The sequence below is a fragment of the Canis lupus genome, chromosome 8 (assembly GCF_048164855.1).
Source record: "Canis lupus baileyi chromosome 8, mCanLup2.hap1, whole genome shotgun sequence".
Lineage (NCBI taxonomy): Eukaryota > Metazoa > Chordata > Mammalia > Carnivora > Canidae > Canis > Canis lupus.
The window spans coordinates 75073790-75145878 of record NC_132845.1 but is presented as its reverse complement, the minus strand read 5'-3'; the positions used below and the strand labels follow the sequence as shown (position 1 = coordinate 75145878).

General features: G+C 45.3%; 1 long non-coding RNA gene across 1 annotated transcript; it reads right to left on the bottom strand.

The window, feature by feature from the left end:
* Positions 1-29582: 29582 nt before the first annotated feature.
* LOC140637698 (uncharacterized) lies at positions 29583-37975 on the bottom strand. Its single transcript, XR_012034766.1, has 4 exons — positions 37318-37975; positions 31760-31917; positions 31231-31344; positions 29583-30627 (listed from the first exon to the last, which is right to left on the bottom strand). It is a non-coding gene; the product is annotated as an uncharacterized lncRNA (long non-coding RNA).
* Positions 37976-72089: the final 34114 nt, after the last annotated feature.

The following is a 72089-nucleotide window of genomic DNA, read 5'->3' as shown; positions in this document are numbered from 1 at the left end:
GCTCTAATTTTTATCATTTCCTCTTGATAGGTTTAATTGCTCTTTGCTTTAGGTTTAATTTTCTTTTCTTTTTTTTTTTAAGATTTTTTTTTTTTATTTATGAGAGACACAGAGAGAGAGAGAGAGGCAGAGACACAGGCAGAGGGAGAAGCAGGCTCCATGCAGGGAGCCCCATGCGGGACTCGATTCCAGGACCCCGGGATCACGCCCAGAGCCGAAGGCAGAGGGTCAACCACTGAGCCACCCAGGCATCTCTAATTTGCTTTTCTTTCATTAAGACCCTGTCTTAGTCTGTTCTGGCTGCTAGATCAAAACTACCATACACTGGGTAGCTTAAACAAACATTTATTTCTCATGGTTCTGGAGGCTGGGAAGTCAAAGATCAGGGTGCTGGAAGATTCCATGTCTGGTGAGGACCCATTTTCTGGTTCATAGATGACTCTCTTTCTGCTGTGTCCTCACTGGTCCAAAGTGGCCATGTGATCTCTCTGGGGTCTCTTTTGTTATAGGATTTAATATCATTCATGAAGACTCTGCCCTCATGATTTAATTACCTCCCAAAGGCCCCACCTCCTAAACCCATCACACTGGGGGTTAGTTTTTAACATAAGAATTTTGCCGAGATAAACATTCACTCTGTAGCCATTCCCAAAGTGTAAATTTAAGTAATGTCTTTTCCTTTCTAACGTAAGTATTCAGTGTTACATATTTCCCTTTAAGCACTGCTTTTGCTGCATTCAACAAATTTGGTACATTGTATTTTCATTTTCATTCACTTCAAAATATTTTTTAATTTTCCTTAGACTTCCTCTTTGACTCTGGGCTACTGAGAGGTATGTTAGTTAATTGCCGAATATTTGGGCTTTTCCCTATATCTTTCTGTTATTGATTTCTAGTTTAATTTTGATATGAGCCAGTATTGCACATTGTAGGACTTCTATTCTTTTAAATTTGTTAAGGTTTATTTTATGCCCAAAATATGGTTTGTGTTGATGAATGTTCCATGTGCATTTGGGTGAATGTGTATTTTGCTACTGTTGAATAAAGTGTTCTATGAATGTCATTTAAGTTAAGTTGGTTGATAGTGTTCTTCAGATCCTTTATTTTCTGCCTACATTTTCTATCAGTTATCAGGAGAAGATTATTGAGTTCCAACTCTAAGTGAAGATTTGTTACAGCTCCTTTCAGACCCATCTATTTTTGCTTTTTTTTTTTTTTAACCTCTGTTGTTAGGGACATACAGTTTTAGCGAAGTCATATGTTCTTGGAGAATTGACCTCTTTATTACTTTATTATTATGTAATATCCTTCTTTATCCCAGGTAGTCTTCTTTATTCTAGTCTACATTATCCAAAATTAACATATCTATTCCTGCTTTCTTTGGTTAATATTTTCATAGTATATTTTTCTCCATCCCTTCTCTTTTAATCTATCCATGTCTTCATATTTTAAAATGTATTTATTGTAGACAGCCTCAGATGGCGGAGCCTTTACTTTTTAAATCCAGTGTGGCAATGTCTGTCTTTAACAGATATGTTTAGACCTTTCACACCTAAAGTGATTATTGATATACTTAAAGTGTAACACTTTTACTAGCTTCTTTTTGTTATATTTGTTCTTTATTCTTATTTCCTCTCTCTCTCTCTCTCTCTCTGGTCTTCTGTGGTCCAGTGAGCATTTTTTTTAAAGATTTCTTTGTATTTATTCATTCATTCATTCATTCATGAGAGACACAGAAAGAGGCAGAGACATAGGCAGAGGGAGAAGCAGGCTCCCTGCATGGAGCCTGATGCGGGACTCGATCCCAGGACCCTGGGATCATGACCTGAGCCAAAGGCAGATGCACAACCACTGAGCCACGCAGGTGCCCCTTCAGTGAGCATTTTTATCCTCTATTCATTTTATCTTTTCTATTAACTTATTATTTATCTTTCCTTTTAACTTTTTAGTGGTTTCTCTAGGGTTTATGATATACATTTTAAAATCATTTGAGTCCGTTTCTTATCAAGACAATATTTTATCATTATATAAATTAATGTGTAGTGGAAAGACTTTGTAACAGAATACTCTCCATTTTTACCTCAATTCCTTCGTCATTCTGGCCATACATTTCAAATATTTACATAGAATATAAATACCAATACATCATTACTGTTATTGCTTTATACAATCAGTTGTTTTTTATTTTTTTTATTTTTTATTTTTTATTTTTTTTTAAAGAAATCTTTTTTTTTTATTTTTTTTTTAAATTTATTTATGATAGTCACAGAGAGAGAAAGAGAGGCAGAGACACAGGCAGAGAGAAGCAGGCTCCATGCACCGGGAGCCCGACGCGGGAATCGATCCTGGGTCTCCAGGATCGCACCCTAGGCCAAAGGCAGGCGCCAAACCGCTGCGCCACCCAGGGATCCCAATCAGTTGTTTTTTAAAGCAATTAAGAAAAATAAGAGAAATACTATATCTTACCTTTGTTTATCTCATTTTTAATACTTTTCATTTCTTTGTGTAGATCTAAATTTCTTATCTCAACAATATTCCTTCTTCCTGAAGAACCTCTTTTAACATATCTTGCATAGTGGTCTACTCGCAAAAAAATTCCCTCAGTTTTTGTTTGAGGATGTCTTCGTTATTTCATATTTGAAATGTACTTTCCCTGAGTGTAGAGTTCTAGGTTGACAAGGTCTTTTTCTTTCAACACTTTAAAGGTGTTAGTTACTCCATTTCTTCTTATTTGCATGGTTTCTGATAAGAAATCTGCCATATTCCTGTTCCTCTCTAGGTAAAAATGTGTCCCCCCTCTGTAGCTGATTTCAAGACTTTCTTTTTGTCTTTGGTTTTCTGCCTTTTAGGCATTCCCATCTGTATTCTTACTGTTATTTTTACTCATGGAGGCTTGCTAACATGGTGGTAAGATGTGGGAGGTAGAGAGTATTCTCTGATTTTCTAATTAAGTCTCAGTCTTTGGAGCATGCAATGGGCCTATATCTTGGGATGTAACTTTCAATTGTTTCTGTCCCTACTCCAAGAGTAGAGCTTTTATCCCCGTACTCTTCTTCCTCTCCCTTGCAGCAATGAGTAGCCCCCATCATTTTCAGTTTATGTCCTAGAGGAGAGCCTCCTGCAAATTAAACCCTTTATTCTATATGGAAGAAAGGTCTCTGTGGAGTTTCAGAAGTGGCTGTCATTTCTCTCCCCCAGCCAATGTTTCTGCATTTCCCCCATCCTTCCTGTGAGAGCCTGGTGGGGTTCCTGGAGGAAAGGCCTTAAAAAGGGTAAGAATCTCTTCCCCCATGACTACAGCCCCCAGGAGCTTTACAGTCACATCCTAGTTCATACTTGGCCTCCTACAAATCATTAAAATTTCCAGTTTACTATTTCTACCACTTTATATGGTAACCAGGGGATTCTGCCCCCAGATAAGCAAATGCCCAGGTCCTTGTTCCCCCACAGACACTTGTCTTTCTTCAAGATGGTGGTTTGTCCTGTGACCTCAAATCTCTGATGGGTTCACAAGAAGTCATTAATATAATGCCATATATATATATATATATAATATCTCCTTATCATTTATACTGAAAAGAAAAACTGAAAACAACCCAAAATCCCTTAAAAAGAAAGCATAAACAAATCATGATACAGCCATACAATGGAATGCTATGCAGCATATCTTAATAAGAATGAGCTGTACAGTAGTTAAAAGGAATGAGATAGACTCTTATGCAGGAATGTGCTGATGGATGTAGAAAATTATTTTCATTGAATACCAACTGGTATAGTTTAAATTTTTTACCATATACTCAACTCTAGAGCTGTTCCCAAATACATTTGGACCCATGAAGTCCCATGGTAGGAACATACATCACATATCCACCTCCTTTGAAATTTGTTCATGGGCCTTGCTTTGGTCAACAAATGTTAGAGAATTTCACCAGATTTTAGCCACAACTCACCCTTTGGTGGGTACCGTTGTGTAGACCCCAACCTGCCCAACCATACACAGAAGCTCTGTAGAGATGGCACTGGTCTGTGGGTACACGGAGTCCAGAGATCATGTGGACATGGGTGTAGGGCCACCATTTTGTGACCCTGAATGCTGGAGAATAGGCAAAGAGAATGGAAGAGATAAGCAGGAGAGATGCTTGAGAGAGACAAAGACAGGGAGGGGTAGAGAGATGGGGCAGTGAGCAAGGAAAGACTGTGAAAGATACCCAGATGGGTACTTCTTTCTGGTTCCCAGTTTAAGTCACTGGGGTGCCCATCTATATATACCTTCTGTCCATGAGCTTTGTGAGAAACTACAGTCACAAAATGAATCCCCATCTTATGCAAGCTAGCTTGCCAGGGTTTCTGCTCTTGTAACCAAATTACCTCAAAGACACATGGCATTAAGGATTTCTCCTCATTTCTTCTAACTGCCCAGAACAAAATTCTCCAGACTCTCCTGTTTCCCAGACACCTCTGCCACAGGGGACCTCAGTATCCCTCCACATTTAGTCCATCACAGAATTCCCTGCTCTCTACACCAGCCTGCCCTATATTTTCACCGCCCAGGTTCGTGGTATTCCTTCCCAAGCCCCCCACTTCCAAAGCTGGACAGATTTGCTTCCTCAGCCCTGGATTTATTCCTCTTTTGAACCATTTGTCAGATTCTGCCTTGTGTTGTAATTGTTTTGGTTGTTTTATTTATGAAACTAAATTTTAAGTTCCTTGATAGTAATAGTGCATCTTACTCCTCCCAAAGGACTTAATTGTTTCCTGGATGTTTAAATTATTTAGGGCTGTTCTTACTAGATTCTATCCCCTAGTAAGTAGGAGGGGAAGAGGGGGAATCAACAGTGAACCTTCAAAACAAAGGCTCCTTCTGTTCCCTTTTCCGCCAAGCACTCAATAAAAATGGCAAATACTGATATCATTACTCCCTGCCAGGCACTGTTCTAAGAGTTTTTATATTTATTAATCCAAGTCATCATAATAAATCTCTATAAGGGAATTAAAGTTATTCTCCATTTGTCTGTGAAGAAACTTGCTCAAGGGCACATACCTGAAGAAAAGAACCAGAATTTTTACCCCAATGACCTGCCCAGGAGGTCCACGCCCTCAACCACCTGGCCATGAGAAAGGCCTGAGGGGAGAGGACAGGCGGGAGCTGGCATGCTCACTATCTGGTTGACCCACAGCACATGCGAAGTGAGGGCCATGCTCTTTTCTGAGGTGGAGTGGAAAGGAGAAAGGTAGGATTCCACCTGCAGGCCAAGGAGCTCCGAAGTTACTGAGAGGCTCATGACTGGTCCATGGAAAAGCTTCACACACACACACACACACACACACACACACACACGTGAATGTGTCTAAATTACTAAATGCACCTATTATAACTCCGGAAAAGGGGTGCGTGCAGGTGCATGCTTGCGAGGTAATGAGTCCTAAGGGAACAAATGAGACCTAGCCCTGAATGCTCCCTGTCTGGCCAATTTCCCCTCCCAAGGCAGGATGGCAGGTGAAGGTCTTCATGTAGGTGCTGAGTTAGTCCTGAAGTGCCTTCAGATGTAGATATGATATTGGCCTTGCTGGGCGCTGGCTCTAGTCAGGGATCCATGCCCCTTGGGACAGGTTGTACCCAATATGGATAACCCTCCACCACTCCATTCCCCATTCATTCATATATAATCTTAGGTGAACCCATCAGCTTGGAACCAATGACATCATATCTGTCACCTTCATATGAATTTTCTGTTGCCCTCTTTAAGGTACCTTCTCCGGCCATTACTTCGACTGTTTCTGATGACCTGCCATCTTGCTACAAAAGTTAGTACAGAACAGTGATTGAGAGCCTGGGCTCAGGACTTCAGATTCAAGTTCTGCCACTTGCTCAAGGATCTTGAGTGAGTTACTTACCCTTGATTTTCTCATTTACATAATTGGGATTGAAATAGTTCCAAGTATATAAAATTGCCTTGTGTATTAAGTACACTCAGACATGGAAAAGTGCTTGGGACAGTGCCTGGCAGAGGGTGTGCACTTGAGAAACATTAGCTGTTGTCAGTGAGCAAAGCATCTCAGAGCTCATCCCCAGGAGGAGATTCAAAGCCAACCTCTTTGCCTTACTCCTCAGTCATCAGTGAGGTTCAGTGGGATTTCCCAGGCTGATGGCTCATTGATTCACCATCTTTGGCCCAAGGCTTTGGATGAAGATGAGCCCCAACTAGGACAGTCACAGAAGAGACCACAGAATCTGGACAATTCCAAAAGAGGAAGATTAACTATGTAAGCAATGACAGAATTGTGCAATAAAGCATTGAGTCTCCAACCAGGAGTGCTGTGAGCTTTTGGATTTCTACAGAACTTTTTATCACTGTAAAAGCAAAATAAGAATGTTGAGGAAAAGTTTAAGTACTTAAAGTTTTAAATTAACCTCTTTCATAATCCCTCCATAAGATTGCCATTGCTGTTATCATTTTGTTGTGTTTCTGCTCCCATTTTTTATATTTGCACAAGTCACTATTGAGACCTTCAATGTTTTTTTGTGATTGAACACCATAATATCAACATTGTACTACATTACTGAAAACTTTTTGATGACTTCCTGATAGAGATGATGGAGTCAAGCAGGGTTAGTGACTCTTCCTCCTCCCCAAGCTAACAAAATGAACTAAAGAGAGTAGAAAAAAATGCAGTGGGAAAAACAGCTTCCACAGTCCCCAGGGCCAAAGTGGAGACACAAAGTCCTGCTTACCCTTTGAAAGTGGTAGCTGGTGGAAGATTCTGGTGAGCACATCTCGGGTAGCTTCTAACGCAGAAGGTAAGCTGTGACTTAGCAAAGCCTGAGGAATTTTCATAACATCCCCTAAATGGACAAGCAGTGATCCAGGGGGCTGGAAGAGTCTGCTCCAGGGAAGTCATGGAAATACCACAGCCCTGAAAGAGTAGGAGTCTCTGACTGCTGCTGCACAAAATAGGGGAGGCCAGAGAAGCCACCAGAAGTTTCTTTGTGGCCTCTCCAGGCTATAGTTTTAATAACAACCAATTACCTATCACCCCATCACTTATACCCCAACATCCTACTCCCTACAAAACGCAGAATTAGAGACCAAAGAGAAATAATACTGTAAGATTCTCTTAGGGAAAAAGAAGACAAGGTGAAAGAAATAAATGACAAACCTTGAAGAAAATTAAACAGGAAAATAGAGAATCTGGTGTGAGGCATGAGACGGGATAGAACGTCAAGGCAGCCTTTCGAAGGGAATGAAATTTGAGTTAGCTTTGAACAGTGTGCGGGCTCCAGTCAAGCAAAGACCTCCATCAGTGGTCATCCAATCTGACTGTGCATTGAAACTGGAATCACCCAGGAAGCTTTAAAACAAATAAACAAACAACTACAACAGCAATACCACCAGCTGTACTCGGGCTCCACCCCAGGGTTTGGGTAGAGACTCAAGCACCAATATATGTACTTTTTAACTCTTCAGGGAATTCTAAAGTACAAAGAGGGTTGAAAACCACTGGTTGAAAGACACATCTCTGCATGCAAAACTATTTCATATTATTAAACAAGCCTTCTAGTAAAAGAATGTTCAAATTATAGAGACATTTTTTAGGTTTGTGATATTTTTAGGCTCATGTCAAAATATTTCCAGGGAAAGGATGCAGCAACCTCACTTTTAAGGGGACTGCCTTGAAAGGGGGTAATTCTCTACTGAATGTGCATGTTGACTGCTGTTTCTCAAGCCTTTTGCTGACATAGGGTACAGAGACTCCTTGCCCCACAGGTACTCCTTTCATTCTCTTGTGGTATAATATTCCTTCCCTCCTTCTTCTTTTCTTCCTTCTTCTTTGTGTTTTCTCCTTTTATTCTCTTTAATTCTTCTTAACAAAATCTTCTATTCTTCTGCTGCCAGAAAATTCCAGTGACAAGACTTGTCACAGATTCTACCATAGACACCCTCTCACTCCCATGTCCTTCCCAAAGTCCTGGCTGGATTCATGGAAAATAAGAAAACTGAAGCCCCAGTCCTCTGTCAGGTGTGGGCATAAATGCCAAGTATTTAGTCATAGATTTAGTGGTAAATTGAAAATGAAGTCCATACGTTTCTCAGAGGTGGTATACATGAAATCCCCATGTGCTTGACGGTGGGTTCATCTCATGGTGGGGATTGTAGGCATGTGCATAGACACAGCCTCCATCTTCTTCCCTTTTTCCAGCCCTCTCTGTTCCCCTTCCACTTAGATGACAAGAGTTTTGGGGGCAAGAATACTCAGAACTATAAAAATTATCACCTAAGGCAGTTAGAGAAACTGATAACAGAGCCTCCAGGGAGGTTAATCTCTTTATTTATTTGTTTTTATTCTCCCTCAAGATTCTATATTTGATTTCCTCTGAACAGTTTAAATCTAGCAGTCCTTGGTTTATTGGCTTCTTTTTTCAAAATTTAAAGCCTACTCCTCAGAGTTGCTATAAATATCATCCTGGAGGTGAAAGGACCCTGGCTGGGACCTCTGTCATCCCACTGACCTCTAGGGATGAGGCTACTGATTGTTGCCCAGGGGAAGCAAGTCTCAGTTCTCAATCTTTTGAAGGCATCCCATCCAAAGCTGCCTCTTTGTGGAAAAGGATGGCCTTCCACACAAAGAAGAGTGTTCTCTAGGCCCAACAGTAGGAAGACAACTTCTCCCAACTCCAGATCCATAAGTAAGAGGATTTGGGTGACCAAGATGACAAGGGTGAAAGAACTGTTGAGGCTTGAAATCAGATCTTTCAAAAAAATAATAAGCCAAGGTGTTTAGAAGAGGGGGAAAAAGACAGTGCAGGACCTCAGTAAGCAAAACCTTTGTAGTCACACTCCAGGAGAGGCAGATGGTTCTTTTACTTTTCTCTTGGCTGCCTGGAAAATGTAACTGATTATTGTCATATTATAGCTATGTCGTGTTAAACATCTGTTTGCTAGGACAGGCACAGATAATTGAAAACAGGATTTGTTTAAATTCCACTACCCTGGAACAAAGTTTTGCTAGGGTGCTCTCCCCACCACCTAATCTTACCCTGAAGCGTAGGCCTTCCATCACAAAACCTTGCTGGGGCCACAGCTATGAGCAGGCTGCCCAGCGAGTGGGTTTTTCCCAAAGTTGCCAAAGACCAGATACTTGGCCTCATGGGCTCAGAATGTCTGAAAGCAGAGATATTCGTTTTTATCCAGATGTTTTGGCTGCCAAAGCAAAATTTAAAATAGCAACAAGAAATTTCTTACTTCCCCCAATCTTACATACGTACACTGATCTTAAGCTTTTCTTATTAAGACAGACTTAATGGTTTTTAAACAAGAACAACTCCATTTTAGGTCACTTACATTATCAAGAGCTCATTATCAGTTAGCTATAGGCAATGCAGAGTCAGGATTTTGCATGTATATATTAATAGCAATAATAGGTAACAACTACTGAGCATTTTTTATGACTCAGGACACAACGCTAAGTGCTTTAAATGCAATAATTCAATTAGTCTTTTGTAAGAGTTTTGTATAGTAACTGCCACTGTTCCATCTGTTTTGTGGACAAGAGTAAAGGAACACAGAGAAGCTAAACATCTTGCAGCAGATCTGAGGAACTGGGAGGATGGGGTCACAATTCTAAGATGAGGACTGGTAAGGGTAGAAGTATAGCCAGGGGAAATCATGACTTCTATTTTGGACATGTTAAAGTTGAAATGCCAGCTGGGCATCTCGCTGGAAATATCAAGAAAGCGTTTGGATCCAGGCACCAAGGGTTCAAGAACAAGAGACCAAGGTTGTATACTGGTAGACATTGGGGTATGGGTAGCATTTAAACCATAATACTGGGAAGGAAAGTCTAGGAAAGGAGTGTGGAGAAGTGTAGAGAAGAGGTTGGAGGTTGGAGTCAGGGTAGTCCACATAAGGCAGTCCAAAAGACAGATAAGGAGTGGCCAGTGGGTGGCCAGGAGAGATGGATACCGAGAGATTCTGGCTTTCAGCCGTCCCCAATGGATCTCTCCCTTTCACTCTGAATACATGCAATTTCTGAAATCTGAAACTCTAAGACTCTACACTATAACCTCATCTCCTTTCAGGGCTCCCCTCCCCCATCCCACTACACTCTTTAATTGGCTTTGTGGAGACTTCCAGTCTAAAATCTCTTGCCCCCACATCCTTTTTACCCCTGCCCCCCACCTCCAACAAAACGCACCCCTGGGTGAAGTCCACATTCTGGGTCCCAGATGACTGAGCACTACTAGAGAAACTTAGACCATCCCCAGATAGATGCCACTGCAAATGCATGATCTCCTATCCTGGTTGATCCTGCCACTCTTCCCACTACTGGCAGGCCATCCCCCTACTGGTTAGCAGTCAGATCTCACCTCAACTCTGCACAATAATTTTTCTTATGTCAAAGCTTTAACAATCTCCTCCTTAACTCACCTCTTTCCCCTTCCCAGCTGAAACATTTTTGCCAAGTTGGAAAATCATTTTAGAAAACAGATTCCAGAGCTTCTGGCCCAACTCAATGCTCTGGGGGTATACAATCAATTTAAAGGAGAAATGATTAATTCTGGATACCCAGGGATGGCCTGATTCATATTCCATGCCCGAGCCAGACAGAGAAAGCCCTGCCAGTGGGAAATGGATGGCCCAGGTAAAGGATGAATGCTGGCAGGGATGCAGACACTCTTCCAGACAGCTCGAGGGCTGCCTGTGCCCCACAACATCACACTGGGGGCCTCATTCTTACTTGGCAGCTCATGGCCTCCTCAGAGATGCCTGGGGCCGGGCAGGGCCATTCCACTCTTCAGCTACATAGGACTCTTAATATTTAGAGAAGAAAATAAATGCCCCTTGGGTATTTTAGTTCTGCCCTCTTTCTTGCCCTTGGACACACAAAATACAGTAGATTCTGGTAAGATACTTACAATGTAAAACTTTCCAGTAGTTCCCTAAAGAATTAAAGAAAAAAAAAAAAAAGAGGGACACTTGGGTGGCTCAGCAGTTGAGTGTCTCCTTTTGGCTTAGGGCATGATCCTGGGTCCAGGGATCAAGTCCCGCATTGGGCTCCCTGTGAGGAATCTGCTTCTCCCTCTGTCTATGTCTCTGCCTCTCTCTCAGAGTCTCTCATGAATAAGTAAATAAAATCTTTAAAAAAAAGAATCAAAAGGAATTATCATTTCTTGGCGTTTTTGACGTGCCAGGTATTAGCTAGTTGTTCCATTTGACATCATAGTTGTAACAGGGATTGTGCTAGGCTCTGGGTAGACAGTGGTGATAAAACTAACCCAGTTTTTGCCCTCAGGGACTAATAGGGGTGATATGCTTTAAACACACAAGCTCATAAAAAAAGTATAATTTTAAACAGTGAAAGTGCTATAAAAGAAAAAATACAGTGCTGTTATGGGTTGATCTGTGTCCCCCAAGAAGGTATGTTGAAGTGCTAGCTCCTAGTACTAGGGCTAGTACAAGACCTCAGAATGTACTTTGTTTGGAAATAAGGTCACTGTAAATGTAATTAGCCAAGTTACAATGAGGTCATACTGCTGCAGGATCAGCTCTTAATCCAGTATGACTGGTATCCTTATAAGAAAAGAAGAGAGATACAGACAGGAGAATGCCGTATGAAAATGGAGACACAGCGAGGGAAGATGGCCATGGGAGGATGGAGGCGGAGATAGGAATTGTCACCAGAAACCAAGGAACACCTGGAGTCAGGGGCCACCAAAAGCTAGAAAGAGGGAAGGAAGGATCCTCCAGTCAAGGCTCCAGAGGGAGCATGGCTCCAGCAACACCTTGCTTTTGGACTTCTGGCCTTCAGAACTGTGAGATAATAAGTTTCTGTTGTTTTAAGGCATCCAGGATGGGATACTTGGTTACAGCCACCCTATAAGATAAAATAGCAGGTGGGGGCTGAGTTTAGATTGGGAAGCATATCAATTCAGCTTCTTTGTGGATAAATGATAGAAAGAGGTGCTAACTTATGCAAAAATAGGGAATTTACCCAAAAGGAGAGAAGGTAGCCCAGAGAATCAAAGCAAACACTGAGCAAGTTCAGGGATCCGAGCGCAGGAACCAACTGGCAGACTTTTCCAGGTGTCACCCTTGAAGAAGTATGTTCCCACTATTTAACTCCCTTGGATTAACCTGAGCAAAACTCTACTTACTGGCTTAGCTGGGGTCATGTGACAACTCCTTGGAGGGCTGGTAAGAATGACCTGGGAAAATTGACTTCAGCTCAGGTCATGATCTCAGGGCTCCAAGCCAGGTGTGGTGCCTGGTTAAGATTCTCTCTCCCCATCTGCCCCACCCTATGCATGCTTTCTCTCTCTCTCTCTCTCAAACAATAATAATAATAATAATTTTTTAAAATAAAATAAATAAATTTTTAGAAAATTGAGTCAAATAAAAATGAGTATAAATGGGAAGACCACCGATTTGGATGTTAGGTAGAAGAACATGAGCCAGCCAAGGAATGGCCAGAGAGGCAGAGGAAAACTAAAATAGATCATCATGAAAACAATATTTAAGTGTTTCAATTAAAAAAAGATAATGATTACTATATCAAATATTAGTAAGTCATCTAGTAAAATGAGAAACAGAGAAGTCTTTTGGATTTGACAAAACAGTACACATTGGTACTCTGACAGAAGCAATTTCCATGGAGAGATGAGTTTAGAAGCCATACCAGAGGGCTGAAAAATAAACAGCCATGAAGTCATCTAACTGCATCAACCACCCTACAAGGTGGGAATTGTTACCATCATTTACAAATGAGGAGATGAGGCTAACACTGCAGGAGGAACAGTGAAAATTTAATACCAAACCCGCTCAGACTTACAATACCCAGATTCTTCCATTAAAGAAAGTGAATAGGTATAAAAATGTCATTAGGTAGAAGCAGGCCTAGGTTAAAATGGAAACAAGTGCTCATAAATAGTATGATGTTGGTTGCAGAGCTTTCTGGAAGAAAAGAAATCAGTCCTAAGCTGAGAGCAAAACACCACACCCTTAAGGGCCCCTAAGCAAAACTGCAGATTTACCCAGGCTCTAAAAGGGGATCTAAGTACTTTGAAGTTGTGTCTTAGGAGGGGATTGGGTTCTTAAGACAGCCCATAAGGAAAAATTGTGTGGAGTAAAATGGCCCTTGGAAAGTCAGCTCGGCTGGAGACTCAGTAAATCCAACTAGGGGGTTTTTCTTCCTGCTGGGACAGATCTTTGCTTTTCAAATGAGCACCAGATGAAGCAATTGACTTGAACCAAAGGAGCCATTTTGTAGGAAAAAATACGTCTTTTTAAACAACACCTGAACACCTAGCCCAGAGTAGCCTGAGGACCCTAAGACAAATCGAGGGAGCAGCAGATTCACACTGGGGCACTCGCTCATTCGCTCAAGAGTTCACAGAAAGATATAGCCCATGGTATTTAAATTTTCTCACTCTTATATAACAATGCTGGAGGAATAAGGGTTGGATTTCACCCCGTCATCGTCATAAACAAACAGAAAACTGGACACACTGTGTTCAGGCATTGGACTATGAGTCAGCTGTTCTTAGATTCCAGGGCCACTGGTAGCACAGGACCATGAACCCAGGGGAAGAGCAACAAATGAGGTAGCCCTACAATTGTTCAGCTTTATCTCAAGAGCACAGGAGTGGGGAAGGGTATCCATCAGGGCCACCTCTCTGAATTGAGGAGACAGAGCTTGAAACTTGGGGAGGCTGAGGCAGCTAGAAACTCAAGGCAGGGCTCTGGAAAGATGGAGCTATGCAAGAAAAGTGCATCGTAAATCTGCACAGGGGTCTCCTTGATTCTTTGCTGAGGGCTAGGCTACGTGCACATGAAGTAAACTCTAATACAACAAGCAAAAAATGACTCAGGTGTGGAAGCTGAACAATTCTCACACAGAATTGTGTTTTGGGTATTACAGGAATTAATAGTACATTTAAAGCCTATAACAATACTGAGAGCATGTTAATTGCTCATTGTTAGCCATCGTTATTGATATTATTATCTTATTTCATTATTATTATGTGCTCATCTGTCTAATGGGTGTATGGTAAGCTGCCTCTGATGCTTTACATAAGGACCAAGTAGAACATAAGCATAAAGCCTTTAGCAGATGGCCTAAAGTGTAAAAGGAACTAAAAAAAAAAATGTGTAACAGGTACATAATAAGTGATATTATTATTATTCAGGAAATAAGGAGGGATAGTAGGATAAATTTGAATATATAAAATGTTGAAATTACATATCAAAATCTCAGTAAGATTAAGAGATAAACAAAAATTTTGGCAATATGATTGTCCCACTACTAAAAAAAGAGTCCATACAAATGGATAGACAAGGTATAGAGAAAGAAGAAGTAAACAAGAGTTCACAGAAAGATACAGACATGGCTAATAAATATTTAAATTATCGCTCAAGCTCATTAATATTCAGAGAATGTAAATTAGGCAACAATGAGGCAGTAAAACACTATTTCTGGAGAGCTAGCTGGGAAAATGTATCCATGATCTTTAAAGGTGTCCATGTTCTTAGAGCCAATAATGCCTCTTCCAAGGATACATTCTTAGGAAATTACCAGAAAAGTGGACAAAGACTTAATACTGAAATATACTTGGCAGTATTATTAATGGCAATGGCGTTCAGATGAAGATATTATAAGCCAACTGTTTCCGTTTTCCGTAACCTTAATGTTCCTTGAGTATCACTTTAGTAATAAACACATACTGGGAAAAATAACGCTTTCACATGAAGCCATAATAAGACTTTCAAACTGCTTTTAACCAATAATTGCTGCTTCTCAGGCACTCAGCAAGATGCTCTAATGTTTCATGGTAGTTGCATGTTTAGGGAAAGGTTCATTTGTCTTCGGAGATGCCAGAAAGATGCCAGTGTTGGCGTGTGTATACAGGTGGCATCGCTGATGACTAGCTTGCCATGAGCTTTGTAAGTAATGTGACTCCATCCACAGCGGAGGCTGTCACCCTGTCTGCAAGCAGGAGCAGAGGCTTGAGAACTCTCTAGCATCATATTCTCAGCTGAACTGGGTCAACCAGCTAGGATGGAGTCCAGAGCCACCAGAAGTGGCTGGCAGTGTGTCCTTGAAAGAGAAACTTGTCGGCAACTTGCCACATCATCATTCCCTACCATTGGCAAGCTTGCATTCTTGAGAGACTGAAGAAATGTCAGAAAACTGAGAGCCTTTGCTTTTTTTGGTAAGGGATTTTTTTTTTTTCCTAAAGAGCAATGGTGTTTAGAATAGTTACAGCCTGGAGACACTCTGCTATCCTAAAAGTTCCTGAAGCCATCACTTTTAACTACTTTGTTTTTGGAACCTCTTGCCAAGAAGTAAAGTCATATTTTGGAAAGAAGCCTCTAGTTGAGAGAGCAAATGGCACTTGCTACTTCCACTGCGCTTTCAAGTGCACAGAAAAAGAAAAACCCAATACGTTCTACTGAGTCTCAGACACTCAGAATCACAGAGCAGGAGAAACTGGAAAGGTCTGATTTGGATGCCTCGGTGCGGATGTAAACCAGCCTTGCCTCCCCGTGATCCAGACTTGAGGTGGGGGAGAAGGAGATATTTTTCCATCCTTAATCCATCCTGGCCCCGCAGACTGCTCTGGTGCTGCGAAGTCATCTGGCCCCATTGAGCAGAGAAGCTGTGGATGCTTCTCCAGGGCCTGCTTTCTGTGTCTTTCCCAGGGGGAGTCTTTAGAGAGGGGAAAAAAAAATCCCTGAATGCTCTCAGCCAGGGGCTTCTGCTCAGCCACAAGGAATTACTTTGTTCCTCTGACCCTGCGTCCTTTGTCACACTCAGTATTCTGTAGGTGAGCCTCATTGATCCAGTCCTGGGACTGCAGGGGATGTCACTGACACCCCCGGCCCCTGACAAACACGTCAGGCATTTGCAGCCTGCTGCAAGGACTATTGGCAGGCTTGGGGTGGGAGGGATAATCGATGGTGCAGGTGGGTGGGTGAGGCACTTTTGACTTCCTGTCAAGGCCTGGTGCTCAGGACCCTGCTCACCTTCCCCAGGCCACAAGACGGCCACGGTGCGTGGCGCCCAGAATCCCAACCAAGCCCTGAGTGTGGACCCCCTCAATAATCAGGAGTGGTCCGGAGCAGGCTTGGGGACAGGGAGTTTACCTGGCTTCCCAGCTGTGGCTGCGAGGTACGTCCTGATTCCCATCACCGTGATCTCAGAGGAATGCACAGGGGTGTTTCGCTTTCCAATGGGGTTAGCTAGTCACATTCTAGTTTAAAAAAAAGAAAAAAGAACAGTGTACCCATCTAACATTTCACTAGGTACACTCCCAAAGCTGAGAGGATGGGAAGTGGGATGGGAGAAGGTGATATTAGTGGCTCCTGTGGCCCCTCGGGCTTGTCCCATGTCCCCTCTCCATCCCCAACTCTGTCTTCCATAGGGAGAAAAGCTTGGAAGCCTGGCCAGACATGTGCCTGGAGGACATGTGTGTGAATGGGGGAAGGAGGTACAGCAAAGAGAAATGGCTCCTCTACTGACCTCCTGCCTGGGTCTGCCGTGGGACTCCCGACATTACTCAGAATGCACTTTCTGGGACATTCTATAAGGCATCATGCCAACTGGCAACTCCACTCCTCTTGTTTCCCTCACTGCCTTTTTTTTTTCCCCATCCCACCTAGAGTTCTAGTCATTCCTCCCAGCCTTCAGCCCTCCTCTGGCTTCATTGGCTTTCCTCCCCAGCCTAACCTTCCCAGGTAAACACTTCACAATGCAGCTGCCAGTACCTGGGTGGCTCCTCCGACCCCACCCCATCATCCTACCACCTCTGCCCAGAAATCCTCAGGTCGGAATCTATCCAACTGCCCATTTTTTAAAAATATTTTACTTATTTATTCATGAGAGACACACAGACAGAGAGAGAGAGAGAGAGAGAGAGAGAGGCAGAGACACAAGCAGAGGGAGAAGCAGGCTCCATGCAGGGAGCTTGACATGGGGCTCGATCCCGGGTCTCCAGGATCACACCCTGGGCAGAAGGTGGCGTTAAACTGCTGAGCCACCCAGGCTGCCCTGCCCATTTTTTTAAATCTTCCTCCAAAATGGCCAAGTGTGAACTCTCCCCCATCTTCCTAGGGTAAACAGAAGGGACAACCCAGAAAGTCCTTTGACTTCACTTCTTTTCCTCCTTTCTGTCTCTGTGGAGACACCTACCTTTGAGAAGCATGTTCCTCACATCCTCCAAGGCACTGTCCTCTCTGTATGGTGGAGGTGTCAGTCCTGCCCCCCTGTTCCTCGCCTCACTCTGCTTGCTAACCCATTTCAACTTTACCTCCATCTCCCAGCATCTCCATCCCCATCCCCTCAGCCCACCAATGCATTCGAGTCTTCCCACTTTATTCTTTCTCCAGTTATGACCACTTTGCTGAAACTTAGGACACTACTAACCAGTCAGTGGGCTATCCCTGGCCTCTTGCCCAATGGTCTATGAGGCATTTAACACTGTTAACCATGCTTAGGTCTCAAAGCCTTTCCTGGTATTCCCCTTACCTCTTTGACAATGTTCTTCCCAGTCTTCTTGTCCAGTTCCACCATCTTGATCTTCCCCCAGATTTTGTTCTTCCCCAGGGCTCCACCTTTTCTGTCTTTATCCTCTTGTTCTACGTGCCTCCCTGGGTGACCTTATCAACTACTTTGGCTGGCTGTGACAACCCGCCCCCCCCCCCCCCCCCCGTCTGTTGATGATGCCAAAGTGCATGCCTCCACTATCCTTATTATTCTTGATCTCTCCCTGGAAAGTACTGTAGGCCCCCAAATTCCACACTCCACAACTAGACCCATCTTCTTTTTCTGTGCATGATTTCAGTTAACATCACCAATCCACCAAACCTCCCAAGCTGGTAGCCTCAGAGTTATTCTTGACCATCCCTTCTGAAAACCCCCTGCTCCACAGTAGGGCACTTTCAGGACCTGGTCCCTGAGTCTTTCAGGCTTTACCACCTTCCTCCACCTTCCTACTCCTACCTCTAAACTCATAGCAAATGTCAATGACCTCTTGCAAACTTCTGCCCTCTTCCCTGCAGAGTTAGTTGCATGTTCCTCTGTGCTCACATGTTTTGTGCTCTTCCTGCTGTGGCACTTAACATGTCACAGGCCAGTCTACCCAGTCTGTGTGTGCTGTCTTCCTCTTCTAGGCTCAGGGTTTCTGGAGGCAAGGACAATTTCTCTTCCATTTTTGTATAAATAGTATCTAGCACAGAGTTTCCCCCTATTAAATGCAGTTCATATCTGTTGTCAGAAGAGGGATTCCTAACCACCATCTTGGATCCCACTGATCTCCATACTGTGGGACATTGTGCGCCATGGAGTTGGAGAGTCAGGCTGTGGGGACTGGTAGCCTTGTGTTTCACTCTCAGCTCCCATACTTTCTAGCTACATGGCTTTGGACAAGTTATGTGAGCTCTCTAAGCTTTGGCAATATGTAGATATAATCACCCTAACCTCACAGTTACTGTGAGAATTCAGTGAAGTGAAGCCATGTAAAATACAGAGCAGAGTGCCTGGCCTTGAGTAAGAACTTTATAAATGTTAGCCATTGGTATCAATTATATGAGGCGTCCTCTGTAGGCATGTCGAGTAAAATCATAATCTTTCAAAAACTCTTGGGAATTAGAAGCTCTTAGGCAAGTTTGAATTAATAAGTTTCTGATGAATTTGGTTTTTCATATGAGATTGAAAAATCTATGATATTTTATGTTTGAGTATAATAGCAAGCTTCAATGTAAATTTTATATGTCCAGTGATATAAGAAATAAATCTTCATGCCTATTTAAAATAAGAAATCCAACAGGGAAAATATAAAGATATATATATTGGATATTCATGCTTCAAAAAATTTAGAAAGAACTCCAGCACTTTTCTTGATGGATGAGTCTTCCTTTGCCTTTTCAGAGGGCCTATGGGCAAAAGAACATGCCACATCACTTTCTTCTCTAAACCTCTTGAAACATTGACAGATCCACATTTGTACAGAAGTGCCCATAATGCATCACATTGAATTATTAGCTTTTTCTCCTAAAGACCATTAATATCTACCTCCTACTGGATCAAAAATGTAAAATCTAGCTAGGCTTCCAGGGAAAAAAAACCCAACAGTTTATCACTGTATATGACACTGCATGGATAATTAATTGGCAAAGTTTTGATAGATTTCATTCACAAATAATTCCTGTTTTGCTGAGAGCTATTAACTCAGGTTGTAATTTTAGGCAGAGCCTGGAAGGATACTGTGGGTCTGCCTTGGCCCTGAAAAAGTGATCAGAAGTCAAGAGAACAAACAATGGATGCTTTAGGGCTGGGTTATTTTCCTATTCAGTTATAATGGAATAATCAATTATGTTAAGGCCTGAGAATGAGCTGTATAAAGAGATCATGAGGAGATGTTGTGGACTACTCTGTGTTCCCCTCAAAATTCGTATGTTGAAGTTCTAACCCTGAGTACCTCAGAATGTGACTGCATTTGGAGATAAGATCTTCAAACAGGTATAATTAAGATGAAATGAGGTCATTAGGGTAGGGCCTATCCAACATGACTGAGGTCCTTATGAGAAAAGATGAGACAACCATAGTGACTCAAAGGGGCACTTTCATCCCAATGTTTATAGCAGCAAAGTCCACAATAGCAAACTACAGAATGAGCCCACGTGTCCATTGACAGATGAATGGATAAAGAAGATGTGGTGTATATGTACAACGGAATATTACTCAGCCATCAAAAAGAATGGAATCTTGCCACTTGCAACAATATGGATGGAGCTAGAAAGTATTATGCTCAGCGAAATAAGTCAGTTAGAGGAAGATACCATATGATTTCACTGCTATGTGGAATTTAAGAAACAAAACAGATGAACAGAGGGGAAGGGAAGGAAAAATAAAATAAGATGAAAACAGAGAGGGAACTATACCATTAGAGACCCTTGACCACAGGAAACAGACTGAGGGTGGCTAGAGGGGATCTAGGGGGAGCTCAGTCCATTAAGCATCTGACTTTGGCTCGGATCATGATCTTGGCATCCTGGGATCGAGTCCCTCATTGGGCTCCCTGTCCAGCAGGGATTCTGCTTCTCTCTCTGCCTCTCTCTCTCAAATAAATAAATTAAATCTTTTTTTAAATAAATGAAAAATAAATTTTAAAAAAAAGGAAGCGATGAGGACATAAAATCACACAGAGGGAAGGACACAGGGAGAAGACAAGCCAAGGAGAGAGGCCTCAGAAAGAAGCAACTGTGCCCACACCTTGATCTCAGACTTCTAGCCTCCAGAACTGTGAGAAAACTAATTTATCTTCTCTAAGCCTCCCCATCTGTGGTAATTTGTTATGGAAGCCTGAGTAAACTAGTCTGGGGGTTTATCAGAAATCCTATCTTTCTTATCACTGTCAGTTCACACATGCTTCTTGCCTTCCACAGTCTTGATCATTGCACCTTTTAGGGGGGGCGCGGGTACAAGGCTTCTTCCCACGGTCTCCTCTGGCCCCCTTGCCTGTCCCCACATGGTGGCTGGATTGAGGTCTCCTCTGGTCTGACACTTCCCACACCCATTATCAGGCATCTCTTTTTGTCTAGAGCACCTCCCGGGCTACAACCACACACTGCCCATCACATCTTCCTTCTCAACAGGATATATTGGCTGACCCCTGGAGAGTCCCCTGGCTGTCCCCAGCATGGCCCCTGAGGGGCTGGCATTTGACTCTGTGGTGTCCTTCTGTCTGAGGCTCATCACCCTTCCTGAAAAGCCCCTGTCTGAAGACATCTGTCACCTTCTCTCTTGGCCTCAAAACCCACAGACTGCTATTAATGCTAGTGCTGCTCTGGGCCAAAAAAACAAATACTGTGAGTCTTCTGTTGAATTACAAGCCTAACACACCTCTTATTCATTCTTTTAGCTAACTATTGTCTTCAAATATTTGTCTGGTAGAAGATAAACTTTCCAGGCTGCTCTGGAGGGCAGCATTAGAATCTGTGCATAGCAACTACACGAAGGCAGTTTGTGTCTTCCATAAAAGGGCAAGGTTGTTAGCAGTTATAGCCAACAGTGGAATGATGTCTTGCTGAGGAGTAACCTTCCCATTCTTAGGAGTCGATAGGCAGAGGTAGAATGGCTATCTCTCCTCCTCTTTTTCTCCTAACTCTTCATTTCCATTGTCCTCCAGGTGCCTTATGCTGGGAGCAGTACCACCACTGCCCCTCCTCTGTGGCTCACCCTTGCTTCCCACCTCCCTTTGTGCGCCACATCCCTGGGTGGTTAGGCCTCCAGGTTTCTTCATCTCGTCTCCACCTCCTCCTCCTGGCCTGACCCTGGGTGCCCACAGTATTCTCACCAGAGAAAGATGTCTTCCTCCTCACTGGATCCCCTATGCATTTAATTCCCTCCCCGCAATGTACCCAGAGTGTTGTGTTAATTCTTTAGCTCATAGCTCTCAGCTGCACACCCACATTCTATGCTCTATGTGGAATGCTCCAGTCTGAGTTCTGCAAACCATGTCACCTACTGGCCCCACTTAGGTTCTGGCCTGTCCCTTCCCCTGTGTCAGTTCCCCTGAAGCAGTGGCATTGCACCTGTGATTCTGTGATTTGTAATAAGAAATACATATTTGGTCTTTGTCCCTGTTGACACAGAGCTCCTAATATGTTTGGAATTTCCTATTATGAAAACGATAAAGGAGTCTCTTATTCTGCCAATGAGATTACTTTTGGATGGGTCTGGTCACCAGGATTGCCAGCCCTGTGATTAGAGGGTTGGAACTTTTGGTTCCAACTTCCAGGGAGGGAGAGAAGCTGGAGATTGAATCTGTCACCAATGGCCAGTGATCTAATCAATTGTGCCTATGCAATGAGGTCTCCATTAAAAAAAAGGGGGGTGGGTTTGGAGAGCTTCTGGTTGGTGATTTGATGAGCACATGGAAAGGGAGGAAGAGAGGCATTCTCAGAAAGAGCATGAAGATCTGTCCCCTTCCCCCATGCCTTGCCCTCTGCCTCTCTTCCATCTGCCTATTCCTCGGTTATATCCTTTCATAATCAACCAGTCATCCAGAAAGTAAAATATTTCTTCAAGCTTCTGTGATCCACTCTACCAAATGAAAGGAACTCAAGGAAGGGGTTTTTGGAATCTCCAATCTATGCTATAGCTGATCAGAAGCCCATGTGACAATCTGGATTGCAACTGGCACCTAAAGTAGGGGTGGGGGGCAATCTTGTGGCCTGGGCCCTTAACATATAGGATCAGATGCCATCTCTAGATAGTGTCAGAATGGAGCTGAATCATAGAACACGAGAGCACCGTGTTCTTGCTCTATGACCCCACCATATTCGTGTTCAATGCCCCATGGTGTTCTTACAGCTCAGCTTGAGCATCTCCTCTTCTAGGAAGCTTTGCTGACACTGGTCTCTTATTTATTGTGCAGTTGGATAAGGTGCCCCTTCTTTACACTCCCAGCATACTCTGTTTCTTCTCTTATAGCACTTATACACCACTTTGAAATTGTTGGCTAATATTTGTGTATCTCCCACTGGGGAGCCTGGAGTCTGTCTTCACTCCCCGTTTTCTTTGCCTGTAAGTTTTTTCTCCATCATATGTGCTTGAGAAGTATTTCCAGAAAGATGAGAGGAGTGGAGAGAAGGAGAGAGAGAGAGAGAGAGAAATTCTTTCTATGCACCCAGTACACCTTTCTGACTATAACATGTATTGTGGAATTTATTCTCTTCTGGAATAGAGGTATAGTTAGAAGTAAAGTCGTGTGTGTGTGTGTGTGTGTGTGTGTGTGTGTACTAATCTGGAGCTGAATAGCTTTTCACTTCTCTGGCTGTTCATTTCCTGGCTGAGATAGACTGGATGGGCTAGCTCTGTTGGCTTGGGCACTCAGCTCCTCACCAACGCACAGCTCTGAGAAATGAGGACAATGGAAGCAGCTTCTACAGGGCAGAAGATAACCTAGATGTGAGCTGGTGCTGGACACAGAAGACAGGGCAACCCAGGGAAAGATGTCACTGGGTCTGGCAATGTGCTACAGCAGCAGGATTCCTTTTTTTTTTTTTTTTTTTTAGGTTTTATTTATTTATTTGAGACGGGGGTAGAGAGAGAGAGAGAGAGAGAGAGAGAGAGGCAGAGGGAGAAGCAGGCCCTACGCAGGGAGCCTGACGTGGGACTCGATCCCGGGTCTCCAGGATCACACCCTGGGCTGAAGGCGGCACTAAACCGCTGAGCCGCCAGGGCTGCCCAGCAGCAGGATTCCTGCTCAGAGTGAGAATAGTGCTCCTGATGAAAAGGAAAATGATTTTGGGGCTCAGGAAGCCAATCCAGCCTGATGCAAAAGGAGGGAAGTTTGAAGAGGTGCCGACAAAGACACGTCTAGCTCCTTTCATCATGTAAGAACCACCTCCCTTCCACACCATCACGAGGAAAGAGTTAACATTTTCAATGCAGGTGCTCTAGCAATTATAATTTCCACTTGGCCCTCCTGTCCATTTGCCTGCTGGCTTCTCTTGGATTGAAAGAATCACTTGAATTATTTTTCATCTGTTCAAAGTAACACTTGGGAGAAGGACTTTTCTCTCCACAGTATTTGCATGCGTGCGCGTGTGCATGCGTGCGTGTGCAATGCCTTTCAAACAATCTGCAGGTAGACTGACTTGTCAAAATGCTCAGTGTTTGTGAAGCAGATAACAAGAGGCCAGCGAAGGACAAGGAAAATACTTCCAAGATTTTGTAGCCTGAGCAGGCCACCACGCAGGGAAGACAGTGAGGCCCAGAGATGGGAAGGGGTTTGCCCAAAGCCACCCAGGGGGTTTGCAGCTCGGTAGCCAACCACAGGATAGGGACCCAGAAGTTCAGACTCTAGGTCCAGGGTCTTTGCTTTACAAGGTGACACTTCTCTTTGATTCACAAAAGCAGAATTTATTATGATCCCTGCTGGTCCTGCGGGCAGGCTCAATATCCCTTTACCTGGTAAATTATTTATATTGAAATGTATTCCCGGGAGGCCACAGTGAAGCCATATAAGCTGGAAGCATCATTTAATTTATTACTGCCTGGATGCCCAACTGCTGCTGGTTCTGCCGTGGCAATTTTTAAATGCCACATTTCCAGTTCCAGTGAGACACTCCGCCTTGGCCGAGGGAGCAGCTCTTGCAGAACAATGTGTGGGGCCTCACAAGGCCCACAGGAGAGCACGATCACCTCAGTAGACCTGCAAGGCCCTGCCCCAACCTCCTGCCTGGTCCCCTCTGACCTGCTCGGTACATAACAATGTGTGTTTCACAGTTGGACTCCCTAATGCAGAGTGAACCCTACACTGTGCTGGGGGCTTTGCAGAGGTGAACTCGTTTCACCTCCACAGGCCGGCAGGGTGCGTGTTCCCCTGGTTGTCAGGTTCAAGGCTCTGATGGTGAAGCCGCCACCAGCCATCCTGCAGCAAACACACAGCAGCCCCAGATTCAGTCACTTGTCTGATTCGGAAGCTCCTGCCTTCTTGAGACACGGTGGAGCCTCCCGGTGAAGAGCAGAGGCATTCATTGGACCAGTCACCTAACCCCTGGGCTTCAAGTTTCTTGTTTGTAAACGTGGATGTTTGTGAGGATGAAGTGAATTAATAGAGGAAGGTGCTGAGAGCAGTTCATAGGACGTGGATTAAAATGCGACCCCATCAGTGAACCTTGGGGTCGGGTATGGATGTCACGGTGGAGATGTTGACCTCCTTCACTAAACGTACATTTAGGATTGCCCAAGAAAGAACCCACAAGCCCCTCATGTTCAGAGTTCAGAGCCCCAGGTTCCTAGCCCCCATTCTGTTGTTCCTCCACCAAGTCATTCAACCTCTCTGAGGCTCAGTTTCTGAATCTACCAAATGCGGACAATGATCCTTGTTCTGTGTCCTGCACAAGATTGAGAGATGGTGATATCATCGAAAGCTCAGCCGGTATGGTTCCTACCATGTGATAATGGTGATGATGAAGAGGGACCAAGAATCCCATGGCACTCGGATTGAACACTCCAGTTCCTGTGGGCGCTCCAGCTCCTAACTGGAAGGTCTGCCACTGCTTGCTCAGAGTCTCTGGGTGTCTTCAGTCACACCTGGACAAGGCTTCTGAGGAAGCACCAACCCCACCACACCCACCCACTGGCCTGAATCAGCCAATGTTCTGCACCCTTTACACTGAATCAAGAATATAGAAGTTTAGGAAGTGAAGTTTTTCTGTGCTTGGCCGAGAAGGCTCTCACCTCCTCCCATCCTGACCTCTATGATGTCCTATTCACCCTCCATGGCCCACCTCCAATGTTGCTTCCTCTGAAAACACTTCCTGAGCCTTCCTCAGGCCCTGCTTCTTCTCTGTGCTCCCTTGCTCGGAGCCAACACCTCAGGGAGCAGCCAAGAGTCAGGCCCAGAAAAGGCTGTCATTGCCAGTGGGCCCAGAAAGGGGGTCATCCCTCCTTGGAATAGATCAACAGTGCTGAGCTTGCCTCTTCAGCCTCCTGCATGCAAGGCCAACTCCTAAGACTTCATGCAGGACCAGGAAAAGGAATTTAGAGTCATTCTTTGTGGCTGCCATCAACCAAATCTCTCTTTGTTGTCCTGATGCAGATAAGATTTGTCCTTTCTTTTTTTTTTTTAAGATTTTATTTATTTATTCATAGAGACACAGAGAGAGAGAGAGGCAGAGACACAGGCAGAGGGAGAAACAGGCTCCATGCAGGGAGCCCGATGTGGGACTCAATCCTGGGTCCCCAGGATCACACCCCGGGCTGCAGGTGGCACCAAACCGCTGCACCACCGGGGCTGCCCAAGATTTGTCCTTTCAAACTTTCCACAAACTAAGGCCCCATCTTGGCTATAGACTAATAACCAGTTCTCTTCAAATGACAGCAAACAGCATGCTGTCTGATTCCACCTGTGGGAAGCCAGGAACACAGCAGGATCCCTGCAGAGGAGAAGTTCAGGTATAAGCAGCCAGTGGCATTGCTGAGGAGAAATGGGGGTCCTAATGTCTACTGCCTGGCTCTCCAGGGATGCTTCCTTAACTGGTGACCACAGATAAAATGCATCAGAACTTAGCCCAGTGGTACTCAACTCTATCTGCATGGAACCACCTGGAGTGTCTAAAAGAAGCAACAATAACAGCCAATCAAAACCAGACCTCCGGGTGGGACCCGCACACATTGGTTTTTAAAGTCGTTTTAAGTTCTCTGGTGATTCTGATGCACAGTGAGGTGGACTCTCACTTGTGAGCATTGGAGTTCCTTTCTCGTCTCCCTGAGCTGGAGGCAGGAGGTACAACAAAGATTTTTCCCACCGCTGCAGAACATAGAAGGTCAACGTGCATCCCACATGTCTGTAGCTGGTCAAAGAGTGGGTCAGGTTAGCTATTTCTGCGAGAGTACACACTGCAAAACCAGGCAGTTCAGTGGGAAAGCATTCTCCATGAAAATCAAACACCAAGAAATTGAAAGAGTGCCAGAGCAGAGGTGGAGTGTCCAGACCCTAGACCTCCTGACTACTTTCCCCAATCGGTAAGACAGGGATAACAACTGCGCATCCTGCCTGTCTCCTGGGGTGTTTACGAGCCCCAGATGAGGACGCAGATAGTAAAACACACCACCACTTATGAGCCTTTGTACGAAGATGAATTACTACGCTGGATTAAAGTTGTCACTGCTCTGCTGGTTGAGGGGGCATAAAATACTTTCGACATAAAAACAGTTGTGAGAGAAAACTCTTCTGATTAGCCTATTTTCACCTAGAAACAGGGTAGGTAAGCACCTATGAACCCAGCCTACAGGCACACTTAAATCCCTCCAGCTCAGCCCTTTACAAAGCAAACGACACCCATACTAGACCTCCAGCAGCCAGTGTTCAATGCAAGCGAGCCCTCTGCCCTAACAGAGCCCAGTCTGAACCAAGAAGGCAGGTGTGATACACGGGTGATGGGGCAAGTCTCTACCAACATCAGTTTGAGCAGCGAGTGAGTCTCCATTTTATCCATCTTATTTGGCTCCATCAAGAGCCAAGTGTGGAGGAAAAGCAGGTGCAGAGGCTGAGTCAGAGAAACACACAGCTCAGAACTCAGAGCAGGGTCAGCAGGGGATGAGCCATCACCCCCACAAGGCCCGCTCCCAACTGAGCAGTGAGAGGACTCTGCCTCGGGCAACATTCACAGCCACCCTCTGTCCCCTCTTCCCTAAACTCAAGGAAGCCACATAACAGTCACCCCATCTGGACCTCATACCCTGAGCCCAGCCCCACCCAGCTCTGACTCACCTGATTGGTGACCAGCAGCACTAGCACAAGAGCATCTTGTCCGCCCCTTAGAGCCGCTCAGGGTGGTTTAAACAACAGAAATTTATGTTCTCACCATTCTGGAGGCCAGAAGTCCAAGATCAAGGTGTCGGCAGGGTTGCTTCTCAGAAGCCTTCTCTCTTCTCTGGCCTGTTGACAGTTGTCTTTTCCATGATCTTCCATCTGTGTCTACATCCTAATCTCTTCTTATAAGGACACCAGTCATATAGGATTAGGGCCCACCCTAAGGACTTCATTTTAATTTAATGACATCTTTTAAAGCCCCACCTCTGAATACAATCACATTCTGAGGAAGAAGGGGTTACAACTATAGCATATGAGTTTTGAAGGGGTGCAATTCAGCCGGTTAAACCCCAATCTTTACTATTGCCCCCAGACACCCCTTTGCTTGAATTGCACTCCATTCCAATTGGCTATGCATTCTTGTGTCCTAGCCCATGGACTTGGCCTTTGGTATTGGTCACTAACCTTGCTGAGTGCCCTTCCCCATTTTCAGACTGGCTCTGTCTCTACAAATAACAGGATGGAATCCCACCTTCACTCTGACCTCTGGCCAGAGTCTCAGACTGAGTCCTCCTTGGTTCTTGTGAAAAGGAGTTTAGGCATTTTGCCAGGAACCAGTGGCTCCAAATGTGTGCTTCTTGCCACAGCTTCAGTGCCCCTCCAGTTTTTCTGCAAAAGTGCTACCTTTTGGGTGAGGGAGAACACCTGAGGGTCATTGGCAATGGGGTGATTTCCTACAGCTCCTTTTAAACTCTAGAAACCGTGGGGGATCCCTGGGTGGCGCAGCGGTTTGGCGCCTGCCTTTGGCCCAGGGCGCGATCCTGGAGACCCGGGATCGAGTCCCACGTCGGGCTCCCGGTGCATGGAGCCTGCTTCTCCCTCTGCCTGTGTCTCTGCCTCTCTCTCTCTCTCTCTCTGTGACTATCATAAATAAATAAAAATTAAAAAAAAAAGATTTATAAACTCTAGAAACCTAATCTCCATAAAATTGAAGAGCAATCCAAAGCAATGGCCAACATATGTATACACTTCACTACAAATGTTCCTGGATACACAAATAACCTATTTCTCAAGAGATGCCCATTATACTGACTAACAAGGGAAAGATGGTGTGCTTATGGAATCTGGAGGTTCCCTTGGGGTATTTGCAATGACCTCATGACATATCACACCAGACAGGTGTAGCAAAAGCCACTATTCCTAGGCAGGGTCAGCACCTGGGGCAGTGGGGTTGGGCAGGAAGATGAGTAATGAGAGAGCCAACATCCTGGCATTGATCCCAGCAGTGGTCTCAGCATAAAGTAGAAATCCTCCCGCTCAGGGAACCTGAGTGGCTCAGTGGTCGAGTGGCTGCCTTTGGCTCAGGTCATGTTCCCCGGGGTCCTGGGGTTGAACTCCACATCGGGCTCCCTGGAAGGAGCCTGCTTTTTCCTCTGCCTATGTCTCTGTCTCTCTCTGTGGCTCATGAATAAATAAATAAAATCTTAAAGAAAAAAAAAACAAAACAAAGAAATCTTCCGGCTTGTGATAAACTTGCTTCTTTGGCCATAGGACAGGACCAGGAATATTCATTCATTTATATAACAAATATGAATTATGTATCACCTTCTCAGCCTCGTGCTGGAGACTGGAGACAGAAGGAGAAAAAAAGCACTGTGTTCTCAAGGGGAAGCTGTAAGAGGCTCCCAAGAGAAGGGAGCAGTTGATGTGGAGAAGCCTGGAAAGCCCAGAAAGCTTACAAATACACTGCATGTATGTAGTGTGCAGGGTCAGCAGTGGTATTGAGCTTTGAGTGAGGTGGACCCTCCTGGCCAGCATGTCTAGAGGTCCAACATGGCTCAAGCTCCAGGACGCAAAGACGGGGACCTGAATCCCAAAGAGGCCTTTCCCAGGGGATACCTATGGCGGCATTGGTCCCACAGTCGCCCAGCAACTCTAGGATGTGGTGCCAAATCCTAGAGCCCCCTGAGGTCCTGGAGAGGCGGTGGACTCAGATGGCTTGAGGCTTCTCTTGGCTGAGTAAGCACACATAGGGCATTCAAAAGTCAAACCATTGTGCCTGGAGGGAATGCCATGTTCCATCTGCAAGATGGACTTCCCCAAGAGATGCTTCCATGCAGAGTCGCCCCAGCATAATCCAACCCATGAAATGTTTGGAGTGCCCTAAAGTGGAACGAGTTTCCACCCATGTAGAAGTCCATGTGCTTTGCCTCCAGAAGGGAGTATTAAACCAAATCCTTAGTCTATCAGAGGCGTATTAGGCAGGGTTCTCCAGACAAATGGAACCAATGGCATGGAGAGAGAGAAAAGGAGGGAGTGATTTATTTTTAAAAAATTGTCTCATACTATTTGTGGAGGTTGCAAGTCCAAAATCTGGAGGGTATGCTGGCAGCGGGAGACTCGGGGAAGAGTCTCTGTTCCCAAAGGCTGTCTGTTGGCAGAGCCCCTCTTGCCTGGGGAGGTCCATCTTTGATTTATTACAGCCTTTAACTAATTGGAGGACACCACCCACATTAGGGAGAGTAATCTGCTTTACTCCAAGTCCGCAGATTTTAATATGAATCTCATCCAACAAACAATTTCACAGAAATATCCCGAATAATGTTGGACCAAATATCTTGACCCATCCAAGTTGACACACAAAACTGACCATCATCAGAGTTCTATGCGCTGTACAAAGGTGGGGGGGTGGGTGACTTTCACTTCACAATAGATGCTATTTGAGTGAAGAAGGAATTGGTTCTTCGTATCAGTCAGAGACATAGCTCCTGGTCCCTGGTCAGAAACCAAGAAGACTCAGGACTGCCCGGCCCAGTGCGGTGGGGCCAAAGCCTCGTGTCTGCAGGGGGGTGCAACGGGGTGGAGCAGCCCCGTCGGGGTCGCAGGTCCCATGGGCCACGTTGCAGCATAAAAGAGTCTGTCAGTGAACACAGGTACCAAGGGGAGCTTGAAGCAGAAGTTCTCAGGGCCTAGGAAGCAGGGTGCAGGGGAATGTCTCCCACACATGCAGGCAGCAGCGAGAGCTGGTGGACCTGGGGGGTCTCGGAGGCAGAAGGGGTGTGGACTGATGGCAGAAGACCAGAGGGACTCAGGTCTGCGGCACACACAGCCGGACACAGCCAGGACCCACGTGCCCCCGTGGCATTTGGATGCCACCCCAGGCAGCGATAAAGTCAGACTTGAAAGAGGTGCTGATGCCTTCTGCCGTTGGTGGAATGGGAGTCTGACGTCGAAGTCACGCTCCGTTAGAAGAAAATAAGCTGCAGCTCCGAGCCGGGGGAATCTGCGGCTGGCCCTCATACCTGTCCGTGGGCAAAGCCGTGGAAACGTGTTGGGCTCTCCCGGGGCAGCCCCGGCTCTCGGCTCTCGGGCCGCAGCGGCTTTGCTGGCTGCCTCGCTCGTCAAGATGTCATGAGCTCAGGGCCTGGAAGCAGCTGCAGCGCGCAGGAGGGCGGCGGCGGAGCCGGAGCGGGTGTCCGCGCCCTCCCCGGGCCAGTGTGGCTTCCGGCCTGGCCTGGCGGCTTCCAACCCAGCCACCTGCTGCCAGGGGCGGAGTCTGACATTCTTCTGGAGCAAAGGGGCTGAGGGCCTCCCAGCTGCCAGTCCCCGGGCCTGGGGCTACTGCTGCACGCCAAACCGCTCTGCCTGGCAGCGTGGGAGCCGCAGGGTTGACTCTGGGAAGCACTTGGAGCCTCCGGTGCAGTTCCTCCCTGGTGATTCCCTGCTTCCTTCCTGCACCTTTTCCCTTCTTGGGCTCTCGAGCGGCCCCCTGCTGGCCCCAGGCTGCCCTCTGACACCACCCGCAGGCCCGCATCACTGATCTCTCTCCCCAGTGACCGCCCAGCTTAGGCCCACCGTCCCCACATGCAGACACGGCCTCCCAGACACACACAGTGCCCACTCACGGTCTCCCCCGGCTGGGGCACAAGCGAGCCTCAACTTCCCCTTCAGTCAGTACCCAGGCTGGCAGTGCAGGAGTCCGCTCTGACTCTTCGCCCGTGTCCGACCTGCAACTCTGCCTGCAAAACATATCCCAGGCCATCCACTTCCCACTCGCTCCTCGGCCACGGCCCAAATTCAAGGCACCGTCATCTCTCGCTGGAGCAAGAGGCTCCTGCCTGGTCTCACTGCTTCTGATCCTGCACCCACAGTCCCTTCTTGCAGAGTAGCCAGTGAGAATATTTCAAATGCACCAATGACCACTGGGCGATCCTGCTGGCAACCCTCTACGGGCTTCCCGTGGTGTCAGAACTAAACCCGCACTCCCAGCGCTGCCGGAGGGCCTCCTGAATCCCGCCTGTGCTCTCTTCGCAGACCACCTTCTGGCCATTCTGCTCTCCATCCCCTCTGCTCCAGACACCCTGACCCTCTGTCTCTTCCTCAGAACACCAAGCCCACTGCATCCTCTGGGCCTGGTAGCTGCTGGCCCCTTACCTGGAAGGCTCTCTCCCCAGGTCTCTTGGCATCTCCTCCTCATTGGTCAGGTCTTGAGGCAAACGACCCCTCCTCAGAGAAGTCTTCCTGGACATCCTGTCTGGGGCAAGCCCCTTACCTTTTCTTGTCTCCAGGGTCCTGAGAGCAGGACACACACTCTGGGGGGCCAGAGACGATACAGTGATACAAGAAGCAGCAGAATTTCCGTTCCTACTATTGTTTACTCCATTTTATGATATTTTTATTTTATGTACATTTTATAATGCATTGGTATAACGGTGCTTGCATGTTATTTGCAAACAATTTTATATGCATATGTCTGTGTGTGTGTGTATGTATGAAGTGCTTGGTATTTTTTGATAGATGTGCAATCAAAAAAGTTGAGAACGGCTGCTCTATGTGACCCCTTGTCAACTGAGCAAAATAGTTCTCTTTTTTTTGTTTGTTGGATCTTTCTCTCCCATAGACTGTACACTCCACACAAGCCCCATTTCCCCTGTTCACACTGTGAACACGCTGTGTTATCTGCATCCAGCCCTTATAATAAGTGTGCAATGAACATTCACTGTGGATTGAACATAGCAATAATCCCAGGACTTAGCGGAAGGACATCCAATGAATCCCAATACCTCTCGACACTCAGGACGATAGCAAATAATGTCCTAGTAGGATCCTGGCAAGGTAGGACTACTCAGAAAAATGGGCCAGGTCGGCCAGGTCCTGGGCCTTCAGCCTCCTTTCCAGACCATTCCCCTGTGCCCACCCACAGAGTCACACTGCTTTCAGGATCAGGAGAATAGCCCAGGAAGCAGTTCAACACCTTAGCCCAAGCCGGTTAGATGTACTACAACTTCCTGTGGGTATTTGCACATCAAAGCACATCCTGGAACTCAGCAGCCCGGGGCTCCACCTTAGGCTCAGCTGCAGACAGGTTTGGAGGCTTTGTGCAAGCTCCCCATCATCTCCACACTGCTGCTCCCAGAGCGTTTTCTTACAGCCGGCTTGTTTAACCTTGTTCTTTGGAAATCATTCCAAAATTTATAGGAGTTGCAACAGCACTAAGAACATGTATAGATACTCTCACTGAGATTTAGCTACTGTGCACATTTGCCCTATTGCTTTATCATCTGCTCTTTTCACGCACACACGTGCACACACACACAATTTTTTTCTGACTCATTGAAGAATAAGTTCCACACACCATATTAAATGCTTCTGGGTGCATTTCCTAAGAAGAAAGATTTTCTCCCACAACCAAAATGTGGTTATCAACGTGAGTGAATGCAATCTGGGGAACGATACTCATCCACCCTCCATCGCTGTGTTTTTAGACGGCCTTGGCAGTTCTCCTTCTCCGTGGAATAAAATCAAACTTGAAACCCCAACAGGCATCACAGATGCAGAGCGAAGGCTTGAAGGAAGAAGGCCGCCTCTGCAGCGAATCACACACATGGTGGCTCATGGCAACACAAATTAATTATTTTCCAGTTCTGAGGTCAGAAGTCCAAAATCAGGCTCAGTTGGTTAAAATCAAGGTGACACAGCATCAGTTCCTTTAGGAGACTTAAGGAGAATTCATTTCTTTGCCTCTGGTACTTCTGGGAGCCCCTGCATTCCCTCACACAGGACCCTTCCTTGAATGGCATTCCGGGGAGCACCTCCTGCTTCCTCCTTTGAACTCCCTGCCTCCCTCTCCTCACCGGGACCTTTGTGATGACATTTTGGGCCCACCCAGACAATCCAGAATAATCTCCCCATCTCAGGGTCCTTAACTTAATCACATCTGCAAGTTCTCTTTACAGGGAAGGTTAACATTTATCCCCATCTCCTTGATTGAGATGGGGATATATATATATTTTTTTTGGGGGGGGAGGGCCATTATTCAGCCTACCACAGGCTGTATATGAGGAGGTTGTAGACTGCACAAAGGCACCAAAAATACAGCCTGTGCTTTATTTGCCAAACCCCGTATCTTTGCACAAAGACCCTCTCTGATGCCAGACACGTGCCCTGAGGGATACATCTGCCCAAAGGGGGCTGCTTTTAATAATTTGCACAGAAACTCCATGCAGACCAGCTGGTGGCAAACCTGTTGCCCCTTCTTTCTCTCTTTCCTGGGTTCCCGGAGACTCCTTCTGAGAAAGCTTTTAAGTTCTAGGGCCTGTTTAAAGCTCCAGGACCCCACTATTAAGACGGCTTCTGGCTCTGATGTGCCACACGTTGATACAGCATTGAAATGGCCCCCAGGCACCTGAAGAACAGCTGTCTGTGAGCTGTGACCCCAGATGCAGACGGAGTCCCCGCGAGGCAACCTAGTCCTTCCCCAATGAGAAGCCCCAAAGATTCACAAGCTCAGAAGCTCCCTTTGGCTCCTGCCCTGTGCTTGCTCTCTCAGCTCCATGGTTTCCCCAGGCTAAGCTCTTAGCACACATCATCTGCTTACCCCATTGCGGACCCAAGACTCCATCGTGACTCCTTCTATGTAGCTAGTTGGAGACAAGCCAAGGTCCCCAGGGCCCTGAAATGGCTCTAGGAAAGGCCTCCTTTTGTCACATACACTTCACTCTGAAGTCCCCACACTGCAGCCTAAGTACACACACACCCCTGTGGTGCACTGGGGAAGCGTCAGGTCCCATGGGACATCTGGTAACCTCAGGTTTATTGACACAGGGGGACCCATGTGAGAAGGCAGGTGTAGTATCACACCTAGAAGATATCTGCTCTCTGCCAATCGACGCTCGCTCTGTGGCTGTGTCAGCAGAAGCTGTTGGTGATCTGTCCCCTCTCAAAGCCACCAAGTCATCTCTATCCTCCTAGAGGTGGCCCTAGGAAGGCCTCTGTTCTCCAGGTACCACAAGTGTGGGTAGATTGATGATAATTCTTCTTCTTCTTCTTCTTCTTCTTCTTCTTCTTCTTCTTCTTCTTCTCCTTCTCCTCCTCCTCACCCTCCTCCTCCCCTTCCTCCTCTTGCTCCTCTCCCTTCCCCCTCCTCCCTTCCTCCTCTGCCTCCTTCTTATTCCTTCTAAGAAATCATCAGATTTTGTAATCTCCTGGCCCAGAAAATTTCTATTGCTGATTTCTTGTCCATTTCTCATTTTGGTTGGGTCTACATTGACATTTTCTAATTCAGGATTCCTCATAGCTACAGTGTTATGACTCCTGTGAGCAGGACAGCTGGGCCACCTCGGCCCTTCCGTATCACTCTGCAGTCATGAGGCCCATGATTCAGTACAGAATGCTCTGTTCCATCATAGCTCCTGCACACGGCTCCTGGTACTTTCTCCCACAGATATCCACCGCTTGAGGTCCCATCAGAACGTGTTCTTTCTTCACGCCCCCAAGATCATTCAAGGTTCCCACCAATAGGCAGAGAACTCAAGGGTCCCCTTCTCCAAGCCATCACCATTCCACCTGGCCTCTAAGATAACACCCTTCCCAGATGCCACCACTGTCAAACCCAGAGCCTCCTATGTGCAGCCCCAACACCCATGGGCCACCCTGTGGTGTCTCCCCTTCCTTCTCCCTTGCTACCTCCTCCATGGCTAGGCAACCCCTGACCAGCACCAGGAAGACACAGCAGAGTCCCCAGGGCAGCAGGCAGGCTGTTCTCTGCTGCCATTGGGAACAAGGCTGGAGACTGCCTGGAAGTCTTTGGGGCTTAAAAAACAAATGTTTTGGGGATCCCTGGGTGGCACAGCGGTTTGGCGCCTGCCTTTGGCCCAGGGTGCGATCCTGGAGACCCGGGATTGAATCCCACATCGGGCTCCCGGTGCATGGAGCCTGCTTCTCCCTCTGACTATGTCTCTGCCTCTCTCTCTCTCTCTCTCTCTCTCTGTGACTATCATAAATAAATAAAAATTTTAAAAAAAAATTAAAAAAAAATGTTTTGGGAACCAACTATATGTGGGCAACGTGCCTGATTTGGGGTCAAGGCCACATTTCCATCAACTTTTGATCATCCCAGCCATAGAATAAAGAAGTATGGGTCCTTGATGTGCCAACAATCTTTCCCCCTAGAGCCAGAATTCATATTTTGCCCATTTCATAGGCAAGGTAATTAACACCTTTCAAGTTTTACCTTTTCTTCCTTGAGGAATCAAAAGGTTCATTTCTTGAATAAGACTTACATAAAAGGCTTTAAAAATTACCCTGCAAATGAATTTCCTCTCCAGCAGAGCAACAGAGACCTATGGAACCTGTTAAATTGCTCCCTGGCCAGTGTTAAATTGATTCAAAGGCTGGGGTGCAAGGCCATGCCAGGGATGATGGCAGCAGGAGTGTCCAGAGAAAATACTGCACCTGCTTCTCCCATTGGGCAAGCTCTGGTGACTTAGGTCGCAAAGCTTGTGGCCTGGAGAGGAAAGCCCACCTTAGAGAAGCCACCCTGAGCGAGGCCCTATAAGCCCTGGGGGCAACCCCAGGCCAGAAGGAGGTTTGGCCAGCCTTTCCCCACAGTGACCACTGTCAGACCAGCCAGTCCTTGCTGTCTAGATCGCCAGTGCATGCAGCTGGCTTTGGGTCTCCCCTGTTTTCTGGCTTCCTATTTTCTTTTAAAAATGCATCATGAGCAGTATTCATAATAGCCAAAAATAGAAACAACCTACAAGTTCATCAACTGATGAATGGATAAACAAAATGTGGTCTATCCACAGTATGGAATATTATTCGGCCATAAAAGGGCACAGAGATCTGATATATTCTACACTATAAGTGAACCTTGAAAACATCATACAAAATGAAAACAGCCAGTCACCAAAGACCACATACTGTGTTATTCCACTTGTGTGAAATTTCCAGAATAGGCAAATCAATAGAGATAAGAAGTAGATTAGTGCTTGCCCCTGGGCCCAGGAGTACAGGGGTGGAGAGGTGACAGTTCAAGGCTGTGGGGTTTCCCTATGGGTAATGAAAATATTCTAAAATGTATTATGGAAATAATTGCACACTTCTATAAGTATATTAAAGACCATTGAATTGTGCACATTAGATGGGTGTATTGTATATATGAATTACATCTCAATATGGCTGGTTTTCTAAAAATGCATTATGAGCAGAGGTGGCAGGGAGGGATTATAGCACAGAGACGAGTGGCTATGGGCTTGCCATTGAACTCCTCTGGGCCCCCACAGCCTCATCTGTAGAGTTGGGCAAATTCTGCCAACCTCCAAAGGTGGGATTAAAGAAGATGCTCTGTCTAGACCCCCTGGCCCAGACTCTGACACAAAACGGGGACATAATCGTTACATTAGGTAGGCAACTGACTTTGAGTAGAAGAGCTAGGGCCTCATCCCAACCCTAACATCGCTTCGTTCACACTTGGCTTCTCCCAGTCTCCGGGTCACTGGGAGTAAAATGGGGTGAGAGGCATGACCTCACAAAATCAGAAAGGTCAGTAAGATAACGAGTCCTGCATGTTACCTGCACCACAGCAGGGGCCCAGTACAAGTGTGTTGAACAAGTGAATGTATGATTGGATGCTCATTCTACACACACACACACACACACACACACACACACTCCTTCAGGGTACCAAAACTGAACAAACCCACGGCTCCTACCTTGCAGGTTGACATTCTCAGCACTAGGTTTCCAACCCCCAGGAAGAGGCCAGCGCTCAGGGATCCCGGGAGAGGCCAGTTCTCTGCAGGGCAAAGGTATGAGGTGGTTTCTCCAGGTCAGATCTGGGGCAGAGGCACATCCTAATTTCTTCTCAGAAAGTACGGGTGCCACGTGTCTCTGGTGGCCTCCCTGAGCAGCGGGCTCTCAGATGGATGCACTTAGATCCACTAGGTGCCAGGCCCCAACTCTACCTGCCCCCATGCCCTCCCCAACCTGTCTTTGGGCCACCAGTCACCCACCCGTGAGGGACTCCTGGTTCTTCTGCCTCATCAACTCACTCAGATGGAAGAGGACCAACCCACCTCCCTCTGACCTAGAGATTCCAAAAAAAAGGAGAAACAAGAAAGGTCTGGGGCCACTCAAGAAGGCCAGAGGGACTTCTCCAGATATTCCTCTTGAACTTCAGCTCCAAGTCCAAGGGGAAGGGAGGCCTTGACATGGGCTTTGGTCTCCTTTGAGCAGGTCATGGATTAGGTTTCAGGAGAAAGGGAGCTGAGGCGAATTCTTGCCATCACCAAAGATTCTCAGATTAGGTACCATCCACGCTAGAGTGGAAAGGGCAGTTAGCAGAGCAGTGACTGTCCATCACCGTGTGGATGATCACACCAGCCTTGTCAGATGAGCAGGTGCAGGGTCCTGCTGCCCCATTTCACAGATGAAAACAGGGTCTCAGGCTCACTCACACTCCCGAAGGAGAAGAGCCACTTGTGCTCAAAGACCCAGGAATTCTTTGTGGCCTTCCTCCAAAGATCTGCAAAGTGTGCAAAACAAACTCATTTGGAAATGCAGAGAATGGCACTCTGGCGCCGGCAAATTGGAACCTCCGTGTGTTTGGCATTAATTATTTCTTCCCCAGTGGATGCTGCAGGAGGTCGCTAGTCACTCAGCTTGGCGAAAACAATCCCCTTGCCAAAAAGGGAAGAGAAGTGGAGAGGAGCAGCTCTGCTGGGCCGAGATCCAGTCCCAAGGCCCCTCTGGGAGGGAGAACTGGAAAGGGCTGCAGGATACTTGGGGGGCGGGCAGCTCAGCCCTTCCTGGTAATCTCTCCAGCCTGCGGACCCCGCTGGGACTGTCAGGCCTCCACGCACCCAGGGCCCCAGGGAACAAGGAGAGTGGAATGAGGAGAAAACACCAAAGATAAGGAATGGGTCCTGGGGACGACACCCTGATTTCTGAAGAGGCTGGGAGTGCTAGACCTCCAGAGGAGCTCGGCAGAGAGACCAGGCATTCACCTACTCCCCGGCTTGTTCTTTTTACTGTTGGTTTGTTTCTTTTGCCCCTCTCTGCTCTCCTTCTGCAGATGGTCAGGTGTTTCCTGCCACCTGCCTTCCTCCAGACAACTTCTGGTACAAGGCGTGCTGTGGACGAGAGGGGTACCTACTTGCAGAATGGGACACATCTACACAGCCTTGATCTCCTGGACTTGACATTCTTCTGGGGAACTCATGATGGGCAAGCAAACTAATCATGACTGTGTTCCAGCAGGAATGAGGGCTATGGAGGAAGGAGAGCTGGGCAGTGGGACAGGGTGGCCAGAAGGTAGGGAGAGGAGGCCTTTCAGCGGAGACCTTTGAGCACAGACGTAAATGTGACAAGGAGGCAATCATGAGACAGAGGATGCCTTGATGCTTGCCAGTGCAAGTTCCTGGAGGTGGGAACAAGGCTGCTGAACTCAAGAAGCAGGGTGAAGGTGAAGGTGAAGGTGAATGTGGCTGGAACCTGGAAGAGTGTGGGAGGTGATGGTAGGGTTGGAGAGGTGACCAGGAGGCACAGCATGCAGCACCCTCCAGGCCAGACAGGCGGTTTGGATTTCACTCCCAGGATTACGTGTGGGCCTTGGACAGGTGCACACACAGGAGAATGTGACCAGACACATCCTTCAGAAAGGTCACTAGGCTGCTGTGCAGGTGGCCAGAATGGGAGGAGGCAAACATGGAAAAAGAGAGAACAATCAGGAGCCTCTGTGGTTGTCTAGATGAGATGAGGGTGGCTCAGCCCAGCGTGTCAGTGGCAGAGGATGAGAAGAGGTCAGATTCAGGGTTTATTCCAAAGATAAAGCCACTGGGACCTACAGATGGGTGGTGGGGGAGGGGAGGACAGAACAGAAGAAAAGACTTAGGGAGCAGTCAGGGCTTTTCTGCCTGAGCAGAGGAGGCATTCACTGACACAGGAAGGAGGTGAGGCGGATGTGTTAAATTTGAAATCCTAGACATGCAGTCCCGGCTGTACTAGAGGTTGAGTGAGTGTAGCTGTAACTGAGAACACTTTCCCCAGGACTGCTACACACCAGAGCCAGCCAGGAGCTCTGCACCGCCTCTTCTGTCTAGGGACAGGATCTCCAGCACTGGCTTGGGCACACAGAGATGAATCCCCTCGGTGGAAGGTCCTTGACTTAAATTCAGAGCAAGCCTGATGGACTGGAAGCTGCCATCCCTCTCCCCCGATGGAATCATGGCCTGGAAACACACATACACACGCACACACACACACACACACACACCCCTAGCCATCACAGCCATCTCGCCTGGGTCACCTCTCAGACATATGCGTAATTCGGTAATTATTATTAGTGTTCAGAACTTCCCCTAGGCTTGATCATGTGCTAGGAAATGGAGGTTGAAGATGAGTTTAACAGTCTTGTGGGGGAAGACAGACCCTTAAATAAGCGACTTCACAGACAGCAGAGGGGAAAACATGCTAACTGGACACGTAAGCAAGATGCAGAGAGATTGTAAGGGAGGAGAATTCATTCTGCCGAGAAGGATCAGGGAAGCTTCACCCAGGAAATGTTATTTGAGTTAGCCTTGAAGAGTGATGAAGTGGGTAAGGATATTTCTGTTCGATGGCACAGCGGGAACAAGAAATAAGGTTGTGAAAACATGTGGCCAGTGGGTGGACAAGTGGGTGAAGCCCAGGATGCTTGGAGAAATGTGAAGAGCCCGAGCGGCAGATTGTATCTTCCAAAGATGGCTGCACCAATATACATTCCATCCTACTGGCTGTTCTTACAATATGACATTGACGTTCCTCTGCCAAGAGATGGGAGACTTTGTTTCCTCTCCTTGAACCCGGGTGAACTCTTGTGACCCCCTTGACCGACGAGGTAGGGCAGAAGCTGTAAGTGCGCAGCTCCCAAGGCTAAATCATGAAAGGCACTGAAGCTTCCACTTGGCCTCTTGGATCATTCATTCCGGGAGAAGCCCACTACCATGCCGTGAAGACGCTCAAGCAGCCCCATGAATAGAAACCGAGGCCCCTAGGTGACAGTCAGCACCAGCTGGCCAGCCCTGTGAGGAAGCCACCTTGGAAATGGATCTGCCAGCCCGGGTCAGCTTTCAGAAGATTCCAACAGTCATCTGACTGCAACATAACAGACCCCAAGCACAAATTACTCTGCCAAGCTGTTTTTGAATTCCTGACTCACACGATCCAGGAGCATAATAAATGCTGTTGTTTTCAGCCAGTGCGTTTTGGGGTGGTTGGTTTTGCAGCCATAGTAACTAGAAGAGCCTGAAGAATTATTGAGAACACTGAATGTCCTGCTGGGGAGTTTGTTTTATTCTTCACAAAACCAAGCATCACTACTATTTTCTGGGTGGAGAGTTGTGTTATTCAGCCTATATATCTTAGAAAGACCATTCTGATTTAAAAGATAGAAGAGAAAGAAGAGAAAAACAGAAAAGAACAGTCCATGAGGACAGGGAGGCCATTGTAAGAATCTAAGGGAAAAATCAAAGTTTCTGCTAGCCACAACAAAGGAAAGGGGCAAATACATTGGTGTTTGGGAGGCCAGTAGAGCAGTGATGATGACAAGTGTGGAAGGAAAGGTGAAGCTGGAAGAAGGATGATGTTGACAGGCGATTCTGAGCTTCTAGCTTGCTAGACTGGGACAGTGCTATCTTTAATGGGACAAGGTATGGTGGTTTGTTAATGTAAAAATTGGGAGGGCTCCCTATAAAGCAAAGCTCAAGCCTTGGCATCTTCTCAGGGCTGGCCACATATCCACGCCTTGGCTCTTCATCCCATGTCCCCCAGGCCATGGTCAACCCACCAAAGCCCTGTGCATCTCCAGAGCCACTTGACTAGATGCCCTAGCTCTGGCACTCAGCCTCATGAACCAGAGGAGGTGGCCCACCTGATTTTCCTCTGTAATCTTCCTTCCCCAAATGCTTTCAGTCCCTTAATAAGTCCTCCCAGCTCTACCTACAAAATCTAACTATATATACTCTTTGTGTCTCCACTAAAGGTCTTTCCCCAAGCCACCACCACATCTCATCCAGAAAACTGCTATATTCTCCTGCTTGTTTTTATTTTGTTTGGCTTTATGGTGCTTAAAAGAAATCAAATCATGTCCCACCTGTACCTAAAATCCTCCTCTTGGCTCTCCATTGTGCTTAAAATAAAACCCTGAACCCCACCCAAGGCCTCCAAGGCCATACATCTAGCTCCATGTCTCTGATTCTTCTTTGACACTCTGCTAATTGACCACCCTGTTCTGGCTCCATTCACTCCTTTTTTGGTCTTGAAAGGTGCTTCATTTCATGCTGTCCCAGAACTTTTGAACTTTCTCTTTTCTTCATCTGAAGCCTCCTTCCCCAAAGTTGAGGTCTGGGGACGGGCACAATAAAAGTACTCCTTTTTTTAAACTTGAGTCTGAACAAACAGAGAAATAAGACAAAGCTATGGCAAAAGAAGATCAATATGTCCCTTTTACGACTAAGAAAGTTGAGGGTGGAGAGGGTAGCTTAATGTGAATGCTGAATGGCCTACAAACAGTACTCCAGACCCAGTGCAACCTCTCCACCGTCTGACCCAAGCCTCACCAGTGTTAAGACCCAGGACATGCAGGAACAAAGGCAAAGTCCTACCCCCGAGGGCAGCTGCTCCCCAGACAGAAAGGGGAGGAGAAAAAGTAGAAGGCAGGAGACAGAAGAGTTAGGGGTGCCTGGTTGGTTCTTCCCAACTGCTATCCAGATCAGAGTTGAGGTGCGGTGAGGAAAGGGGGAGAGAGAAGCCAGGTCGTGATGCTCCACCAAGAAGAGAGAAGGTGCATCTACTAGTATTCAAGGGCTTCAAATGCCTACGTCATTCTCATGTCTCAGGTCTCAAAGAGGCCTTTGCTAGCTACTCAATATAAAGCATGTCTCCCCACCTCATCTCTACTTGATCTTCACTAAACGAAGTTAGTTCTTTGCCTCATATGGAAGGTCCATCATCACCACTAGAACATAAGGCTCTCATCTGTCTTTTTCACTACTGCAATTCCAGTGCCTAGATCAGTACCTGGCACATAGTAAGTGCTCAATACAAATTTGTTAATGAACCAAAGAGACAAGAACAGGAATGCTAGAGCTTAAATCCCTTCAGTTGTGGTCTGTTGCTGGGGGCTTCTGGTTCACTAGGTCCCCAAAGGAAATTCTAGCACAGCAGGGTGATGCAGTGGCCCCTGTGAGAGTGTGTGTACGTGCCTGGTGAATGCGTGTATTTCCTACCAGTCTGGAAGCATTAAGCCCCTTCTTACCAAGCACAGATACTATTTTAGGAGACAATTTGCGACTAGCTACCATGACGACAATGTCTCACCTATTTCTTTTGCTCTGAGACTCAGAGCACTAAAAATGCTGTGCAATGTAATTGGTTTCTTCAGCGTGGGGTCTAAGCTTTCTGGGGTGTATTATGTTCCAAATGAAAAGGAACAGCAAGATAAACCATTGCCCCTGCTTCCTCTCCTAGAAAAAAGCCAGTTCTTCCTTGCTCTTCCAACCCATAGGGGGTTTAAATGATGGAGAAGCTGTCACCCTGGGCCGCTCTGTGAAATGCCTCTTCTTTAGCTATGAGAAAGGAAAAGGGGGCAGGCAGGAAGCCAAACACCTGCGTAGCAGCTAGCCTTTCAGGCAACAGTGATGTGGTCTGAGAGGGTCTGACAGGCCACTGACCTCCGGAGGGCTCCCCTGGCTCACTCTACAGAAGGCAGTCCTTGCTGTTGACCTTGTTCCCCATGTGCATGTTGAATATCTGCTCCATAGAAGAGTGTGGATAGATATCACAAGACAACATCCACCCCCTACCAGGGGCACACAGTCTCAAAGAAGCAGGGAGCAGAAGACGGCTCTGGAGTGTTTTGGAACAAGGGGTGAATGGCTTCTTTTTCACAATAAATACAAGACAGGGCAAGTCCATTTGCAGCACCTTCCCACACACACACAAGCACCAAAATCTCCCCAAACCTGTCACTTCAGCCTCTCAAATACGGGCTCTTGTTTTCAATCTGTGGAGAAGAGAGGTTAAAGAATTCTCTTTCATTTCACTCCATTAATAACTAAGCAACATGGCCTGAAATATTTATGGGCACGAACACAGAGAATATTCTAGTCAGGACAAGGCAGATTGTGGTGGTTTTCAGGGCTGCTGTCTCAGGCCTTCGCAGAAAAGATAACTAAATGGCTTTGGTGGTCAGGAGGGGCCAGTGGTGACAAAGGCAGCCTCCAGGTGTGTGTGATCTCTCTGGAGAGGCCCAGGAGCCAAAGCATCTCTCCTAGGAGGTGTGGCCAGTGTTTGCTGCTGACAGTGCTCCCTTCTACTTTCCAAGGCAGCAGTAGGTCCCAAGGAGAATGCATGTGCAGAGCTACAAGTCCCCTGGTCCCAAGTAGGTTGTGTTGAGCAACTGATTTATGGCCAGAGGAGAATATCTCAACCTCCAGTTGGGCAACTGTGACCCAGGAGACTGTGAGTAGGTCACATGGCTTCTATGAGTCTCCCTTCCCTCACACCGAAAACAAAGAGCTTAAGTGAGATCAACTCTAAAGTTGCTTCCAATTCTATGTCTCTGCTATGAGAAAGTATCTTAAAGCTTCACTTTCAGAAGAAATGAAAGAAAGAAGAAGAAAGAAAGAAAGAAAGAAAGAAAGAAAGAAAGAAAGAAAGAAAGAGAAGGGAGGGAAAGAAATAGGGAGGAAGTGAGAGGTAAAGGAAGGAAGGAAAGAAGAAAAAAAGACAAAAGAATGGTAGAGATGTAATAAAAAAAAGTCAGCACTCTAATTCCAAGAAAATAAAATAATAATAATAGTAAGACATATTGCATTTACCATGGGCTGGGCAGTTTTCTAAGCCCTACATGATAGATACCTTTATTATGCCCATTTTAGAGATAAGGGGGACTGAAGCACAAAGAGATTTAGTCATTTGCTACACTTCAGTGTCTACAATGGTAAAGTCATGGTTCCAATCCAGGCAATCTGACTCCCAACCTATGCTGGTAATCATAATGTTATACTGTCTAGTCTATGACATTTCATTCACTTGGTCATTCATCAGAACAGAGTGTGTAAAGCCCCTGCCATATGCCAGGCACTGCCCTGGGTGATGACTTAGAAATCTTATAAAGCACACGAATGAATTTGTATACAAGTGGTTCACACGAGAGTAGAGACATGTTCATCCTAGAAGTCTTCTGGCCCAGGTGTCCAGACTTCTGAAACCACCTTATCCTTTAGGATTTTTTAAAAAGATTTTATTTATTTATTCATGAGAGACACACAGAGAGAGAGAAAGGCAGAGATACAGGCAGAGGGAGAAGCAGGCTCCATGCAGGGAGCCTGACGTTGGACTCGATCCCGGGTCTCCAGGATCAGGCCCTGGGCTGAAGGTGGCGCTAAACCTCTGAGCCACCCGGGCTGCCCCCTCTAGGATTTTGATAAAAAGAGTTGAACCTCATCCCACATATAGGTCCAATATCTTCCCAATATATCAGAGTTCTTCAGTGGAGGCGCAAGCTTGTATTTCTCATAGCCACTTCTAACTCAGTACTTCTGCTAAATTCTCCTTCCTATCATTCCTTATTCTCCCTTCCATATCTGCTCAAATCCACCCAAACACTGGTTAGAGTAGAGTTGAAAAAAGAAAAACATATGGACATATTAATCAACGCAGAAAAAACAGTTGACAAAATGCTATAGTCATTCAGGATTTAAAAAAATAATTCAACTTTGTCAACCTAAGAAGGCTATCTATTTAAAACAAAAAAAACAAAAACCCTACAGTTAACATAACACGGACTAGGAAAAGATTCAATGTTCTCCCCCCTAAAATCAGGAACAAGGTGAGGATATCCATTCTTACTATTTCTATTCAACATTGTACTGGAAATCACAGTCGGTGAAATAAGGAAAGAAAAAAGAAATAAAAGACATACAAAAAAAAGCCCTTCCTATTTATAAACCACATAGAAATGCCAAGGAATCCACAAAAAGAACTTCTAGAACTAACAAGAGAATTTAACAAGGTCACAGGATGGAGATTGGCCACAAACATCAATTGTATTTCTATATACCCAGCAATGAACCAGAATTTAAAAATCAATGAAATTTACAATAACTCCCCCAAAATGAAATGCTTAGGCTTATAGCTGACAAAATACATACAGCATCTGACCATGAAACATCAATGGAGGAAATCAACAAAACCCAAACAAATTGTAAGACATGACATGTTCATGGATTGGAAGACTCAACACAGTAAAAATGTTCCCAAGTTAATCTCTACAGTTAGCATAATTCTAATCAATCAAAATCATATCAATTTTAGGGACGCCTGGGTAGCTCAGCGGTTAAGTGTCTGCCTTTGGCTCAGGGCGTGATCCTGGGGTCCCAGGATGGAGTCCTGCATTGGGTTCCCAGCATGGAGCCTGCTTCTCCCTCTGCCTGTGTCTCTGCCTCTCTATGTGTCTTTCATGAATAAATAAATAATCTAAAAAAAATCATATTAATTTATATATATTTTTGTATGGGAAAGTTAAGGAGCTACAACAATAGATCACAGATCTGAATATAAAATGTGGAATTGTAAAACTTAGAAATACAACAGAAAATCTACATGAATTCTTAGACAAGCTAACCCAAAGCATGATGGGTATAAGAAAAAAGACTTTACAAAATTTAAAATCTTTGCTCTGCAAAAGACATTGTTAAGAGAATGAAATGACAAGTTAGAGACTGGAATAAAAGATTTGCAACTCACATATCCAACAAACGACTTGGATACAAATTATAAAGAACTCTCACAACTCAATGGTAAGAAACTAAGAGCCTAATTAAAGATGGACAAAAGGATTTAACAGACCCTTCCCCAAAGAGGATGTAGGGAAGTCAGATTAGCATATGAAAAGATGCTCAGCATCTTCGATGTTAGGGAAATGCACATTAAAACCATGATGAGACACTGCACCTACTAGAATGGCTAACAACAACAATAATGAAAAGGAGCTGTATCTTGCTTGTGGGAATGGAAAACAGTATGGCCATTCTGGAAATCCATTTGGCAGTGTCTTATAAAGAAACCATACTACAACTGAGAATGTTTCTAGGAGAAGAGAAACCATGTTTACAAGAAGCCATACATGAATGTCAATGGCAGCCCCATTCATTACCACCAAAGACTGGAGACAACCCAAATGTCCTTCAACAGGTGAATAAAAGATTAATAGATGAACAAATGTGGTACTTCTAGGTGCAGGAATACTACTCAGCAATAAAGAAGAATGAGCTATTGACACAGTGACAGCTTGGATAAACCTCAAAGCCTAAATAGAAGAAGCCAGTCTTCTTCCAGTTATGGGATGCATAAGTCACAGGAATAAAAGTCAGGGCATAAGAAATACAGTCGGTGAGAGTGTAATAATGACATAATAGGACAGATGGTAGCTATACTTGTGGTGAACATAGCATAATGTGTAAACATGTCAAATCACTAAGTTGTACAGCTGAAACTAATGTAACATGGTATGTCAACTATACTAAAAAAAAAAAAAGATAAAAAAGAAGCCAGTCTTAAAAGATTCACTTACACACAGAGTGAAAGAAGCCAAAACAAAAGACATTGTATGATCCCATTTACAGGACATTCTTGAAAAGACAAAGCTACAGTGATGGAAAATAATCTGTAGTGGTGAAGGGGTTGAGGTGGGAGCAAGCTGACAACCAACAGGTAGCATGAGAGAATTTTCTGGATTGACGGAACAGTCCTGTATCCTGACTGCATTTGGTTACGTGAATCTAAACACATGCTAAAGCTCAAAAAACTTTACACTGGGATGTGGGGAGGAGCAATTTTACAACACGTTAACTTTTAAAATAGAATGTTAAAAATATCCCCCCAAATAATAGCCACAGTCAGCTCACTGTCTACCTTTCGCTTGTGCTCCCTGGCGGGAAGGACTTCTCCCACTAAAGAGAACACTGCTAATGCAGGCAGAGGCAAAAGAGCAGGTGTGGCGCACCTGTGTTCCCACAATCCCCCAGTTAGCACATCTGTGCCCACCGAGGGCTCTACCTTCCAGGCTCGGAGCACTCTGTGAAGGTCAGACCTGGAAGCCTCCTCTCACCAGGCTCTGCATAGAATCCCATTCTGAGAATTGTGTGTGTAGTCCCAGAGTTTTGACAAAGCAACTCTCCTCAAAATAAATAAATGAGCAATTCTCATCTCTCGCCAGCGTCTCTTGAGAAACGTTGAAGAGGATGCAAACACTGACCTCAGCTATACTTGTTGCATGCTCTTTTCTCTCTCCTGGAGAGTTCTCTTGTACTCCACAGTGCTCCAGAGCCTCTTACTGCCAACTCTCCTGTGCTCGGCATGCTCAGAGGAACCCCCCTCCTTCCTCTAGCCAGGTGGCTCTCTCTCCCATCTCATGCACCCTTTCAGCTCCTGAGCTCAGACTCAGACTTAACACCATCAGCCTCCCTGGTCCTCAGGCATTTGGACTCGAGCTAAACTACACCACCAGCTTTCCTGGGTTCTCCAGCTTGTAGATGACGGATCTTAGGACTTGTCAGCCTCCATAATTATGTAAGCCAATTCCTCATTATAAATACCTTTATGTGTGTGTGTGTGTGTGTGTGTGTGTGTGTGTGTGTGTGTTGATTCTGCTTCTCTGGAGTGCTCTGACTAATACACCACCCACTTGCTTTGGATGAAGGCTTATAAGGAGGCCATAGTTATTCATCTGCTCCCTGGCGGTAACATTGAGAATCTAATAGGGCCACTGTAGGCAAAGTTAATGGCCCAGCCAACCGCGGTTCCCCTTCCTCCTTTGCTAAACATGATTCATTTGGACAGCATTGTATCAGTCTCAGGGGAGCAAATCCCGAAAGGCAAAGAGTCATAGAGATAATGTTGAGTTATCTGTATTTCCACCTGCCCCTGGAGCTAAAGGTGACCTGCAAATACGGTTCTAGCCAATGCGGAAGTAAGCTAGGGGTTGTGGGGAAGAGTCTCATAGAAAGGAGGAGGCTCATGAGAACAATTCTTACTTTTGGCATCTTAGCGACCACCTATTTTTTCTTGTGTCTGGTAAGTGATGCTCAGAGCCACAGCCACCATCATGCGATCATGAAAATCTGTGTGAGAATCCCAGAGGTTCAGATCCAGCACCACAACTACCTACTTCCAGACTTTTGTGGTGGGAGATCAGGTCAAATACCTTTGTCTTCTGTTACTCTCCGGTGAGGAGTTCCCTAACTGACACAGACACAAGGCTCCTTTATCCTTTGCGCCGCCCCTCCCCCCCATAGGCTGCTCCTGGTGAGAACTCACGGTGCCTGGCCAGAACCAGTGTCTCCTCTGTTTGGTGCTCCAGGAGCAAGGAGGGGGCAATATGGTTCCTGTGCCCTCCGTGTGTGGCATGTGTTCTAGAGCTCAGCACAGCCCTCTGCAGTCTGCAGGTTCACATCTTTGCAACCCCTGTTGCAGCAGAGCTAAAGCCTAGCTAAGCAGTACAAAAATAGAGCTCTTTTGGAAAGATACCAGGGCAGCTCATGCCATGGAAGCGTGTGCAGAACAACAAAGTCTTGGCAAACATGGCAACCAGAACAGCTCTGGGAATCTCAGCAGCAGAAATCCATGGACCCTCTCTCTAGGATGCCATCATGAAAGGACTCCTACTCCCTCTTTCCATTAATTTATGTCTCTGTTCAAATTTCAGATTTCCAGGAGAGAGATTCAGACTGGTGGAGCTTGGTTGGGTACCTTCCTTTACAAAATTCAGTGTAGCCAGTAGCTGAGAGGATTTTTTGGTCATGCCTCACTCACTTCCTATCACTATAACCAGAGATAGACCACAAGACCCCAGGGAGAGGGATCTGCCTCCAGGAAAGCATGAAGCAAGTGGTGCTGGTAGAGAAAAATCCTGGCTAACAGAGTTCTGCCCTTCTTCTTGAAACGCGGTCATGTTTGTGAGTCTGGGACCACTCGACTGTGTCCTCATTAGCCTTTGTCAGAACCCAGACCCAAAGGGCTACATCTTGTCTTCACATCTTATCCCTGCTCCAAAGGCAGATGACTCATTTTCATTAGATGGGAAAATCATCGAGGGTTTAAAACAAGGGACCACATGTCCTACTCTCTATTTTGAAATCACCCTGGCTTCTGTGCAGAACGAGAAATGGACAGTTAAAAGAGGGCTCAGGGAGACCAGCTTGGAGATAGACACAGGATCCAGGTAAGGGAGGAAGATGGTGGTCAGGAGGGTGGACAGATGGTCAGGGGTGAGGAAGAGCAATAAAATGGAGTTCTAGCATGAGCCTCTGGGTAGATAATGTTGCCCTCCATGGAGAAGGGAAAGCAAGGGACAGAGGGAGTGAGTCTGGGTGGGTGCCAAGATCTCCACTTGACACTTATTAAATTAGATGCCTGTCCGAGGAGACGTCAAGTAGGAAGCCCAGAGCTCTGGGTACACCCAGAAATACGTATTTGAGCATCATCAGCCCATCAGTCGTATTCAGCCCAGGGAAAAGATGTCATCTCCAGGGAAAGAGGCAAAGACAAGAATGGCCAGTCTGAGCACAGAGCCTCCCGTACCTGGAGGTCCATCCATGCAGGAGAAGCCATTTGCCTGGCCAAGGAGGAGAAGCCAGGGAGGTGGAAGGGAACCAGGAGACTGTGGGGTCTGAAAGCCAGAGGAGGGCAGCCCTGTGGATGGTAATTCTGCTGTGATTTCAGAGGCCTCTGAGGGTTGACACTCTATGTCTCTCCATGCAAATGCTCCTATGCAGCCTCAGCACCCACATCAGCTTCCTCTGGAGAAAGAGCCCTCAGACATGATTCTCCTGCTGGCCTCTTCCCATACCCCTAGCCTCTCAGTGGGGAAGGAACCAAGCTTTCAGACCACTGAAGAAAGACACCGCCACCCTATCCCCCACCATCCCAGTCTACACCTCTCTTATCCACTTTGCCTCAAGGGTCCACTACAATTTTTTTAGCAACTAAAAAAAAGAAGAGCAATTTGAGGCGAGACTGTTGAGCTACTTTCCCTACTTAGGGGTCCCTTGGTTCACCCCCATCCTTTAGGGAAATTCAAGATACAGATCCAACAGCACTGCTGGCCTCCTTACTGCACTGAGCATGCACATGACACGCAGGCCCAGGCCGGCTGTGAAGCTCTAAGGGGAGAACGTCCAGATGGTCTTTGGCTCAAGGATATGCTGATCTCAGCAGCCACATCACTTGGGGCGTTGAACAAGAAATTGGGGCCAAGTAATAGCATCTTGTCTTGGCTGACCCTCAGAGTTGCTCTGGTAGCTTAATTTTAAATTTTAATATAGAAAATGTTTAACATAAGAGACACCAAGAAGAGGGGGTGTATCTCCTTTCTCTTTATGACATTCTGCTGCTGAACTCTACCTTGGGAGGATGGAGAGCCTGTGACCTTTGGAAGGAGAAGTAACTCTCATGCAAATCAGCTGTCTCGGGAGTCCTTGACCTTCTCACAAGAGCAGAGGAGGAGAGCCAACCAGGGCCATTGCAGTGCATGACTCACAACGGAAATGATCTGATGAAGCCCTGACTTCTGAGGTCTTTGTCTATCTTGCTACAAGAACTTCTCCACGAAGACTCGAGTGGCGCCACCAGTACTTTCTCTACCCTCATTAACCAAGCCACACGAAAAGCCTAAAGTGCCTAGAAAGCATGGCCTTTCCGAGCCAGACAGCATAAAGCTCAAGGTCCCACCTTCTCCTTTCCAGACGCCCAGGGGTCAACGACTGTTCCTAAGGCACAGAGAAAGATAAAAACAAATCCCATCGTGGATCTTGGCACCTGAAGGCCTGAGTCCTCACCAGGCAGCCCTGGCTCTTGTCAGTTCTCAGAGCTGACTGGTAAGGTTGAGTGTAAGCAAAAGCTACCAGCACGCCTCTGCGATAGCTTAAGTTCTCTCTCCTCACCTCAGATGTGCCTGGCGAATGCTCCAGATTCCTCAAGGGCAAATCAAAGAGACCAGAGTTGGAGCATTTGCAAGAACAGATACTGGCTGCCATAGGAAGAGAGGTAGGGAGGTGGGTGCCACTGCCCCTACTACAGCCAGAACCTATCTTGTCATTTGGTGCCATCACAAAGAAGCAGATGTCCTGTTTCTACACTATGGAAGCTGTAGGTATGATCAATAACAATGTATGTATTTTAAGGAAAGTCTTGTGCCTCAGTTTGCTTTGGGAAGAAATAATTTTTGTTACAAAAGAACACCTTTGTCAGAAAGAGAATACTTTTGTACTTATCTATACTGTGCAATTCACATTATACCCTCACTCATTCATACATCAAACATTTGAGCCCCAACTTCGTCTCAGGCTCGAGGGATCCAGAGATGAACAGGTGTCAGGCTCGAGGGATCCAGAGGTGAACAGCTGTTCTGTCATTGAATGATGTCGGCGGGGGGGGGGGGGGGACCCCTCCCACAGGGTGTGAACTGGATAGTAGAAGTTGGCTATGATAAAATTAATTACAAGAAGCACACTTAAAACATAAGCACACAGAATAAAATTCAAAAGATCAGACAAAAAGATATATCAGGCAAATACTAACCCGAGGCTAAGTGAAAGGAACCACATTAATATCATTTAAAACAGGATTTGAGGCAAAATCATTAATAGAGATAAAAGGGTCACTAAGGAACAAAGAAAGGTTCAATTCACTAACAAGATATGGCAATTTTAAACTTTCATAGACCAAAGAGCCTCAAATTACTTCAAGGAAAAAAAAACTCTGTAAGGAGAAATTGACAAATCCACAATATCGGAGTATTTTAACACAATTCTGTCAGGAATTGATAAAACATCAGCAATTTGAACAATTTTAACATATTGACAAGATAAACATTTCATACCAACCAGACTGCATAAAAGTTCAACTGAAATAATACCAAGCGTTGGTAATGGTGTGCAGCGTTGCTGAGTTACTTTGCTGCTGGTGAGTGTACATTCCTACAACCACCCTGGATCAAAGCCCACGCTAGTTAGTAAGCTGAGCGTGTGTACGCTCTGTATGACCCAGCAGTGCCACCCCCAGGGACACACATCATAGGGACACTTTATACATGTGCATAAGGAGACCCGTGGAAGAAAGTTCACAGCGGCATTAATCTTAACAGCCAAAAGTTGGAAAACACCCAAATGCCCATCAGCCATAAGTGGATGGTCCACGGTGGTGTGTTTGTGCGCTGTGATGCTCTACAACGCTGGATGAATGAACTGCCCTTTCCTTCTCAGCATACACAAGTCAATCACAAAAACATAATGTCAAATCAAAGAAGCAAATGTCAGAAATTAAGATGAAAAATGGCCAAAGCTACACAGTGGATTGTTTAATGGTAGATAGCTAGAGAGCAAAACCATGAGGACACCGAAGGAAATGATGAACACAGAGTTAGGATTGTGATTGCCTCCAGCCAGCAGGGGTAGGAATGGGGCTCTCCTTCTTGGAGAAGGAGAATCCGGGGGCTTCTCAGGTGTGGTTAGGACTTTCTTTCCTCACCTGGGTGATGGATATATATACACCTGAGGGATGCTGCTATGCACATGCATGACAAGACGTGCATCAGAAACCCCGTAGCAGCATTGTTCATCACACATGGCTGTTGGTTTAATTGATACCTTTTTAAAAAATAATAATAATTGATAGCTACATTCAAGAGTGGGATACATTCTATGCCTACTCTTTTATATATAAATATATATAATATATTTTAATATATTTCACTAGAAAAAAAGATTTTCGAGAAGTGATAAAGGAAGTCACAAAAGGACACATTTGGGTTTGAGCATGTAAAAATATAAAACCATTGCATGCCTAAAACTGAATAAGATCAAAAGGTAAATACAACAATGAAAATAATTTGCTCTATATGGAACTTGTAGCAAGAAGTTTAAAAAAGGCATGTGGATAAAAGGCACAAGCAAAGAACTCACATAAAAGGAAATATAAGGGATCCCTGGGTGGCGCAGTGGTTTAGCGCCTGCCTTTGGCCCAGGGCGCGATCCTGGAGACCCGGGATCGAATCCCACGTCGGGCTCCCGGTGCATGGAGCCTGCTTCTCCCTCTGCCTATGTCTCTGCCTCTCTCTCTCTCTCTCTCTGTGTGACTATCATAAATAAATAAAAAATAAATAAATAAATAAATAAATAAATAAAAGGAAATATAATTGTCTAAAAACATATGGGAAAATATTAAATCTCAATTAGCAGTCCCTCCAAAAATGTACCATAAACCAACACGGGAGGCAAGAAAAGATAATGAAATTGTCACAGGCCTTCACAACTAGATAACCCGATTTGAACTCTAGCTCTGCCAGCTTACTAGCTGTGTATTTTCAGAGTCTCCACTCACATATAAAATAAAGGAAATAATACCTTTCAGAGTCGTTCCAAGGACTCGAAATAATGCATTCAGTAATGCACAGGGCTTGGCACATGCCAGTGTCTAATAAATGAATTTTCTTTTCCAAACAATGAGAGAGAAGCAAGAGAATGAGCCAGCATGTAGGGATAGTCTAGTGGGAAAGACAGAAATCACATGATCGCTCAGAGTGGGACAAGTATCCTAATAGGGCAAGTACAGGGTGTCAAGATAGCCCACAAAAAGATGACCCAATCCTTTTTAGGTGAGATCACAGACCTCCCTGAGAAAGAGATGTTTAAGCTGAATTCTCATGGCCAGTATGAGTCACAGAATCTAGAGAAAGAAGCTGGAGATTTTATTTTCCAAAAAACGGCTGCATTACCTCCCGTCCTACACATGTTTCTTGTAATGCAGCTCTGACACTCATACTTCCTGGAGATCTGGTCTGCACCCCTCCCCTTAAATCTAGTAGGCTTGCAACTAGAGTTTAAGTAATGCTAGGTGACTTTGGAGTGTAAGCCATGAAACAAATACAGCTTCTGCCCAGTGCTCTGGGAACTATTGCTCTGAGAACTCAGCCACCATGTTGAGAAACAACCCGAGCAGCCCAGAGAATGAGGCCCTGGCCCTTAGCCCTGAGTGAGTGGCCACAGCCTGCCAGCCACGTGAGTGCACCGTCTTGAAAGTGATTCCTCCGGCCCCAACCGAGCCACCCCAGGGCATACCACACAGAGCAAAGATGAGCCATCCACGCTGAGCTCTCCCCAGATTGCAGGTTCTTGAGCAAAGTAAATGACTACTGTGGCTTTAAGCCACTTAGCATTGGGATGGTTGCCTTGATAGTAGATGATCAGAATGGGGAAGAAGGGAGAAGGTGATCCAGGTGTTGAGAGAAGCATGCGCAAAGGTCCGGAGTCCAGGGCCAAGGTGTGGGCAACTCCTGTTCAGCTGGGCTGAAAAGCTGGTTGTTAGCAGGAGTAGTGAGAGTGTGGGCTACAGAGGCAGCCAGCAGCCAAACCTTCCTCCCTGTGTAGGAGCTGGGACTGGGCCTCCAGGAAATGGGGACAACTGCAGAGTTTTAGACATGCCCTCTATAGAGTTGTGCTTTTCAAAGACCACTCAAGAGGTAGCCTGGTGAAACGGTGGACAAGAGACAGAAGCAGTGGACAGATTAAATAGCCAGAATCAGACAACTAGTAGTCCCTCACACAGAGAGAGTAATGCGTTCCAATTGTGCCATCCAGGGAGAAGGTTTTGAGTTGAGATGGGTGGTTTTCCTTCCCACCACCTTTCTAAATGTCTGTGGGCCTACCCACCCCCTCCAGGCTCCCAGGGCAGGGGGAGAGGGTGTCCCAGCTGGAGGAAAAGCCAGGCCAGCGGTCCACAGGTGAGGTGCTACGTCGGCATGCTGACTCTCATCCCGAGCCCATCTTCCCCACCCCCGTCACACCCCCACTTTCCACCCTCACTCTCTCTCTCTTCTGACTTAGAGGAAAACTGGCTGCATATGCTTCTAAATCTACATGTCTCACACCAAGCTCATTTGCTGTCTTCTGCTGGGACTCCTGTCTAGTTCTCTAAACGGTGCAGGTCACAGAAGAATAGGAAACCAAAATCCCACCAAGCTGATGGTAGCTTGGCCTGGGGAAGGGGGGATAGAAGCCCCACAGGAGCAGAGAGGGAGACTGGGGGTACCCTGAAGGCCGCCTGCCATGCAGTGGCGGGGGCCATTCCCTGGCAGCCTCCCTGGGAGGCAGCTGGCCGGCATTTTTCTGAATTTGTTTTCCCTCCTAAAGGTTCTCTCTGGTGACTCTCAGTCTGTCACTAGGAATCAAGTCTTAGTCTGGGTTATCTGTTTGCTGTCAAATTCCTGTTACCCAATTCACTGCCATGAGCTGCCATTAGGAAGCCTGTCAGCACGTGTTAGAAAATCTGGGCTCACACGAAGAAAACATTCACAACTATCACCTGGAGAGCTCTGTGTCACGAACACTGCAAAGACTCCACCTCGTGCCCACATTAAAGGATGCATCTGTGACATGTTCACCTCTCCCCTTCCTGTGGCACAGACTTCTCTCCCTCTTCCTCCTCCATCTTTTTCTTCCCTCTGTGTACTCCTTCACGTGGAATGAGGTCTCCACAAATGGATAAATGAAGGCAAAAACTGACCTGAGACTGCATTAACAAAAGCATAGATTCTAGAACGAAGGAGGTGAGAATCCTGTTGTCTGCAATTTTTTTGCCCATCACAGAGTATTGGACTAAATTCTGTTCCCATGGGAATCTTGCCCTGGGGTAATGGAGGCCTTGGATGTAACTATGTTACTAAAAAAAGGAAGTAAGTCAATCAAGGACAATCATCATACGGTCTCACTCATATGGGGAGTATAAGAAATAGTGAAAGGGATTATAAGGGAAAGGAGGGAAAATAAGTGGGAAAAATTAGAGAGGGAGACAAACCATGAGAGACTCCTAACTCTGGGAAATGAACAAAAGATAGTGGAAGGGCAGGGGATAAGGTAGCTGGGTGATGGGCACTGAGGAGGGCACTTGGGATGAGCACTGGGTGTTATATTATATGTTGGCAAATCAAACTTCAATAAAAAATAATAATAAATAAATAAAAGAAAAAAGAAAAGGTCATAGGAATAAAGGAAATACTGGGGGAGGGGAGGGAAGTCTATAGCAAAATTATATCCCACAGTAAACTGATGATGACTTGCACTGGGATGGGAGCGGTGGCAAAAGTGAGCGTCATTTTAAGATGGATATAGACAAAGAAAAGCACGTTCAGGAATGAAAAATTCTCATGGTGTTAAACCATGGATGTTTGGGTTAGAAAGGCATGGAAAATGTAAAACCCAGAGAAAAGAACTAGGACCAAAGAGGAGAAATTAGTGTCCAAGTTTTCATCTTACTATAAGGATGAACTACTTAAAAGCAAGGAACCTTCTGAAGACAGCAGAACTGTCGTATCAGGTGGTGAGCTCCTTGTCACTAAAACACAGACTATTGTGGAGAAGCCCCCAAGCATTTGCTAGGTGGTTGAATTTTTGTATTTTGATTTTTAAGGCTTATTCCCAGAGCTTGAAGCACAACTAGCGCAGGATGATGTGCTATTATAAATAGTTCAGCCTTGACTGCAGAGCTTGCTGTGGACTCTGTGAATGAGTTGGGAGCTAAGTCAGGTGCTGGAAATAGAGACAATGGAGCTGGGCCAGCCTCAGGAGGAAAGTCAATCAGTTGATTCTAATAGCAGAAGTCCAAGGTGTGTGAGGCAAACTCAGGTCTAGTTCGCCTCTTCAGTCATTCACTCACTCACTCATTCATTCAAAAACATTTAATGAGTGTCTGTGCACACCAGCCCCTGATCTCCAGGAATTCCCAATCTGGCCAGAAGGACACACAAGGGAATAAGGGATGTACACTACGATGGGGATGTATTAGTCAGAACTTTTCCTATTCCAAGAGACCAAATCATGCCTCAACCTAGTTTAAGCCCCAAGGACAATCTACTGGTTCACAACCTTGAAGGGCAGGGTTAAGGCCAATACCAGGCAGTACTGGCTATGAGGCCAGTCATAATATCCGGAGACTCTCTCGTTCCATCTCTGGCTCTGCTTCTCTGCCTCATTTTCCCCTGCAGCAGGTGAGCCACACTCTCTGCTCTCGTCTTAGAATAAAAATGACTAGGAGGGCTCTGATTGGCCTGACAGGGAAGAACTCTAGACTAGGTACTGGTTCCTCCAGAACCACATGACTGGAGAGGCAGGGAGGGCAATGCACTTTCCCAGTAGAAGAGGTGAGGCTCTGACCAGAGAGGTATCTTCCTCTGGAAGGTAAGCACATGAAAGAGGCTCAAACCTGACCCGGGAGACCCAGGGAAAATTTGGGGAGGAGGTGATGCTCACACAGAGCCTTGAAGGATGAGTGTGTCAGGTACATGTGTCATGCACAAGGTGGAGGAGCTGAGGACAGGGAGGCACATGGGAAGGGGTAGTAGAGGCCAGGAAGCAGCATGTTGGTGAAGAGTTAAGAAGTAGGTAACTATGGCTCAAGTGTAGACAGGGCAGGAAGGTGGATAAAGGGGGTCAGGAGAAGGTGGGGAGATAGGTAGGGGCCCCAGCTGAGGACACAATTCAAAGTTGGATTAAATATGGACACATGAATCGTCTTATCTGAGGCATGGGCAGTGGGGATTTCCCAGCCATACTCCCCACCCCGCCGCCTCCTTGAGGAAGGACCAGAACTGCAGCCCGTCTCAGGGAAGGGCTGGCAGGAATCACTTGGGGTCAGTCAGAGTCTACCAAGAGTGGATGAATGCTCTGGCTCCTCTCATATGCTTGGTCTGCCCTGCCCCAGGCCTGGGCAGTCAGAGGCTGCAGAGTCCAATGGTCAGGTGTAGGATGATCGAAGCAGATCCCATCAGACTGGAGCAGTCTGTGGGAGGGCAGGCCCCCTCATGCATGCATTAATGAATCAGTTAGGAATGCCTTCAGCTGCAAGTAATACAATACAAGATGGAGGCTTAAGCCATAGTATAATTGTTTAATTCGCAAAAAGTCTACAGAGAGGAGGCTTCAGAGATGGCTAAGCAGCTTTACAATGCCAGAGTACTGAGTCAAACATCTCTGCATTCTCTAGACTTTCTCCTTGTGGTAGCCAAATAGCTGCTGCAGCTTCAGGCATCACATCCTTGCATAACCATCCAAAAGACAGATGTAAGGAAAAAAGCTCTGCTCACACGTCTCTCTTCCTGTCAAGAAAAGATATCCTACTTGGAAGTCTGCTGAAAGATTTTATATTGTGTTGCATTGGTCAAAATAAGGGCGGCTGGCCAAACTTTCTGCAAGAGAGACCTGATCGGGGGAAGCAGACAAGGAAGTTGGCTGTTGGATAGGTACCAGTAGTGACCACTACAACTAAAAGCAGTAGTATTTTATCCTTTCCCTTAGCGTCCTGGGTTGAGTAGGTGATGTGATTTGAGATAGGCCCCACCTATCAGCACAAAGCTGAGACACAACCAGAACTCCAAGTAAACATCGGCACCTCCTCCTCATCACTTTGCAGTAGAACAAGCTTGTGGTTGTAGATAAAATGTGAAGTGAAGCCTCATGCATAACAGGACTCCCTTCTTCTGCTCTCTTGTTAGGGTGAATGACTGTCCCAGTTTGCCCAGGAAAGTCCCACACCCTAGGACACCCTCCAGTCCTGGGAAAACTGGGATGGTTGATCACCCTACTTGAACCACCCTGGCCAGGTCCTGGTCCTCAGAGATTGTCCTCGCCTTCCTAATCTGCAACGTTCCTCTGGTTGAATTATTCCTTCCTTTGCATTCCTCAAGCTACTTTTTGTGAACAACTATTATATCCACACCTAAGCTATCTGACACAGTTCTTACAACAACCTTGTGAAATAGGCATTTGATTCCCATTTTAAATATGAGAAAACTGAGACTTGTAGATGCAGGTGATTTCCCCAAGGTCATAAAGCCAGTGAGTGGAAACGGGGAGTGTCATTATCAACGCTTGGAGTCAGACACCTTTCTCTTAGCCACTATGCCAGTGAATCTCATACTTCCTGTACATATGAATCACCTTAGTAAATTAATCATCTTATTAACAATCAGATTCCTGGACCTAGAGATCCTGACTCAGTAAGTTTGGGACGGGGCCAAGGATGTGTGCATCTAACGAGCATCTCCAATGTTCCTAATATCAGTGGCTGTGAGGCCTCACCCCTTCCAAAGATGGGTCCTGCTGCCTTTACAAAACCTTCTGAACCAGTCCTCCTCTGCCCTCTAGCATTTTTTGTCTGCACCAGCCTTCTAGATAGTTATTGCAAGACACACTGCCCATCTCAGATACATATAAGGGCCTTGAGAACCACATTTGTTTTATATGCTGTCCTTTGTCCCAAGAGTCCTGTTGCAGTGCCAGCCATGCAGAAGTTGGATAAATATCTTCAGTTTGCATTGATTTCATGGCATTTCAAGGTGCCCAGATGATGGGCCCCTCACTAAAACCATGGCCTTTGAACAGTAGGCATTGTCTGATTAATGAAATCATCACAAACATATTGAGTTTACTTGATAATAAGTAATCACAATCAATTGATAATGAAGTGAAATACACAATCACTTAATTGAGAATAATTGGATTGAATGACAAACCTAGGCTCCTGATTAAAATTAATTGTATTACTGAGACAACCTTGGAATTCCAAGTTCAAGTAATTAAACTTTTCTCAGGTAAGGAATGATAAATTCTTCTCTTCTGCTGCCTAGGAGAAAGGGATTTGTTTATAGTCAATTTTTAAACCAGAGGAAGAAAAGCAATGATGGCATTGCCTTTGGACATACTCTTTGATGGAAAGCTATAGCTGGATTAGTTTAAATGGGCAATATTGGATGTTTCTCAAAAGAGAACCTTTTAATCTGGCAGCACTGGGGAGATTTTACCAATAACTAAAGATTGGAATGGAAGAAAAATACAAACTGAGCAGTGTGGAACATTTATGGTGGGTGGGTAAGTTATCAGTCCAAGTCCCAGTTGAAACTGTTTTCATGCACTGCTTGGCCACCACCAGGGCTACTGGATGTAACTGGGCCATCTGTCAGTTCTATCAGGCTTTTCAATCTGCAATGTGAAGGATTATCAGCAATCTTGTTAAAATGTAGATGCCGTAAATCTAGAAGGGGTGTAAGATTCTGCATTTCCAACAAGCTTCTAGGTGATGGACCACACTTTGAGTAGCAAAGGTCTCTAGCAGTCAGATCTGTTCCTAGAACCTCCAGCAGCATTCTATGGAGGCAGAGCACCAATCTGCAGAGACTCTCTTGGCCAGAATTGTGTGAGTATTGAAGATTACCCAATAACTATGCACAGTTCCCAAACAAGCCATACTTTTTCATATACCGTTTTCTCTACCTGCAATGTTTTGACCTCCACAAAAGAGCCAGAGACCAAAGTTCAAGCCACAGAACCAGATTCTGGCTACCTGAGAGACAGGTTTCTATCTTACCTCACTCAGAGCTCTAATGAAACTAGAAGTTTTGAATACCTAAAAGCCACTGAGAGGAAGGGAAAGCAGAGGGGGCTTACTATAGTGCAAGGCCAACAGTACCACAGGGGACTGCATGGCTCAGTGCAATCAGGAGAAACTCATGAATTCTCTGTTAGAGGGAACATATGGAAGCATGTGTCTGGTATTCTAACTTTTTGAAGGACTACTAGGGGACTGGTATCTGCCTCACCTGACTTGGAGCACTGTTGGAATCCAGCACACTTTAGAGCTGGGAACTCCAGAGAATTTGCAGCCCTCCAAAATGGTTTTTGCAGGTCTGTAGCATCTCTAGCCAAGCTGAAGGGTGAACGCCTTCCCTGTACAAAGACTATCTATACAGACAGGGAGAGGTGGCTGTTTTTGAAATATATAAAATGCAGCAAGAAAGAAAGGAAAGAAGGAAGGAGGGAAGGAAGGAAGAAAAGGGGGAGAAAAGAAAGAAGGGAGGGAAAAGAAAGAAAAAGAAAGAAAAAGAAAAATCATGAGGCACATGAACAAATAAGGTAACATGGCCCAATCAAAGGAGCAAAAATAAATCTTGAGAAATCAACCCAAAGAAAGGCAGATCATGAATTACATGACAAATAATTCAAAATAATTTTATTAAAGAAGCTTAATACTCTACAAAAGAACAAAGATAGACAACAAAATGAAATCAGGAAAATAATGTATAAACAAATGAGAATATCAATAAAGATACAGAAACTTAAAAAAGAAAACAAGTTCCAGAAACTCTGGAACTGAAGAACACAACTGATTTGAAAAATACACTAGAACCATTCAACATCAGACTTTTTTTTTAAGATTTTATTTATTTATTCATGAGAGACACAAAGAGACAGAGACATAGGCAGAGGGAGAAGCAGGCTCCCCACAGGGATGTAGGACTCGATCCCAGGACCCTGGGATCACAACCTGAGGCAAAGGCAGACACTCAACCACTGAGCTGCCCAGGAGCCCCCAACATCAGACTTGATCAATCAGAAGAAACAATCAGCAAACTCAGAGACAAGTCATTTGAAATTATTGAGGCAGAGGAACAAAAAGAAAAAAAAAAATTAAACAGAGTGAAGAAACCGAAAGGAGCTAATGGGATGCCATCAAGTAGACCAATAAACATATTATGGGAATTGCAGAAGAAGAGAGAAAGGAACAGAAAGCTTAGTTAAAGAAAAATAGCTAAAAGTTTCTCAAATCTGAGGAAGGAAATGGTTATCTAAATTTAAGGGTTAAATTTAAGGTTATCTAAGTTTAAGGGAACTTGAACACACAGTCAAATTGTCAAAATCCAAAGACCTTGGTCTTTGAGAGAGAATATCGAAAGCAGCAAGAGAAAAGCAGCTCATCATGTATACAGGAGCTCCTATAAGATTTTCAGTGGATTTCTTAGCAAAAACATTATAGGCCAGTAGGTAATGGAATGATATATTCAAAGTACTGAAAGAAAAAAAATCTGCCACCAAGATTACAATATCCAACAAAACTATATTACAGAAATGAAGCAGATGTAGATTTTTCTAGATAAGCAAAAGCTGAGGGAATTGATCATCATGAAATCTACCTCACAAGAAATGTTAAACACATTCCCGCAAATTTGAATTAAAAGATTCTAGACAAAGACATGAAACATACAAAAATATAGTTCACTGGTAAAAATAAATATACAGACAAATACAGAATAATGCAATATTATAATGCTGGTATATAAAGCACCTTTAAATTTGGTATAGAGTTTAAAGGATAAAAGCATAAAAATAACTATAAAACTTACATTAATGGAGGGGCTCCTGGGTGGCTCAGTCAGTTAAGTATATGCCTTAGCTCAGGTTGTGATCCTGGGGCCCTTGGATCTAGCCCCAAGTTGGGCTCCTTGATCAGTGGGGAGCCTGCCTCTCCTTCTCCCACTGCTGCTGCTCCACACCCCCTTGTGCTCTCTCTAGTATGTGCTTGCTCTCTTTCTCTCATAAATAAATTTTTTTAAAAATGGATACAAAATATATAAAGAGGTAACTTCTAACATCAATAACATAAAATGGGGGGATGTAGGGTAATGTACAAGAGTGGAGGTTTGTATACAATTGAGTTAACTTGTCCCTAGTTTAAAGTAAATTGCTATAATTATAAGATGCTTTAAGGTAACAGCAAAGAACATGCCTAAAGATGATATAAAAAGAAAAAGAAAAAGAAAAAAACAAAGCATGTCAATCGATGAAACACAAAGGAAGACAGCAAGAGAAAAAAAGTCACAAAAAAGCTAAAAGACAGCAAACAATTGACAGATGACAACAGTAAGTCCTTCTCTATCAGTAATTACATTAAATGTAAATAGACTAAACCATGCAATCAAAAGACACTCGGTGAATTTTGAAAGAAGAGAAAAAAGACAGAGTGGGAACATTTAAGATCTACTCTTTTAACAAATGTCAAATATACAACTGAGTAGCATTAACTATTTTCACCAGCTGTATGAGAGGTCCTCAGAACTCATTTATCTTATAACTGAAAATTTGTATTTTTTAAAAATTAATTTATTTTTTGTATATTTTTTATTGGAGTTCAATTTGCCAACATATAGTATATCACCCAGAGTTCATCCTGTCAGGTGCCCCTCTCAGTGCCCGTCACCCAGTCACCCCGTCCCCCTGCTCACCTCCCCCTCCACTATCCCTTGTTTGTTTCCCAGAGTTAGGAGTCTCTCGTGTTCTGTCACCGTCTCTGATATTTCCCTCTCATTTTCTCTCCTTTCCCCTATAATCCCTTTCACCTTTTCTTATATTCCCCATATGAGTGAAACCATATGATGATTGTCTTTCTCCGATTGACTTACTTCACTCAGCATAATACCCTCCAGTTCCATCCATGTGGAAGCTAATGGTGGGTATTCGTCCTTTCTGGTGGCTGAGTAATATTCCCTTGTATACATAGACCACATCTTCTTTATCCATTCATCTGTCGATGGACAACGAGGCTCCTTCCACAGTTTGGCTATTGTGGACATTGCTGCTATGAACATTGGGGTGCAGGTGTCTTGGCTTTTCACTGCATCTGTATCTTTGGGGTAAATCCCCAGCAGTGCAATTGCTGGGTCATAGGGTAGCTCTATTTTTAACTCTTTGAGGAACCTCCACACAGTTTTCCAGAGTGGCTGCACCAGTTCACATTCCCACCAACAGTACAAGAGGGTTCCCCTTTCTCCACAGCCTCACCAACATTTGTTGTTTCCTATCTTGTTAATTTTCCCCATTCTCACTGGTGTGAGGTGATATCTCATTGTGGGATCGATTCGTAGTTCCCTGATGGCAAGTGATACGGAGCATTTTCTCATGTGCTTGTTGGCCATGTGTATATCTTCTTTGGTCAAATTTCTGTTCGTGTCTTTTGCCCATTTCATGATTGGATTGTTTGTTTCTTTGTTGTTGAGTTTAATAAGTTCTTTATAGATCTTAGATACTAGCCCTTTATCTGATAGGTCATTTGTAAATATCTTCTCCCATTCTATAGGTTGTCTTTTAGTTTTGTTCACTGCTTCTTTTGCTGTGCAGAAGCTTCTTATCTTGATGAAGTCCCAATGGTTCATTTTTGCTTTTGTTTCCCTTGCCTTCAAAGATGTGTTTTGCAAGAAGTTGCTGTGGCCAAGTTCAAAGAGGGAGTTGCCTGTGTTCTCCTCTAGGATGACAATTTGTACTTTTTTGACCAATCTTTCCCCATTTCTCCTGCCCTCCAGCCCCCAGAAACCACCATTTTACACTCAATTTCTGTGAGTTCAACTGTTTGTTTATTCCACATGTAAGTGGCATCATAGAGCTTTTATCTTTGGCTTAGTTCTCTCACACAAAAAAGTAACTATGTGAGATGATGTATGTGTTAATTATCTTGATTGTGGGAATCATTTTACAATGTATATGCATACCAAATCATCATATTGCACACTTTAATAAAAATTTTATTTGTCAGCTATATATACCTCAGTAAAGTTGGAAAAAATAAAGAAATTTGTAATGCATGCACATACAAAAAATGCATGGTTCAATGGATTTTTAAAAATAAGATGCCATTATTGCTGTCTGTAACAGACTCGCCTTAGATGTAAAGATACAGATCGGCTGAAAGTGGAAGGATAAAAAATTTTTTTTTCCGTGGAAATGGCAACCAAAAAAGAACAGAGGTAACCATATTCATATCAGACAAAATTGACTATAAGCCAAAAAAGAATCCACCACAAGAGACAAAAAAGGACGATATGTAATGATCAAAGGCTCAATTTATCAGGAAAATATAATCCTGAAGCTATATGTACCTAACATCAGAGCACCCAAATATCTGAAACAAACAATGACAATTTTGAAAAGGAAAAATAAAGTGGGAGGAATCAATCTATCTGATCTAGAGGCCTATTATACAGCTACAGTAATCAAGACTGTGATAGTGGCTAGACATATAGATTAATTGATCAGAACAGAAAACCTAGAAATAGCTCCACACAATATATTAAACGATTTTTGACAAACATGGAAAGCCAATTCAATGAAGGAAAGATCAACTCAACAAGTGGTGTTGGAGCAAGTAGACATCCATAGTTAAAATGGATGCCAGAGTCTCACATCTGGTACAAAATTTAACTGAAAATGGATCACAAACTTAAATGTAAAACTTAAAACTACAAAGGTTCTAGAAAAGCATGCAGAGAAAGTCTTCAGGATCTGGGGTTAGGAAGAAAATTTCTTAGACTCAATACCAAAGGTACAATTCCTAAAAGGAGAAATTGACCAACTGACCCTGAACAACAACAAAAAAACTTTTGCTCTGTGCAAGACCATATTAAGAAGATACAGAGTTTTCCCATATACCTTTTGCCCTCATGAATGTACAACTTCCCTATTATCAACATTCCCCCACCAGTATGGTATATTTGTTATGATTGATGAACCTGCATGGGTGCACCATCACCACCCAAAGTCCACAGTGTACATTATTGTTCACTCTTGGTGTGGTAGTCTATGGGTTTGGATAAATGTATAATGACATATATTTATCATGATGATATCACAGAGTATTTTCACTGCCTTAAAAAATCCTCTGTGCTACTCTGTATCATTTTTACAACTGCATGTGAATCTATAATTACTGTCAAATAGAAAGTTTAATAAAAAATAAGAGACAGGTCACCTGGGTGGCTCAGTCAGTTAATCATCCAACTCTTGATTTCGGCTCAGGTCATGCTCTCAGAATTGTGATATGAAGCCCCACATTGGTCTCCAAGCTCAGCTCAGAGTCTGCATGAGATTCTCTCTCTCCTTCTCCCTCTGCCCCTCCCCACCACTCTCTAAAAAAAATAAATAAATAAATAAAATAAAAAGATAATAGAAAGCTCATACACTGTCCAGTATTTCTTTTAAAGATTTTATTGGTTTATTAGAGAGAGAGTGAGCATGAGCAGGGGTAAGGGCAAAGGAAGAAGCAGACTCTCCACTGAGCAGGGAACCTGATGTGGGGTTCGATCCCAAGACCCCAGGATCATGACATGAGTTGAAGGCAGACGCTCAACCACTGAGCCACCCAGGTGCCCCATACACACTTCGGGTATTTGAGAACCAGACCTGAAGTTTCCAGGATTGGGATGAGGTCTAAAGTCAAAGGGGAAAGTAACCATTGTGAAGGCATCACTGCTGCCACTGCAGGGCCAGAGCCCTGAGCTTGTACTTCAGACACCACTTATGCCAAACCCTCGATGCTGCTAATTGTGACACTACTGCTTCTGGGCACTGAAATGTCCATCCCCCTCACAGAACAGACCTTGCACAGACCTGTTTCTTTACATCACCAGCTCCCAAGTCAAAGATGATGCAGGTGCACAGATTGGTAGAACCAGTCACATGCCTGAAAGGGAGCTGAGAATGACATATTTTGGCTTCCAAAATGGCAGTCTTGCCTCTAACCAAGACTCACAAGAGGGGAGCTCCCTAGACATAAAGAAGACCTTGCTGTGTGGCCTTGAACAATGGCTGATGTCAACCCTATCTGCCCTTTCTCTCTCTCTTCCCTCTCCCAATCCCTACACTTCCTACATTTCCTTTACCCAAATCAACTCTCCTGTGCTTCAGAACACAGGTTAGAAGCCAGGTCCTAAAGAAAGGCTTCCCTGACTCATCCTCCCACCAGCCTGAGTTCAGTTCATTTCTAGAGTTGTTTCCAAATGCTGGCTTCATGTCATGTTAGCCCCACAAGACTGTGGATCTTGAGGACAGAAATCTCATCAGACCCTGCACAGGACCAGAGCTTAGATCAAGGGAAACGAAGGGAGGGGAGGTCACCTTTCCCATAAAGCGATCAACAAACCCCACTGAGCAGTCTACCGGAAGCAAGAATAAGACAAGGCAAATGGACAGCTTTGAACCACCTGGGACATGGCAAACATGGTTGGGGCCCATGGTCAGAAACCGATATCACTGTGGGGGGCTAAGGGGTTGGGGGGTTGGGAGGGGGCTTCCTCCCAGACAGAAAAACCTGTAATCACTGTAAATATGCTAGAGCTGTCAAAAGCCCATACCTTCTACATAAATTATGAAACATGTCACATTTCTATTTGCTATACGTCAATGTAAAAAAATCTGTATTTTTCCAAAGATAGAAATTGAAATGTATCTCGAGGGTGCCTACCTATTCTTTCCTTGCCACCCTCCACCATCCTTCCACCAAAAACAAAACAAAAACCCTTCTCATTCTACATCAAAGCTCAGGTCCAGTTCAAACAAAACCGTGGTGAAGTCAGTCTAGTGCGAGGGAGGGTGCCAAAGGGGGTACTTCTCCAGAAGTTGCAGCAGTGGGGTAGTTTCAGCGCTGAGTCATCCAAAAAAACTCTTAAAATGGTCCTAGAAGTGAGGCCGAGGGACAAGCAGGCCCCACAGGCTAGGAGAAGACAGACCCAGAAGAGGCTCAAAGGTCTGTGGCCTGAGCACAGCAAGGACCCTCGGTGGGTTAGGTTCTCGGGGTTCCAACCCCCTCAGACAGTTGGCAGAAGGCTATAGCTCTCATGTCTGTCTTTCTACCTTGTTCTGGTCCCAAGACAGGAGCAAATGGCCAGGCTCAGAGTCAGTTCCCTGCTTGCTCTGCTACCCAACAGGCCCCGAGGGTGGGAAGGGTGTGAGGACCACTGCTGAAAGGCAGCCAGGGCTCACCACTCTGAATTTCCCTACTGATGGGAGAGACCAGACTCCAGGTGGATCTGTTCTCACCTGGATTTTGAAGCCCACACCCCACTTAAATTCCCTTTGATGGTCATTTGAATAACAATGCATTCTTTTAAGCCAGGCTAATGGGAAAGTAATCTTTCTCTTCCAGAGCTATTGCTCTATGAAGTGCTTACCAAATAGGGTTTTTAAGTAGCAAGAGAGCCAAACTCAGTTTGGGAATTAATGTGTTTAAACCTAGCTGGAAATATTCCTCTTCAATCCCAAGGCAGAAACTGGAATTTGAAATCCCAAGGAGCTCCAGCCTCCATGGGCTGAGAAGCCAGAAGTCACCATGGTGTGGCTCAGCAGTTAGGTTCCAGCAAGGCCACCCGATGACGGCCCTGCCCCACAGCTCTTCCTTCCTGGGCCCAAGAGCTCTCCCCTTCAACTCCCCGAAGTCCCCGATGGGCTCCATCACCGCTGATCAGGTCAAAGAGAAAAACCGACTTGTGACACCCGAGTTTATAAGGACATGGCCTTAGAAGCAGCCGAGTAGATGTAAAACCACCCTCTGGCTCCTCATGGACCAGTGGCCACTGTGGCTATTGGCATCATGTTTTTATCCCCAAGACATGTCCAGGCCTTTGGATTCAGGGCTAGAGACTCCAGTTGGCCATCTGGAAGCAGAGGCTGCTCCTAACCCCTGAGGCTGGCAGCCTGGGCCACACCAGGACAACATCTGTGCACCTGCCAAGTCTTCCAGCCAGCCAAGAAGGGCTCCAGCCAGAGGGAGGGTGTCTGACTCAGTTTCCCCACACCCAGCTTCCTTGCAGGACCCCAGACTTCCACAGCCGCTTGCCTGTTACAGACATGTGGGAGATGCTGACCAGTACGTCTATGGCCGACCGTTCAGAAATGCCAGAGCTGCAGCAGCAGTTTCCAGCCTGGCTCTTTCCTCTCCATCTGCAGCATTTTTCTGTCCCTCTCAGAATTTCAATCCTCTCTCCATCCAGCCCCCAACCACCTTAACCTCTGCAGACTGGAGCTAGGCCTCAGGAAGCCCTGAGCATCCGGCTGAGCCAGGCCTGCCTCAGCTTCAAGGGAGAGCTTCACACTGGGTGTGTTGGAATGAGAACAGCAGTGTCCATGTCCTCGGGGAGAGTAGAGATTTATCAGGCAGAAAAATGATTGAATTCTTTTGTGCGTGCCTTTTAAAACTGGACAAAATCACCTCCAAATTATGATGGCTTTCAGGAGCTGGAGGGAAGGGGAAATTGAATATGTGCTCTTCCAAGTTCTGAGGTATTGATTGGGGACTAATGGAGGGAAATGGATAATTGGCTAATTGATCGGACAATTTATATACTCAAACCACCCCCAGGTTGCGGGTGCCCCCAGCTGGATACGGCCTGTTCCCTCATTAGATCTGTCAAGATGCAGAAGGCTGGAGACCTCAGTGTGTGTGCCATGTGGTACCGGGGTCCCCAAGACCACCGTCGAGTTTGATGATTCTCTAGACAGATTTAACAAAACTCAGAAGAGCTGTTGTACTCTGGTTCCAGTTTGATGCAGCAAAAGGAGGCAGATTCGAACCAGCAAAGAAAAATGGGACATAGGGCAGAGTCCAGGCAGGAGCTTTCCATTGTTTCCTTCCAGCGAAGTCATAGACATAGCACTTTATGCACCCAGCAAAGATGTGTGACAGCAGGGACGAGAGCCTGCCGGGGAAGCTCGCACGAGACTCGGTGTCCAGTGTCTTTACTGGGGGTCCTGTAGGCATAAAGCACCCACATGACTGACCTTGGCTCTTCACACTGAACCCTGCTCCCCTCGGAAGTCAAACTACTGAGATTGTGGCCCAGGCTCCCAGGCAAACACGTCTGTGCCCTGTCTAGGGCATTCCCCAGGAGTCGCCTTGTTGGCTATGCTCTCCAGCCTGGCCCTGGGCCCCAGGCCTGCAAAGACACTGATCAAGCAGGATATTCCAGTGGCTTAGAAGTTACCTGTCTGGTAAATGGCAAGTCCTGAGATGGGGATGCATAGGTTTTGGACAACATGAGCCTCCTGAGTTAATCCTTTTCTGCCCAAGGGCCATGACAGCTGCATCTACTGCAAGGCTGGGGTAGAGGAGGAGATTCGTGATGATGATGATAATGATTATTCCCTGTCTCATCTTTATTATAAATCTTCTATCAATCCTGCCTTGCTCTACAGAACCATTCTGCTGGCCACACCGAATCATTTCTGCGAAGTTGCCAGCCCTTGGGGCTATAATTATTTTTTAAACACAAACTTCATTTCAAAATAGTTTAGATTTAACAAAAAATTGCTGAGACAGTTCCCAAATGCCCCTTCCCCCAGGTTCCCTACCATTTACCTCTAATTTTAGAATGGTACATGCATGATAATTAAGGAAGCACTATTAACATGTCATTATTAACCAAAGTTCATACTTTTATTCAGATTTCCTTAGTTTTTACCTCACATTTTTTTCTGTCCCAGGATCACATTACATCTGACTCATCACGTATCCTTAGGCTCTTGGCCATGACGGTTTTTCAGACTTTCCTTGTTTTTGATGACCTTGATGGTTTTAAAGAATACCAGTCAATAGTAGATTTTATTTATTTATTCATGAAAGACACAGAGAGAGAGAGAGAGTCAGAGACACAGGCAGAGGGAGAAGCAGGCTCCCCATGGGGAGCCTGATTTGGACTCGATCCCAGAACTCTGGGATCACGACCTGAGCCGAAGGCAGACAGACGCTCAACTGCTGAGCCACCCAGGTGCCCCTATTTGTATTTCTGCGTGGAAGGTTTGACTCGGCTCTCCCATTTATTTTTAGTTTAATTGTTTATTTATATCAGTATGGGCTCATAGATATTTATTTTACGTTTGTGTTATAATCCCATACTCTTTTATTTATTTTCTTACTCAAATTCTTCCAGCTTTGGACTTTGGGAACTCTTTTAGTTACTCTCTGTGTCCATTTGACATACCTCATTGTTAGGGGATTTGTGTTTGTAGCATTTCTTTCCTTTCTGATAGAATAAGATGCTCCAGGTTCATCTTATATATTTCATTACCCCATCGAATCAGCCAATTCTCCAAGAGGTTATAATTGTTTTTTATAAAGATTTTATTTATTTATTCATGAGAGACACACAGAGAGAGGCAGAGACACAGGCAGAGGGAGAAGCAGGCTCCATGCAGGGATCCCGATGTGGGACTCGATCCTGGGACTCCAGGACCACGCCCTGGGCCGAAGGCGGGCACTAAACCCCTGCGCCATCCAGGGATCCCCAAGAGGTTATCATTTTTAACGCTGCACCTGACATCCTGAAATTGCAGGATGTCCTATAAAAAGATGCCTTAAGACCACGTAATCCATTCCCTCATGTTATGGATGAGAGCCTGAGGCTGAAAGGGAGTGGGTGAGGTAGACATTGGCCACCATCATGCATCTCCAAGTGGCTTGGTCTCCCACCGTTCCACAGTAACGTCCTTCCCTCATTTTTATTTGCAGAAGTAAAACAAGAAAAGATAGGGTTGCACTCCAAGATAGCTCCTGGAAATTGCTTTCTGGAATAAAATTTTATTAGAACTTGCTTTCACATTATTTTCCCTGTCTCCAAAAAAGTCGAGGACTGAAATAAAACTTCTGGTTAGTAAAGACATCTAGCTGACGCTGCTTCTGCTTAATGAAAGTCCTGCTGGATACGCTCAAAGCGAGAGCCCTCTTATTAGCCAATTTAATACTGTGCCTTCTTCTATAGAGGCATTTGGTTACATTTTCTTTTTATAAAGCCATTAAGTGT